Source organism: Gobius niger (assembly GCF_951799975.1).
Source record: "Gobius niger genome assembly, chromosome: 1".
NCBI lineage: Eukaryota > Metazoa > Chordata > Actinopteri > Gobiiformes > Gobiidae > Gobius > Gobius niger.
This window is the reverse complement of record NC_136852.1, coordinates 39,505,331-39,577,419: the sequence shown is the minus strand read 5'-3', so window position 1 is coordinate 39,577,419 and position 72,089 is coordinate 39,505,331. Positions and strand designations below refer to the sequence as shown.

The 72,089-nt window shown below is 43.2% G+C and overlaps 4 protein-coding genes across 4 annotated transcripts; all 4 read left to right on the top strand.

Moving 5' to 3' along the window:
- Nucleotides 1–4,184: 4,184 nt before the first annotated feature.
- Nucleotides 4,185–5,760, top strand: LOC306973868 (UDP-glucuronosyltransferase 2A3-like; the record flags this gene model as incomplete). Its single annotated transcript, XM_079570931.1, has 1 exon — nucleotides 4,185–5,760. The coding sequence occupies exon 1, from the start codon at nucleotides 4,186–4,188 to the stop codon at nucleotides 5,758–5,760; it is 1,575 nt and encodes a 524-aa protein (XP_079427057.1). The 5' UTR covers nucleotide 4,185.
- Nucleotides 5,761–17,465: 11,705 nt separating this feature from the next.
- LOC306973857 (UDP-glucuronosyltransferase 2A3-like) lies at nucleotides 17,466–19,031 on the top strand (the record flags this gene model as incomplete). Its single annotated transcript, XM_079570919.1, has 1 exon — nucleotides 17,466–19,031. One exon carries the CDS (start codon nucleotides 17,466–17,468, stop codon nucleotides 19,029–19,031), a length of 1,566 nt encoding a protein of 521 aa, XP_079427045.1.
- Nucleotides 19,032–32,740: 13,709 nt separating this feature from the next.
- LOC306973842 (UDP-glucuronosyltransferase 2A3-like) lies at nucleotides 32,741–34,306 on the top strand (the record flags this gene model as incomplete). The annotated part of the gene is made up of 1 exon (XM_079570896.1): nucleotides 32,741–34,306. The coding sequence occupies one exon, from the start codon at nucleotides 32,741–32,743 to the stop codon at nucleotides 34,304–34,306; it is 1,566 nt and encodes a 521-aa protein (XP_079427022.1).
- A 2,053-nt stretch (nucleotides 34,307–36,359) lies between these two features.
- Nucleotides 36,360–45,857, top strand: LOC306973835 (UDP-glucuronosyltransferase 2A3-like; the record flags this gene model as incomplete). Its single annotated transcript, XM_079570881.1, has 2 exons — nucleotides 36,360–36,393; nucleotides 44,285–45,857. The coding sequence occupies exon 2, from the start codon at nucleotides 44,292–44,294 to the stop codon at nucleotides 45,855–45,857; it is 1,566 nt and encodes a 521-aa protein (XP_079427007.1). The 5' UTR covers nucleotides 36,360–36,393; nucleotides 44,285–44,291.
- Between the last annotated feature and the right edge of the window lie 26,232 nt (nucleotides 45,858–72,089).

The window sequence follows — 72,089 nt, the reverse complement described above, 5'->3', positions numbered from 1 at the left end:
CCAACAAAAAGCAAGCAGCATATCATTTAGCATGTTTGATTAAACTTTGAATTTTGAAAGATTTTTCAGTTTAATAGCTATCAGAGTCACATTAAGACAGATATATAAATTAAAACAGCATTGTTTTCAAGAAAAAAAGCAATAAAACTCTATGCTAAATTGTGTGTATACCATATGCATGATGAGCACACACAGGACTTTGCACAATACTTTTTGTCAGACTCAACAGGGAACACAAAAAAATACATAATTGTGCTCCCAAATTTGATGTGATGATGAAGCCTATGTAAATGCGAGAGTGCTGCATTAGAAACAAAACAAGCTAAATTACTCTGCTGCTAGTCCACTTTTGCTTGTGACTTGTTTTGCACATGAGCAAACAGTTGGTAAATGATTCCCATAAGGGTGATTTTACGCTCTCCATGGAGCTGCCTTCACCAGATCAATGGTATATTCTCACTTGTTGCAAATGACATGCTGTATTTGATCCAGCAGAGTTCTCAAATATCTGCTACTACATGTCTGATCATGACAAACTCCCGTCGTATGAAAACTATGCTTGCAGACTCCCTCCTCACCAGCCGACAGCTCTAACTGGACACTTTACATGCACAGAACATTAGACTGTGTTTTCACTCGCTCTGCATCGTCTCTCGTTTTGTCACCACGCCGCTTGGCCATGCTTGTTGTTAGCTGTGGACGCGGAGAAAGCTGCTACAACACATGCAAGGGGAAGAGGGGGCGGGGCAGACGCCGGACCAACCAATAGTGCAAGAGGACCACTCTCGCATACACACACATGCACTAGCAGCAGAGGAGCGGCAGACACACACATACATGAAAATAAAGCGATATATTTGGGTTGAGCGTGAGATGTGAGGGCTGTGGTGTGAGAGCGTGTGAAGGCACTCAAATGTGTGTGTCTCACGGCGAAAGCGTGAGAGTTGACAGCCCTGCCGTCTCCCCTGATCAGGGAGTTAAGGTTATGTTTAGGGTCAAGGGTCAGGGTTATGATTTGGGTTAGGAACAGCAAATGCGATGCATGTTGTGTTTCACTCACACAGATCTTACACTTAGTTTTAGTAACTAGAAGATCTTGGCTTTCAAATGAGGTCTCACGAGGCGCGGACTGGCCATATGTCCGTTCTGGAAGAGCACAGAGGGGCCACTGGCCATAGGGCCACCAGTCCCGCCTCAACCGAGCTTTACCCAAATCTAAAAGCTAAAAAGAAAAGCATCAAAATAGCGAGAAAAAGAGGATGAAAACAAAACAAAAATGTGCTGGAAAAGGCGACAACAAAGATAATGAAAAAAACAACAAAAATATGACAAAAATGTGGCGACGTGACGAAAAGTTTCCGTCACTTTTGTAGGTCTTAACTTTCAAATGAGGCGTTACATTGTTGCTCTCCAGTCGAGAAGCTTTTAGATTTGGGTAAAGCCCAGTATAAAATAAAATATGAATCTAAAAGGAATTCCGTGGAGTATGGTGTGCCACAAGGTTCAATTTTGGGACCATTATTATTTATTATTTATATTAATGATTTTGCTTCTGTTTCTACGACCACCTTTCCAGTTCTTTTTGCTGATGATACCAATAAAAAAAATAATAATAATAAAAAGTCAAGCTGGGGAAAATGCACTCGGATAAGGCGGGTGGTCAGAGGTTAAAATATGTATTTGTGGAAGTCACAATTACGCTAATTTGGTCCAGGCTGGTCAGAGTCCAGGGTTGTTTTTCAGTCCCAGTCCGCCCCTGGGTCTCACACTGGCACTTAGGCTGTAAGCTGTCTTGTCAATACGCTTTGAGAATTGGATATTTGGATATTCATAATTACTAACCCTAACTCTAATCCTAAACTGGCAGAAAATAGGTTAATATAATGTTTTTAAGCCAAAAAACTCATATTATCTCAGACATGACACTGTTTTATGTGTCGCTGTGACCTGTGCTCCACTTCCTCGTGTCACTTATCAGAATCCCTCTCTGCACAGGGAGCAGAGGGGCCATAAACGCACCGCACCTTCTCCACGTACATATGCACGAGTGTTACTTCAGACCTTCTTCAGTCCTACTTCGGACCGTCCTCAGTCCTGGTGCGCTCCGTGACTCCACAGAGACCACGCACTGTGAGTACAATAATATGAGTAGAATGTCCTATTAGCTGCATTTTTATGTCAACTGCAGTAAAAGTTTAGAAGATGATAAGTTTTGAATCATTTTTTGCAAGAACCTTAATTCAGTTATGGTTCATTTGAACATAACTGTGAGCATAATAAACACAAATCAATCACCGTTATAACACATTTATCCTGGAAAATCAGGTTCCTTCAGTGTCATTCAGTCCAACAAAATTCAAGGCACAATTTAAACAATAATCACTTGACTTTCTTTAAGAGACGCGTCATGAGGGTGACATCATTGTAATACCCTGGAGAACATTAGATTAGATGGGCACAGGTTTCACATTTGCCCAGTTTCACATTTGTCACAAAGAGTGCAAATGGCACAAATGTGGATGTCATTCTGTCAAAGATGAAATCTATTTAAAAAAAAATAATAATAATTGTCATTCCACACTGTAAATGAACTATTCTTATGAAAGCCAGCATTAATGCCTGTGTTGCTGGTACATTTCATAGAGTTTGGCATTTTGACTCTCTTGTATCTTTCATTGTCATTTGGTAAAACACAGAATGTCATATGGTCTAACAGTAAATATTTCAGGGAAACGCATGAAAAAAAAAAAAAAACTCACCAAAGCACAAATAATAAAGAAGTAATCTAATATATTCTGAAGTTTTACCTAATTTTATTTTTTGGTTTTTTTTTGAGTCACCAGCATTGACCAGTGAGGGTGGATTAGGTAAAAAAAAAAATCAAATAATTTAGTATTTGGGTTAAAAAGAGGGAAAATCTGAAATTAGGTCTAGCTTATTTATGGCTTATTTATATTTATTTATGGCGAGTGTTTTCGCTTCGTGGTCGAAGGTAAATGTATATCGAGAGATGGAGAGGTGAGGAGAGCATTTCCTGGATATGTAGGACTTCAATTAGGAGCCATTCTGCTTCTGGCTTTAAAATCGATATAAAAAAGAGCCAGTATTTTGAACGGCTTGTTGAAACACACGGATCTCCAAGGCTCAGCTCCCAATAAAGAACCATAAATCCCATCACTAGTTATTGGTATTTTACCTCCATTGACTTCCATTCCATTGACTCTTTTTGATCATTCTGCCACGAGACTAAGATCATCCATTCTTGGTTATTTGTGCTTTGTTTCTGTTCAAAGGATTTGAGATTTTATAGTTCAAACTGAAATGGGAGCATTTGCTCTAAAATAGGCATGTGCAAAGAAGGATATAATTCCCAGTGCTCTTCTATGGGGTGTATGATAGACTAAAGCAGGGGTCCTCAGACTTTTTTCTCTGGGGGGGCCACATTATTGTTCCTGACTTTGATGGGGGGCCGGACCAGGTCGGCTATAACATAGAATTGTATGACTCAGAGCAAAATGCCTCATTGTGAAGTATCGATGACTCGCCTGCACAGTCGTCCCCACGACTATATCCACAAGATCAACACTTGATTCAGGCACATATTTGTTTCACTGTAGTGGTTTGCAAAAATAGTCATCAAGTCTTCACACTTTGTTTTAATATCCATTTATTTTTGTTTTCAAATAAAACATCATTATGTAATGTGACCAAAGTAATAACTTCTTACACTTGTATTGTGCTGTATAAGCTTGTATAAGTTTCTCAAAGTACTGTAGTCATTATTCATTCTCTCCACACTCTGTGGTGGTTAAGCTTCATTTACCACGTGGCTATAATGTGTTTATATTCTGATCTCTTATGTAAGTGCCCTCTGCTGGACACCTGGAATTATTTTTTATTTATTCAAATTGCCCCCTAGTGGCTGGAATGAGTAAACTGGTTATTTAGTTAAAATATCCTAACTCCGCACAGGAATGGGCGAGAGACTTTTTTTTTTGACATACTCAGGGATTTGTGCTCTACGTGGGGGGCCGGTTAAATCATCTCGCGGGCCAGATTTGGTCCACGGGCCGTAGTTTGAGGACCCCTGGACTAAAGCAATGTCATGATGTTTCGGTCCTGGTGTGTGGGGAATGTACTGGCCTCTCTGCTGTTTCTGACCAGTTTCTCTCTCTCAGGTTCAGGATGCATCTGCTGCTGTTGGCTCTGCTCTGCTGCGCCCCTGTGTTCGGGGGGAAGGTGCTGGTGTTTCCTCTGGACGGGTCCCACTGGGTGAACATGCGGGTTGTCCTCGAGGAGCTGCACTCTCGGGGTCATGAGGTCACTGTGCTGAGGCCCTCTGACGCCTGGTACATCAAGGCCCAGTCTCCCTTCTACAAATCCATCACACTCAACTCTTCATCAGGATTCAGCGAGGAAGAGTTAAATTCGTTCACCGCTCATATGGTGCAACTGCGTCGCCAAGAAACCACAGTTTGGACACGGATTGCTTTGGAATACCACAATCTTGTAACGTTCTATGAGATGAATAAGGTAATGGGTGAAATGGTTGAACAAATGTTTGAGAATCAGACTTTAATGCAGGATTTGAAGGATTCTAACTATGACCTGGTTTTGACGGATCCTGCAGTCGCAACTGGCGTTCTTCTCGCTCACAGGTTAGAGCTCCCTCTGGTGTTGAACGTGAGGTGGACCATTCAAGGAGAGGCACATTTTGCGATTGCTCCGTCTCCTCTTTCCTACATCCCAGTCCCCACTGAATTCCCGTGCGAACTCACAGATAAAATGAGCTTCATGCAGCGAGTCAAGAACGTGTTGATTTATTCCTTCACACGGTTTCAGAACTGGTATGTGAACGACCCAGTTTACGAACCGTTGGTTCACAAATACTTTGGTCCTGACGTGCACTACATGGAGCTGTTCCAGGCGGCCGACATTTGGCTGATGAGAAACGACTTCACGTTTGAATTCCCGCGGCCTACGATGCCAAACGTGGTTTACATGTCAGGCTTCCAGTGCAAACCCTCCAGACCTCTGTCCAAAGAGCTGGAGCAGTTTGTGCAGAGTTCAGGGGAGCATGGGGTTATCGTCATGACTTTAGGGACACTGGTGGCCCAACTGCCTGAAGACATCACTGAGGAGATCGCTGCTGCTTTTGCACAAGTCCCTCAGAAAGTCATCTGGAGACACTCGGGCAAACAGCCCTCCACTTTAGGCAACAACACTCTGCTGGTGGACTGGCTCCCTCAGAACGACCTTCTGGGACATCCACAAACCAAGCTTTTTGTAGCTCACGGAGGAACCAACGGGCTTCAGGAAGCCATTTACCACGGCGTTCCTCTGTTGGGTTTGCCGCTGATGTTTGACCAAATGGATAACTTCTTTCGGATGGAGGTGCGTGGAGTGGCCAAAGTGCTGGACATCTCCACAGTGAACAGAGAGGTGTTTCTCCAGGCGCTGCAGGAGCTGCTGCACCAGCCCAAACATAGAGAGAATATGAAGCGTCTGTCAGAGCTGCACAGAGACCAGCCCATGAAGCCCATGGACAAAGCCATGTTCTGGATAGAGTTCGTCATGAGACACAGAGGAGCCAAACATCTGATAACAGAGTCCTACAAACTGTCCAAGATTCAGTATTACTGCATTGACGTGGTGGTGTTTCTGCTCACGTTAGCTGCACTGAGTCTGTTCATGTTCATGAAGACACTCACAGTCCTGTGGACAGCCCTGTCCTCACGCCTCAAAACCAAACAGGAATAAACTCTATGGCCCTAATGCTGCTCCAGTCTTAGTTCGTCAGAAGGGTGTGATATTATGGAAACAGTCATGAAGTCAATAATATTTACTGTACAACACTGTGAAAACTCACTGTAAAAACAGGATGTAATTTACAGATAAATGTAGTTTTTCCCGACTGAAGAAGAATATAAAACCTTTAATAAATAGTTTTTTTCAGTCCTTACTTTGACCATGGTTCTGTTTTTTCTGACTAAAATGTTTGGACTGCGCTGCTGTTGTGAATAAACAAAGGCAGGTTCACCTTCAGAGCGTTGTGTAAGAGCGCTGTCATTAAGCGTGTCTTCCACCTCCCTCTCCACTCTCACTCTCATGTGTTCAGTTCTGTCCTCGCAGCGCTGAGTCGAGCAGCTGTCAGACATCAGACCCAACAGCGCACACCGTAAGTTCAGCTCCGCTACATTTCAAACTTCAGGACACTTTTCAGAGAACAGGGTTTTCTGTGTAAACTTTAGCCGCTCAAGTCCCGGTTTAGTCCTTGTTTAGTGCTGGGGAAGTGGGAGACTCTTTCTCTCAGCCCGGTGTTTTGTAACACGCATGGCATAGTGATTCCAGATGTGGTGGGGGCTTTCTTTTCAAGAAAACAAATGGAACTTCCCTGAAAATCTGTGGCTTTTCTGCTACTAGTCCTGAGATTGCTCTCGCTTTGAAACATTCCCTCCTGAATCTTGAATACAGACGGTACAATTCTCTCAGCTTAAGCCATAACAGTGATAGCAGGAATAGTAAAGTTCTCTCTGCACAGCCTCAGTGCTGAAACGTACAGCATTGAAATCTTATTTCAAGTAAATTAAGAGAAGATTTATTTATATTATATTTATATTTGCTTTAACATTGGGACATTTAATGCTCTTCTGCCTGGTCAATGCCGTACAGTGACTGTCTACAAGTGTTCAGTTATAAAAATGTGAACTATAGAAATGAATTATTTTATTGAATTGAATTATTAATTAAATTATTAATCAAATGAATGTGGTAAGGTTGCCGTACCTCAGTGAACAGTTCAAAGGTCAAAGTTCCCCATGTGGACCACACATAACCATACACTGACACACGTGACCAGGCCCATGAGTTCATCAGAGTCCAGTGCTCTGGGTTCAGCTCCGATGGCCTTTAAACAGATCGATTTACTCTCATGCATGAGTAGTGCACACATGCACACACACATACTATCCCCATACAAATGAATATGGAAGCCAAGCACAATACTAAACTAGAGCAAGGTACGGCATGGCATTTACACAATGTCAGTGGATTCTTTATCATTAGCATCTAAGTAAAAGGTGAACCTCTTAACCCCCAGCTAAACCAAGCACATTTTTACCAGTTCGGCATTACCCAAATCTGAAAGCTTCTTTAATTAACCTCTTACCACCCGCCTGAACCAAATGCATTCTGTCCTCTTTGGCCATTATATAGGTCTGTGTAACACCTCATTTGAAAGCTAAGACCCACAAAACTGATCTTTTTCCTCGCGTTGTTGCTGTGTTGTGTAACCTTTTTTTTTTTTTTTTTGGGTCACATTTTTGTAATTTTTTTGGTTGAGTTTTTGTCACATTTTTGTTGAATTTTTGTCACTTTTTGTTGAATTTTTGCCATTTAAAAAAAAAAAAATTGTCACATTTTTGGTTGAGTTTTTGTCACTTTTTGGTTGAGTTTTTGTCACATTTTGTAGAATTTTTGTCACATTTTTGTTAAATTTTTTTTCACTTTTTTGTTGAATTTTTTGTTGAATTTTAGTCACATTTTTGTTGATTTTTTGTCATTTTTTTGTCGCGTTTACATCCTTGTTTTCTTCTCATTTTTTGTGGCTGTTTTGGTGTTTTTTCCCCAAGAATCTTTTTGATTAGGGTGAAGCCAAACTGGAGAAAATGTGATCCGTTCAGGTGGGAGTTAAGAGGTTAAAAAATAATCAAAACCCAACAAAACGTGACAACACAGCAAAAACAAAAACAAAATACAAAAAACAACAATAAAGGCAATAAAAAGTGATGGAAAAAGCAACAAAAAAGCGAAACAAAAAAAACGTGACGAAAAAGCGTGGCATCAGCACAAGGAAAAAGCTCTCCAGTCAAGAAACTTTTAGATTTGGGTAAAGCTGAAGAAAATATGCTTGGTTAAAGTGGAGGTTATGAGGTTAACTGAATTTGAGTTACACATGGGGCACAATTTAAACCTCCGCTAATCAAAGGTTTTGCAGCCCTGACCACCCATCTCTGGCCCTTCACCCCATGTGAGTAAAATGTCAAATGGTCTTCACCTCCGTAGCTGAATTCTATCCAGGCTTTAACCGAAATGTGGTCCATGGTTGACCATGATTTGCGATTATTGGTGGCTAATGCTAATGTCTATAGGCTTTAAATCTAAATTTATGGGGAAATTGTGACGTGGCCTTAACAGTCTTTACTGAATAAGTTCATGGAAAATGTCAGTTACAGTTTTGCCTTAAATTGACCACTTTTTTTTTGCTTAAAAGTTTCTCGTTTTGTCCAATTCTCTGTCCTCTGTTGGATGTAATGTTTGCAAATCCAACTTAAGAAATTAATTGATTTTTACTCCGCGAACATAACATTTATAATGAATGTGGGTTATTAGCCGGTCACTGAAGGCTGATCTCAGAGCGAGTCATTCTCCGCAGCTATTACGAGGATCTCAGCCAGGCTCAACGACACAACATCAGCACAGAATCACAACACAACAGGACTAACCCGGAAACACTTTTCCGTGGAAGTAAACACCGATATGCGGCCAACCCGCGGACATACGGCGCGGCTAGAATTTTCAATATTGTTTACTAGTTAACAGAGCCCATGTGCTCCTACGATGATGAGAAACCGCCCCTACTCCCCTCCCTTATTGAAAAAGCAGCTCACAGAGCCTTGGATTTGCCTTCGAAATAGTGATTTTGATCAATTCAACATTGATTACAGCAAGGCAAAAAAACACGGACATTTTTTTTCACCCGCGGAATAGCTTTAAAAACCGCCCAATTCCGCGGTTTAACAGCGGACCTGGCAACCCTGACGAGCTCAACTGTTTATGGAAACAGCTGCGGTGGAGTTGCTCACACCTGGGCCCCCCAACTGAAACTTTTATGTTTGACTTTACTAAAAAACGCCTGAAAATTATGAATAGCCTTAACCGTTTTCAATAGAAATGTAAAGCTCATATGTTATTAACAGTAGCTAACCTAGCTGCTCACTCTCCTCTACAAACATTATCAAACGTTTTGTTTTCGCCAAAAACGTTGAAATTAAACAAAATCCATCTCATACGTTCCTGTCAGTCACTAATTACGCCTTTATCTGATTCAGCTGTGTCATGCGTTGCTATGGCGATGCCATAGCGGAGTGATATCCCAGTGATTTAACTACCGGACTACGTGTGCGGTTATACCAAAATAATGCACCAGCCAATCAGAATCCAGTATTCACCCAGACCATGGTATAAGACCTAATAACTTAGGCACAGACTCATGGATGTGTCCACACTGAGATCAGCTGCTGTCACTTATCACTTTATACACCTACACATCAGTAAATACAATACATCATACCATGTTGTACCTTTTATTTTTGATCTTATTGATTTTAATATTCTTTAAACTATAAGGCTTTAGGGGGCATGCATAAAGTGTTTTAGCTTTATTTTTTTATCTAAATTCTGTGTTATATGTTTTATGTTGCACGTCTGCACCAAGCTGCTCTCAAACAATGGCAATCAAAGCTATTCTGATTCTGATTCATTAGCATCCTGCCGTTAGCATTGGCACACTGTTGCTAGCCACGACGTTTTGGCCGGCGATCAAAAATACAATTGTGGAGGTTAAAAGGAACTCAGCGATTTAGTTCTCCAGGTTCATGCAGCATGTCCATATTCACTGAGGTTTAGTGAAACTCGGGTTTAAACAAACTTGTAGCTCCACAATTTTCATTGCGTTCTCCGTTCACCCGAGGCCTAGAAGTTGTGGGAATCTTCGCTCTTTCCAATGCAACAAACAGAAATCTCTATCACTTGTGCAATGCAATGATTCATCGAAAATTAGCAGACGCGGCTAAAGTTAGCGGCTACACAGTCAGAGATTAGCGTTACCGGCTAACGCAGAGTTTAGCATTATTATAACAGAAGGTTAATCCAATATCTACAGAGAGCTGCCATGCTTTTTCCCCCTTATGATTACAAAGGCTGCACTGGGAGGTAGGGCTGGGCGATATGTCGATGTTTAAGATACATCGATATATTTTTCAATGAGATATGGAATTAGACCATATCGCATATCGTTAGCCACATAGCATAACTGCCCAAGTCATTTTGTATTGTTAAAATGGCAAGAGTGTGTTTCCTATAAAACGTCTTTTTACATGTTTTCCAAAATCAAAACAAAAATGACTTAGGCAGTTATGCTATGTGACTAACGATATATCGATATAGTTCACATTTGCGCTGTAATACTTATTTTATAGACTCTTTTTATTTAAGATGTTTTCTTTTATTTAAATGTCTACCTTATGGAGCTTTGTTATACAGTGTTTATGTTTATTTTATAATGAGTTTTCAATAAAATTACTCGTTTTGACTTTGACATCGGGATATATATCGTATATGGATATTCAACCTAAATATAGCGGGGGGTCGAGGGTCACGAAGAAAAAAACTGCACCGTAAACATTTGTTCTAAATGGTAGTATTATGTTCAAACAGCAAAAAAAATCTGGTAAAATAAATCTAAATCTAAAGAAAGTTTCAAAATGTTTGCTTTGCTACGTATCTTATTTATGCTGAAAACGTGTACATTTACAAGCACACATGTCAAAATGATTTTAGTTCATTTTCATGTTTAGTCATTTGAATCACTGCTGTGCTCCACCTCCTCATGCTACTTATCAGAATCACAGTCTACACAGGGGTCAGAGGCCTGGACCATAAACGCACTTTCCCCTTCTCCACGTGTTTTCAGTACGGACTAGTCCTGCTGCAGACCTGCCTCAGTCCTGCTCCGCTCCCTGACTCCACAGAGACGCCGCACAGTGAGTATGAGCCGCTTGAACCCGGGTTTCTAAAGGGTTGTTCATGCTCCCATTTCATACGTTAATAGATCTGTTCGTTCCAAGCGTAGTTATTGTCTCTGTGGAAACTTCTGATAAGACATGCTGGCCTTTAGGAACATGTTAAAATGGAGCAATAACTACGCACATGTATGTAGCAGAGTGGGAAATTGAGGATCTGATAAATTATATCAAATTAAAATTAAAGCCAGACAACGCCACCTAAGTTTAACTTAGGACCAAAAGCACACAGGTTTGTTGATTGAGGCAGAAGCAGAAATTATATTTAAGTTAACAGTTATTATACCATGGTCTGGGTGAATACTGGATTCTGATTGGCTGGTGCATTATTTTGGTATAACCGCACACGTAGTCCGGTAGTTAAATCACTGGGATGTCACTCCGCTGTGACGTCGCCATAGCAACGCATGACACAGCTGAATCAGATAAAGGCGTAATTAGTGACTGACAGGAACGTGTGAGATGGATTTTGTTTAATTTCAACGTTTCTGGCCAAAACAAAACGTTTGATAAATGTTTGTAGAGGAGAGTGAGCAGCTAGGTTAGCTACTGTTAATAACATATGAGCTTTACATTTCTATTGAAAACGGTTAAGGCTATTCATCATTTTCAGGCGTTTTTTAGTAAAGTCAAACATAAAAGTTTCAGTTGGGGGGGCCCAGGTGTGAGCGACTCCACCGCAGCTGTTTCCATAAACAGTTGAGCTCGTCAGGGTTGCCAGGTCCGCGGTTAAACCGCGGAATTGGGCGGTTTTTGGGCCATTCCGCCGGTGAAAAAAACTGTCCGCGGTTTTTTGCCTTGCTGTAATCAATGTTGAATTGATCAAAATCACTAACCTGGCTAACGCCAGGCTGCTGTGTGCGCTCGAATTATTTCGAACTGCACAACAGCCTGGGGACCATGGCCCAAATTTTCCGGTGGATTTGGGAACCAATCACAGAGCGAGGAGGGACGGCAAGACGATGACGCGCTATTCATGTACGGAAGCTTGTTTATTTACGGATAAAAATAAAAATAAAGTTTATTTACGGATCCAACATGACAGCAGCAGACACAATGGTATTTTTCGATCAAGCTTTAGACTTTGTTCTAAATAATTTAGCTCAAAAGTTTACAGCGGGTACGCCATACGTCATCTCATACGATGATACGATTGGCTGTGGCTACGTGCAGACGCATGAAAGACTTTTTTTTTCTTTTTCGTATCGCCCAATAAACGACTATGGGCGATCGTAAACCACACCTCTCCTACGAGAAAATGAATTGGTGGTCCCCAGACTAAATATCACTTGTGATTTTAGTCTGGTGTTAGCCAGGCTACAAAATCACTATTTCGAAGGCAAATCCAAGGCTCTGTGAGCTGCTTTTTCAATAAGGGAGGGGAGTAGGGGCTGTTTCTCATCATCGTAGGAGCACATGGGCTCTGTTAACTAGTAAACAATATTGAAAATTCTAGCCGCGCCGTATGTCCGCGGGTTTTCCGCGGTTTTCAGATATTTTTGGGCGGGTTTGGCTGCCCATACCTGGCAACCCTGGAGCTGGTTGAGCTAGCTAGCTAGCTTCAGGTTAAACAGCGTAAAAGTGAAATAACTCCTGCCCACGAGTGCCGCATATCGGTGTTTACTTCCAGGGAAAAGTGTTTCCGGGTTAGTCCTGTTGTGTTGTGATTCTGTGCTGATGTTGTGTCGTTGAGCCTGACTGAGATCCTCGTAATAGCTGCGGAGAATGACTCGCTCTGAGACGAGCCTTCAGTGACCGGCTAATAATCCACACAAAATAGTCCCGTAGTCTGGCATATTTAGTGAGTTTAGTCAATGAAAAAACATTTATTATAAATGTTACGTTTGTGGAGGAGCCGCATTAGACGTTATAATGCAGGAGTAACACCACTCCACTGCGCGTCGTGGTGTTCTTGACTCCGCGTCGTGCATTATAACCATCTAATGCAGTGGTTCTCAACCTTTTGGAGCCGTGACCCCCAATATAACAGTTAAAGGGGTTCGTGACCCCCCGCCCGGGTCACACTGTGAGAAATCGGAACATTAATCTACATAATTCTTAAAAAACAAAGAAAAAAACAAATGGCTAAAATAAAATTCATTAAATTATGAACATATAATTGCACTCTGGTAAAATAGCACACACATGTCACAATAAAATATTATAATATATGCTAAAAAAGTATGTATATTTTATCTACATGATCTGGCGACCCCCCAAATTTGTCTCGAGACCCCCTTGGGGGTCCCGACCCCCAGGTTGAGAACCACTGGTCTAATGCACGGCTCCGAGTTGTTTAATCCTTTCTTATTTTGTTGTTCATGAGATAGCTTAGTTTCTGTTTGTTTCATCATTGTTTCATGATTTTCACAATTATAAGCAAAACCATATATCCATACTCCATGGTTACATCTTGTTCTTGAAAAAATAATAAACAGGAGCAGAGCAGCAAGACGGGCAAGACAGCAGGATGCAGACTGAAGAGATCCATTTTCTGTAGATTGAATATTTTAAATTAGCTTAAATTAAAGTAAGTTTATCTACACACCGTTTTAGTGAACAAAACATACCGCCTTAAATGACGCAGCCGTGTGCCATCAGCGACTTCATTACAGCCCGGGTGGCAATGACGCCCTCAACACCGGCCACCACACCACTGAGACGGACGCACGCCATGGCCCACAGTAGAGCGCCATACGCTGCTCGGCGGGAGCTCACAACAGTACAGGATCTTTCTGACAATAAGTTTAGGACAGAAATAATCTTGCATCTACTACCCGGCATCGCAGAGGATTGGGCACCATGGCACAAACGCCACAACACGCTAGGCGGAAGTCAGAGAGCGCGCAAGAGGAAGTTGCAGAGATTTTATGTGACGCTGGTCGCCGTGTGGTGCAAAGTGCACCCTGTGACACACAGATTTATTTACCTACGAAATGGGAGCATGAATGAGCCTTTACACGTGACATTTCAAAACACTTTATTGTTATTTTTTGCCTGTCGCCAGTGTCGTTTTTGACAGCCCTTTTAGTTTAGTTTTAGTCTTTTGGACGAACATGCTTTTACTTTCTTTTTTTTAATATATATACTTTATTGTGTCATGAGTTTCATGTTGCCATTACATTACATTATTAGCAGTTTTTTTTCACACCCAGTGAATTAAATACTAAATAAAAATATAATAATAATAATAATAATAAAATACAAATACTGTTTATGATAAATTAAGAGGTAAAAAAAAAACATTAAATCAAATTCAATCAATAAAATTAACCTCTTAACTCCCGCCTGAACCGAGAGGATCTTTTTCCTCACGCCATCAGATTTTTTTCCATCATTTTTTTGTTGGGTATTCAACTCATTTTTGTAACTTTTTTGGTCATTTTTTGTCACATTTTTGTCAAATTTGTGTTATTTCTTTGTCAATTTTTAGCACATTTTTGTCATTTTTTTGTAGCATTTTGTCATTTTTTGGTCAAATTTTTAGCACATTTTTGCCACTTTTTCATCAATTTTTCGTCACTTTTTTGCCAATGTTTTCTCACTTTTTTGTCACGTTTCCATCATTGTTTTCGTCTCAGTTTTTTTGCTTTTTTCCAGAAGCTTTTGGACTGGGGTAAAGCCAAACTGGAGAAAATGTGCTCGGTTCAGGTGGGAGTTAAGGGGTCAAATAAATTAATTTGAAAATGCTTTTACTTTCAGTCACATTTAGACGAAAACTCAAAAGGGTTTAGTCTAGTTCTAGTCAATAATAGTAAATAATAATCTCTTGGCTTTATGTAACTTTTGACAAACAGATTACACCACAATAGGCACTGGCAGAAGTGTCTTTGTGGACATGACTTTCCCAAAAGCGCCCGCTCTCTGATCATCACTTCCAGAATCTGTACCAAGTGCACAGTCTGCCCGTTTGTTCATCAACAGCTTTCTGCATTCACACCATAGACATAGTGTTCATAGACTCCTCCCCGTTTTACACAATGACCACATTCGAGGGGGAAATCATGGCGGATTTACAGACTCCTCCTCCCCAGCTCTGACAAAGCATGTTCTTAAAAAGGGCATAAGGGCGGGATCTTCACATTAGACTCGGCCCTTGCGTGACGTGTAGTTTGGTCATAGCCGCGCAGCTCCAAAGCTAACAGTCCGACCCCATTAAGTACGAGATTTCTACAATTTTTCTTTTGAACCCAGTCTGGTCCCTTTAATTGTAACTAACCCAGCGTAATCATATGTTCTTACCTGGGCTCAGACGAGTTGATGTGTACCTATCTGATTTTTGCGCGTGACCAAAGACGTTGTTAGCATTTGGCCTCTCCCTATGTATTCCTATAGCTCTAAACGGGGGTGAAGTTGGAAACTACCACGCTCTTCCACGGGCACACACAAAAACCAGACAGGTGCGCATCAACTCGTCTAAGCTGCACGTAAGAACATATCACGGTATGGAAAAAAAATGTTCCTTTAAAGTTGTTTTCAACGTGTCTGAAGTACAATGCATTCCAATGGGGGACTAGCGCCTATATGGTTATACTACAGCACTGGCGGCCCCTGGTGTCGGCACAAAGCAGAGCAGCCAGCGGCCATTGATTCATACGCTACGGCTTTTCAATCTGTCCTGAGCAAAGATGAAGTCCCTGTGACATCGCTGTGAGACGCTCCATGGAGGACGTACGCCGGGGAGAGAGGGGGCGGAGCCAGCAGCATGTGAATCCATGTGATCAACTTCCTCCCATCTTCGTCTCATCTCACTGACGTAAATTCATAAAGTCATTGAAAAAAGACGCGTCAAGGGAATTATATTGTTATCGTCTGAAAACAACGCACCTTTCACACAACGTTGGAGATTTAAATGAACACAATTTTTGAAAAGAATATCTTTAAAATGTCTCCATTGTGGCCTCCATTGTCAATGCACTGATTCAGTCGATTTTGAAATTTTTGGCCCATCCTTTCAAGCGCGTTGACCTGTTCGTTCGTTGATGTTATTCTATAGAGTTCAGCCCCATCTTTTAAAAAGCCTTATAGCCTGCACTTTTCATTCTCTTTCAATATTTGTATCTGTTCTAATCTTCTATATTATATCTTTCTGTAAAAAATGTTTGGAACTTTCAGTTGTCTCAAGGTCAGCACACACTACACGACTTTTATGCCCGATTTTGCTCCAATTCGAGTCGCGTCCAGTCGAAGGCAGTCACACAGAGTCGGGTCGTGTAGTGTGGGGGGGTCACGACTGGACTGACGTTGGAATCGTGTAATGTGGGCGTTAGAAAGACGCGACTAGACTCCAGTCGTAGGAAATCAAACATGTTTGATTTTTAAGCCCGATTTTGGACGCACGGGAGAAACGCGGGTGATTTTACCGACACAAATGTGAATGACAGAGTGATATAAAGACAGAAAAACACCACCGCGCCTCCTTCTTTCACTTCTTTGTCAAACCAGCGGCACAAACGACTCATTTCATGGCCACAGCCCCACACACGAAACAGCACAACCTTATATCACCAAAGGTTCACGACAACCACCTTTTCCAGCTACATTTCAACCACGAACAGAGTTTAGCGGCTGTTACTGAGTTTGGAGACGAACTGTTTAGCTTCGGCTCGTCGCTAACGGTGGTTAGCCTCTCCGCTTTCTCCTGCGTCTCCTCCATCCTGAGGTTGACGCCCGTCTCCTTTTCTTATTAAATCCACTGAAATACGTCCCGCTTCTTCCTGTCGCCAACTTTTATCTCCATTTGACAGAACTATAGCCAAGTTGTAGGCTTCGTAGTAGCATTAGCCTAGCGCTGCGGTGTTGTGACATTGTTGACACCGTTGACCAATCGGGACACGCACATGTTTCCTCACGCTCACAAACACAGACCTGTCTTTGCAGATTTGGGGTCAGTTTTGGAAGCCGTAGAGAGGACAGACGCGCTGTGTTATAAAACATCAGCTGTTTGTCAGAATCGTGTAGTGTGTCGCTCTTACGATTCTCAGTCGTTATGTGTGAACCCCCAGACGTTCGAAAATCACACTGAATCCAATCGTGTAGTGTGGACGCCCCTTTCTGTATAAAATCGTTTACGACTAGAAAAGTCGTGTAGTGTGTGCTGACCTTTAGTCCTCCTTTTGGCCGCCGTTTTCAGTCCTGCCCTAGGTTACACATGCACCCACAATAAAATCAATTTGCGATCAGGAACATGGCCGTGAGAAAAAAAAACGCCTCCACGGGTGTGGACACAAACCTCCCATCAGCCCCTTCCACCGTGACCCTCCATTACATCACCGTCCCCTTTTCAAAAAAGGAAGTACCCCTGCCTCACTTTGTACTTGTGTTGTATACTAAAATTGCAAACTCGATTTTGATGGTTAAACTAAAACTCAATTCTCAACACGATTGCTATACCATGGGGGTATAGTATAGTATAGTATAGTTTGTGAACAGTATTCTTTACTTCTCGGTGCTTTCCTATGGGGTTTATGACTGAAGCGATGTGATGAAGTGGAGTTATGAAGCTCATGGAGGGAGACACTGTCCTGGGGCGGGTGTAGGTGTGTGGGGGAATGTACTGGCCTCTCTGCTGTTTCTGACCAGTTTCTCTCTCTCAGGTTCAGGATGCATCTGCTGCTGGTGGCTCTGCTCTGCTGCGCCCCTGTGTTCGGGGGGAAGGTGCTGGTGTTTCCTCTGGACGGGTCCCACTGGGTGAACATGCAGGTTCTGGTCGAGGAGCTGCACTCTCGGGGTCATGAGGTCACTGTGCTGCGGCCCAAAGACACCTGGTACATCAAGGCCCAGTCTCCCTTCTACAAATCCATCACACTCAACTCTACAGCAGGATTCAGCGAGAAACAGTTTGGATCGTTTGCGATGAAGATGCTTCGACTGCGGCGCGAAGGGGCCTCGGTTTGGAGACGGATTTCTCTGGAATACGAAATTGTTGCAGCGTTTTATGAGTTGAATAAAAAAGTTGTTGAAATGACTGGACAAATGTTTGAGAATGAAAAGGTAATGCAGGATTTGAGGGACGCAAAATATGACCTGGTTTTGACAGATCCTGGGATGGGCACTGGCGTTCTTCTTGCTCACAGGTTAAAGCTCCCTCTGGTGTTGAACGTCAGATGGACAATTCAGGGAGAGGGACATTTTGCGATTGCTCCAACTCCTTTATCGTACGTCCCAGTCCCCATGACTGAACTCACAGATAAAATGAGCTTCATGCAGCGAGTCAAGAACATGTTGATTTTCTTCTTTACGCGTATTCAGATCTGGTATGTGAGCGACCCAGTTTACAAACCGTTGGTTCACAAATACTTTGGTCCTGACGTGCACTACATGGAGCTGTTCCAGGCGGCCGACATTTGGCTGATGAGAAACGACTTCACGTTTGAATTCCCGCGGCCTACGATGCCAAACGTGGTTTACATGTCAGGCTTCCAGTGCAAACCCTCCAGACCTCTGTCCAAAGAGCTGGAGCAGTTTGTGCAGAGTTCAGGGGAGCATGGGGTTATCGTCATGACTTTAGGGACACTGGTGGCCCAACTGCCTGAAGACATCACTGAGGAGATCGCTGCTGCTTTTGCACAAGTCCCTCAGAAAGTCATCTGGAGACACTCGGGCAAACAGCCCTCCACTTTAGGCAACAACACTCTGCTGGTGGACTGGCTCCCTCAGAACGACCTTCTGGGACATCCACAAACCAAGCTTTTTGTAGCTCACGGAGGAACCAACGGGCTTCAGGAAGCCATTTACCACGGCGTTCCTCTGTTGGGTTTGCCGCTGATGTTTGACCAACAGGATAACTTCTTTCGGATGGAGGTGCGTGGAGTGGCCAAAGTGCTGGACATCTCCACAGTGAACAGAGAGGTGTTTCTCCAGGCGCTGCAGGAGCTGCTGCACCAGCCCAAACATAGAGAGAATATGAAGCGTCTGTCAGAGCTGCACAGAGACCAGCCCATGAAGCCCATGGACAAAGCCATGTTCTGGATAGAGTTCGTCATGAGACACAGAGGAGCCAAACATCTGATAACAGAGTCCTACAAACTGTCCAAGATTCAGTATTACTGCATTGACGTGGTGGTGTTTCTGCTCACGTTAGCTGCACTGAGTCTGTTCATGTTCATGAAGACACTCACAGTCCTGTGGACAGCCCTGTCCTCACGCCTCAAAACCAAACAGGAATAAACTCTATGGCCCTAATGCTGCTCCAGTCTTAGTTCGTCAGAAGGGTGTGATATTATGGAAACAGTCATGAAGTCAATAATATTTACTGTACAACACTGTGAAAACTCACTGTAAAAACAGATAAATGTAGTTTTTCCCGACTGAAGAAGAATATAAAACCTTTAATAAATAGTTTTGTTCAGTCCTTACTTTGACCATGGTTCAAAGGCAGGTTCACCTTTAGAGTCTGATGTTTTTTCATCAGAGCGTTGTGTGATTTTCGGCTCTTTTTGGTGAACCGGATCATTTGGATCGGCTCACCAAAAAGAGCCGGCTCTTTTTTGGCTCCCAAATGGCTCTTCATGTTTTTACATATACAGTTTAAATTAAGGAGAGATTTGGATTCATGGCATGTTAAATGAGCTTTTCAACGACTCCCAGCACAAAACAACTATAATCAAGAAATAAATAAAAAATAATGTCTTTTTTTTCATTGCTATAATGAACTGATTTGGGCTTATAGTGGTGTTGTTTTGTCTTCAATAATCCACGTAGATTTTTCGAGATGGTAGAGCCATTGTTTATTATAGCAACACATGAACTTTTAAAGCTGGTAGTAGTTACATAATGTACTCTTTTATTTACAGTCAAAATCCTTAGTGCTCCTCCCCAGTCCCTCAGCTGCCTGTAGCTCCGCCCTGGTCCCTCTGATGCCTGTAGCTCCGCCCCTGGTCCTGCTGCTGCCTGTAGCTCCGCCCCTGGTCCTGCTGCTGCCTGTAGCTCCGCCCCTGGTCCTGCTGCTGCCTGTAGCTCCGCCCTGGTCCCTCTGATGCCTGTAGCTCCGCCCCTGGTCCTGCTGCTGCCTGTAGCTCCGCCCTGGTCCCTCTGATGCCTGTAGCTCCGCCCTGGTCCCTCTGATGCCTGTAGCTCCGCCCCTGGTCCTGCTGCAGCCTGAGAGAGGGACACAGACTCCAGATATCACTGAAGTCCACACTTTAGCCAGGACTTCTGTTGTATTTCTGCTTTAGTTGCTTTTGCAATGGGCTCAAACACATGAGCGGTAAAGGCCTTTTCACTCCACAAACCCAGCGTAACTTTATCTAACCATAAAACCCAAAATATGTGGCGGATCTTTCTCATTTAAGAAGTGGCTAAAAGCTAGAGATGTACTGACTACATTTATGGATGAGTTTAAGTTTGTAGCGATCTTGTGTAAACAGCAGGTTCATTCCTGGCGGACGGGGCTGCAGCTGCAGATGTTTTACCTCCTTTCTCCCTCTCTCCCCGATCCCATTCTCTTACTCTTTTTTAGCATTTGCCTTTTTCTATCTATTTTTCTCTAATGTAGCAGGAGCAGTGCACGTAGAGCTTCATAAACATGCAACCTTAAAAAAAAATAAAAAACGTCTCACAGGTGAGACTCGCTCTCATCGTTCACTTAAAAGAGCCGGCTCTTTGTACCGGCTCTTCGCGACCGGCCCATTACTAGCTGTCATTAAGCGTGTCTTCCACCTCCCTCTCCACTCTCACTCTCATGTGTTCAGTTCTGTCCTCGCAGCGCTGAGTCGAGCAGCTGTCAGACATCAGACCCAACAGCACACACCGTAAGTTCAGCTCCGCTACATTTCAAACTTCAGGACACTTTTCAGAGAACAGGGTTTTCTGTGTAAACTTTAGCCGCTCAAGTCCCGGTTTAGTCCTTGTTTAGTGCTGGGGAAGTGGGAGACTCTTTCTCTCAGCCCGGTGTTTTGTAACACGCATGGCATAGTGATTCCAGATGTGGTGGGGGCTTTCTTTTCAAGAAAACAAATGGAACTTCCCTGAAAATCTGTGGCTTTTCTGCTACTAGTCCTGAGATTGCTCTCGCTTTGAAACATTCCCTCCTGAATCTTGAATACAGACAGTACAATTCTCTCAGCTTAAGCCATAACAGTGATAGCAGGAATAGTAAAGTTCTCTCTGCACAGCCTCAGTACTGAAACGTACAGCATTGAAATCTTATTTCAAGTAAATTAAGAGAAGATTTATTTATATTATATTTATATTTGCATTAACATTGGGACATTTAATGCACTTCTGCCTGGTCAATGCCGTACAGTGACTGTCTGCAAGTGTTCAGTTATAAAAATGTGAACTATAGAAATTATCATACTAGAATAGAATAGAAACCTTTCTCATTAAAACAGAAGCTATTATTAATCAAATGAATGTGGTATGGTTGCCGTACCTCAGTGAACAGGTCAAAGGTCAAAGTTCCCCATGTGGACCACACATAACCATACACTGACACACGTGACCAGGCCCATGAGTTCATCAGAGTCCAGTGCTCTGGGTTCAGCTCCGATGGCCTTTAAACAGTTCGATTTACTCTCATGCATGAGCAGTGCACACATGCACACACACATTATATCCCCATACAAATGAATATGGAAGCCAAGCACAATACTAAACTATAGCAAGGTACGGCATGTCCGTTTCATGGCATTTATATCATGTCAGTGGATTCTTTATCATTAGCATCTAAGTAAAAGGTGAACCTCTTAACCCCCAGCTTAACCAAGCACATTTTTACCAGTTCGGCATTACCCAAATCTGAAAGCTTCTTTAAAAAAGAGTCAAAACTGTGGATGTTGTGGCTAACAAAAATGCTAAGAAAAATGTAAAGCAAAGTAGTTCTTAGAGCGTTTATCAGCACAAGAGGACAGCGTGACGACAGTGGCAGGAGAGTCTGCAGGTTTAACAAAGCAGCTTTTACACCACAGAGAGTGGTTTACAACAAAGCATTCTTCACCAGGACACACAAATAGATGTCTTCAAACAGATGCCGTAAATACAACTGTAACAACAAGTGGACAACTGTAATGTAACTTTATTTCACTCAGGCCAAAAGGACAAGGCCAACTTAGGTCAACAGGAGGTCACAGGAGATAGCAAAGAAACAACTGTTGTTTCACTTTGAGCTAAGAACATGTTATATTTAGAAAACCGCAAACAAGGAGACACATATTTCCAGCAAACCCAACAAAACGTGATGACAAAGCAACAAAAAAAATTACAAAAAACAATAACAAAGGCAACAAAACGTGATGACAAAGCAACAAAAAAAATTACAAAAAACAATAACAAAGGCAATAAAAAGTGATGAAAAAAGCAACAAAAAAGTTACAAAAATGTGACAAAAACAGTGGCAACAGCGCGAGGAAAAATCTTCTCTCAGTTGTGTAGGTCTTAGCTTTCAAATGAGGCGTCACGCCGGTCTGGCGGCTGTGAGCTCTCCAGTCAAGAAACTTTTAGATTCTTGTAAAGCTGAAGAAAATATGCTTGATTAAAGTGGAGGTTATGAGGTTAGCTGAATCTGAGTTACACTTTTAGAGGCTAATTTGTATCTAAAGCTGGGGTGTCCAAAATGCAGCCCAGGGGCCAAATGCGGCCCTCAGACCTATTTTTGGTGGCCCTCGACCTTTGGCTTTCTTGCTGAATCGGTACACCGTCAGAGATGGTGTGGCCTTTTAATTTGAAATGTAACAATTCTACACAATTCTAACCGAACAGCTAACATTGTATTATGAGATCGAGCTGGCATGAAGGTTTTAAGCATAAATAAAGTTATGGGGCATAATTTAAACCTCCGCTAGTCAAAGGTTTTGCAGCACTGACCACCCATCTATGGCCCTTCGCCCCATGTAAGTAAAATCTCAAATGTTCTATCCAGGCTTTAAAGCTACACCGCGTAGAATTTTACCCCAAAAATAAAATTGAAATGCAAGCTTTTATTTTATGACAGATATTTTCAGCATTGAAAAATACCTCAAACAAACATGTGATTTTGCTGTGAGCGGCTCAGCTCTCCTAAGACATGACATAACTTTACCGGGAGTGGGTGCGTCTCCAGCTCGTTTCCATGGAGATGTCGACTAAAGGCAGCAGAATTATAGATTTTAACAGGTTCGGTTCCCATCCAAATCCATTCTTTGATTTCTCACTGCAGAAATAGCATTTTCTGTCAAGCTGGTCATTAGGAGCACGTTTTGTACTGATGGCAACAGTATAGTCCAAAATGTTACGCAGTGTCCCTTTAACCTAAATGTGGTTGATGGTTGTCCATGATTTGTGATTATTGGCGGCTAATGCTAATGTCTAAATTTATGGGAAAATTGTGACGTCGCTCAACAGTCTTTACTGAATAAAGTTCGTGGAAAATGTCAGTTACAGTTTTGCCTTAAATTGACCACTTTTCTTTTTGCTTAAAAGTTTCTCGTTTTGTCCAATTCTCTGCCCTCTTTTGGATGAAATGTTTGCAAATCCAACCTAAGAAATTCATTTATTAATTTTTTTTCATTTTGTTTTCCCCCTGTGTTTGTGGCATTAAAATAAAGTATTTGGGCTTTACAATTAGACGTTGACCAATACGTTTTTGCTAAGGCTGATGCTGACTTTTTTTTTAATCGATATGCTCGGACGATATTTTTGACCAATATTTTTGTCTGATCTTCCCAAATGTCTGCTCTATTCACCTTATTCCGCCACGCCCACTTTTGCACATCTGTGGTCACGAAGACACTTTTGAGCGCTCGGTCCTGCCACACCTTAAGGACAGCAGCGCCCCCCTCCTGGATCCGATGCAGTTCACCTACAGAGCCAACAGGTCTGTGGACGACGCAGTCAATCTGGCCCTCAACTTCATCCTGGAGGATCTTCTCAGGAACCTACGCCAGGATCCTGCAGGTTGATCCCTGACTTCCTGACGGACCGGAGACAGCACGTGCGGCTGGGGAAGATCGTCTCGGACACTCGGACTACAAACACCGGAACTCCTCAGGGCTGTGTACTTTCCCCCTGGCTCTTCTCCCTGCACACAAACTGCTACACCTCCAGTCACCAGTCCGTTAAACTCATCAAGTTTGCGGACGACACCACCCTCATCGGGCTCATCTCGGACGGTGATGAGTCCCCCTACAGGACAGAGGTAGACCGGCTGGCGTCCTGGTGCAGCCACAACAACCTGGAGCGGAACACCCAGAAGACGGTGGAGATGATCGTGGACTTCACGAAAGACACAGTCCCACAGACAGACTCTCCCACCCCCATCGCCATCGTGGACTCCTTCCGTTTCCTGGACACCACCATCAGCCAAGACCTCAAATGGGAACTAACCATCTGATCTCATCCATCACCGTGTGGTTCCCCGGCGCTACAGACCGGGACAAGCATCGACTGCAGCGCATTGTGCCGCTGCTGAGAGGGTGATTGGCTGCGAGCTCCCATCTCTCCAGGACCTGCTCACCTCCAGGACCAGGAGGCGTGTGGGTCGTATCACAGCTGACCCTTCTCACCCTGGACACGGACTGTTCACCCCTCTCAGGCAGGAGGCTACGGTCCAAATAGACCCATAGATCCCGCCACATGAACAGTTTTTTCCCCTCCACCATCAGACTCATGAACAAAGAACAAGACCTAGACTCATGGATGTGTCCACACTGAGATCAGCTGCTGTCACTTATCACTTTATACACCTACACATCTGTACAATACATCATAACATATTGTACCTTTTATTTTTGATCTTATTTATTTTAATATTCTTTATGCATGCCCCCTAAAGCCTTATCTAAATTCTGTGTTATATGTTTTATGTTGCACGTCTGCACCAAGCTGCTCTCAAACAATGGCAATCAAAGCTATTCTGATTCTGATTCATTAGCATCCTGCCGTTAGCATTGGCACACTGTTGCTAGCCACGACGTTTTGGCCGGCGATCAAAAATACAATTGTGGAGGTTAAAACGAACTCAACGATTTAGTTCTCCAGGTTCATGCAGCATGTCCATATTCACTGAGGTTTAGTGAAACTCGGGTTTAAACAAACTTGTAGCTCCACAATTTTCATTGCGTTGTTTCTCCGTTCACCCGAGGCCTAGAAGTTGTGGGAATCTTCGCTCTTTCCAATGCAACAAACAGAAATCTCTATCACTTGTGCAATGCAATGATTCATCGAAAATTAGCAGACGCGGCTAAAGTTAGCGGCTACACAGTCAGAGATTAGCGTTACCGGCTAACGCAGAGTTTAGCATTATAACAGAAGGTTAATCCAATATCTACAGAGAGCTGCCATGCTTTTTCCCCCTTATGATTACAAAGGCTGCACTGGGAGGTAGGGCTGGGCGATATATCGATGTTTAAGATACATCGATATATTTTTCAATGAGATATGGAATTAGACCATATCGCATATCGTTAGCCACATAGCATAACTGCCCAAGTCATTTTGTATTGTTAAAATGGCAAGAGTGTGTTTCCTATAAAACGTCTTTTTACATGTTTTCCAAAATCAAAACAAAAATGAGTTAGGCAGTTATGCTATGTGGCTAACGATATATCGATATAGTTCACATTTGCGCTGTAATACTTATTTTATAGACTCTTTTTATTTAAGATGTTTTCTTTTATTTAAATGTCTACCTTATGGAGCTTTGTTATACAGTGTTTATGTTTATTTTATAATGAGTTTTCAATAAAATTACTCGTTTTGACTTTGACATCGGGATATATATCGTATATGGATATTCAACCTAAATATATCGGGGGGTCGAGGGTCACGAAGAAAAAAACTGCACCGTAAACATTTGTTCTAAATGGTAGTATTATGTTCAAACAGCAAAAAAAATCTGGTAAAATAAATCTAAATCTAAAGAAAGTTTCAAAATGTTTGCTTTGCTACGTGTCTTATTTATGCTGAAAACATGTACATTTACAAGCACACATGTCATGATTTTAGTTCATTTTCATGTTTAGTCATTTGAATCACTGCTGTGCTCCACCTCCTCATGCTACTTATCAGAATCACAGTCTACACAGGGGTCAGAGGCCTGGACCATAAACGCACTTTCCCCTTCTCCACGTGTTTTCAGTACGGACTAGTCCTGCTGCAGACCTGCCTCAGTCCTGCTCCGCTCCCTGACTCCACAGAGACGCCGCACAGTGAGTATGAGCCGCTTGAACCCGGGTTTCTAAAGGGTTGTTCATGCTCCCATTTCATACGTTAACAGATCTGTTCGTTCCAAGCGTAGTTATTGTCTCTGTGGAAACTTCTGATAAGACATGCTGGCCTTTAGGAACATGTTAAAATGGAGCAATAACTACGCACATGTATGTAGCAGAGTGGGAAATTGAGGATCTGATAAATTATATCAAATTAAAATGAAAGCCAGACAACGCCACCTAAGTTTAACTTAGGACCAAAAGCACACAGGTTTGTTGATTGAGGCAGAAGCAGAAATTATATTTAAGTTAACAGTTATTATACCATGGTCTGGGTGAATACTGGATTCTGATTGGCTGGTGCATTATTTTGGTATAACCGCACACGTAGCCCGGTAGTTAAATCACTGGGATATCACTCCGCTGTGACGTCGCCATAGCAATGCATGACACAGCTGAATCAGATAAAGGCGTAATTAGTGACTGACAGGAACGTATGAGATGGATTTTGTGTTAATTTCAACGTTTTTGGCCAAAACAAAACGTTTGATAAATGTTTGTAGAGGAGAGTGAGCAGCTAGGTTAGCTACTGTTAATAACATATGAGCTTTACATTTCTATTGAAAACGGTTAAGGCTATTCATCATTTTCAGGCGTTTTTTAGTAAAGTCAAACATAAAAGTTTCAGTTGGTGAGGCCCAGGTGTGAGCGACTCCACCACAGCTGTTTCCATAAACAGTTGAGCTCGTCAGGGTTGCCAGGTCCGCGGAATTGGGCGGTTTTTGGGCCATTCCGCGGGTGAAAAAAACTGTCCGGGGTTTTTTGCCTTGCTGTAATCAATGTTGAATTGATCAAAATCACTAACCTGGCTAACGCCAGGCTGCTGTGTGCGCTCGAATTATTTCGAACTGCACAACAGCCTGGGGACCATGGCCCAAATTTTCCGGTGGATTTGGGAACCAATCACAGAGCGAGGAGGGACGGCAAGACGATGACGCACTATTCATGTACGGAAGCTTGTTTATTTACGGATAAAAATAAAAATAAAAGTTTATTTACGGATCCAACATGACAGCAGCAGACACAATGGTATTTTTCGATCAAGCTTTAGACTTTGTTCTAAATAATTTAGCTCAAACGTTTACAGCGGGTACGCCATACGTCATCTCATACGATGATACGATTGGCTGTGGCTACGTGCAGACGCATGACAGACTTTTTTTTTTTTTCGTATCGCCCAATAAACGACTATGGACGATCGTAAACCACACCTCTCCTACGAGAAAATGAATTGGTGGTCCCCAGACTAAATATCACTTGTGATTTTAGTCTGGTGTTAGCCAGGCTACAAAATCACTATTTCGAAGGCAAATCCAAGGCTCTGTGAGCTGCTTTTTCAATAAGGGAGGGGAGTAGGGGCGGTTTCTCATCATCGTAGGAGCACATGGGCTCTGTTAACTAGTAAACAATATTGAAAATTCTAGCCGCGCCGTATGTCCGCGGGTTTTCCGCGGTTTTCAGATATTTTTGGGCGGGTTTGGCTGCCCATACCTGGCAACCCTGGAGCTGGTTGAGCTAGCTAGCTTCAGGTTAAACAGCGTAAAAGTGAAATAACTCCTGCCCACGAGTGCCGCATGTCGGTGTTTACTTCCAGGGAAAAGTGCCGGGTTAGTCCTGTTGTGTTGTGATTCTGTGCTGATGTTGTGTCGTTGAGCCTGACTGAGATCCTCGTAATAGCTGCGGAGAATGACTCGCTCTGAGACGAGCCTTCAGTGACCGGCTAATAATCCACACAAAATAGTCCCGTAGTCTGGCATATTTAGTGAGTTTAGTCAATGAAAAAACATTTATTATAAATGTTACGTTTGTGGAGGAGCCGCATTAGACGTTATAATGCAGGAGTAACACCACTCCACTGCGCGTCGTGGTGTTCTTGACTCCGCGTCGTGCATTATAACCATCTAATGCAGTGGTTCTCAACCTTTTGGAGCCGTGACCCCCAATATAACAGTTAAAGGGGTTCGTGACCCCCCGCCCGGGTCACACTGTGAGAAATCGAAACATTAATCTACATAATTCTTAAAAAACAAAGAAAAAAAACAAATGGCTAAAATAAAATTCATTAAATTATGAACATATAATGGCACTCTTGTAAAATAGCACACACATGCCACAATAATATATTATAATATATGCTAAAAAAGTATGTATATTTTATCTACATGATCTGGCGACCCCCCAAATTTGTCTCGAGACCCCCTTGGGGGTCCCGACCCCCAGGTTGAGAACCACTGGTCTAATGCACGGCTCCGAGTTGTTTAATCCTTACTTATTTTGTTGTTCATGAGATAGCTTAGTTTCTGTTTGTTTCATCATTGTTTCATGATTTTCACAATTATAAGCAAAACCATATATCCATACTCCATGGTTACATCTTGTTCTTGAAAAAATAATAAACAGGAGCAGAGCAGCAAGACGGGCAAGACAGCAGGATGCAGACTGAAGAGATCCATTTTCTGTAGATTGAATATTTTAAATTAGCTTAAATTAAAGTAAGTTTATCTACACACCGTTTTAGTGAACAAAACATACCGCCTTAAATGACGCAGCCGTGTGCCATCAGCGACTTCATTACAGCCCGGGTGGCAATGACGCCCTCAACACCGGCCACCACACCACTGAGACGGACGCACGCCATGGCCCACAGTAGAGCGCCATACGCTGCTCGGCGGGAGCTCACAACAGTACAGGATCTTTCTGACAATAAGTTTAGGACAGAAATAATCTTGCATCTACTACCCGGCATCGCAGAGGATTGGGCACCATGGCACAAACGCCACAACACGCTAGGCGGAAGTCAGAGAGCGCGCAAGAGGAAGTTGCAGAGATTTTATGTGACGCTGGTCGCCGTGTGGTGCAAAGTGCACCCTGTGACACACAGATTTATTTACCTACGAAATGGGAGCATGAATGAGCCTTTACACGTGACATTTCAAAACACTTTATTGTTATTTTTTGCCTGTCGCCAGTGTCGTTTTTGACAGCCCTTTTAGTTTAGTTTTAGTCTTTTGGACGAACATGCTTTTACTTTCTTTTTTTTAATATATATACTTTATTGTGTCATGAGTTTCATGTTGCCATTACATTACATTATTAGAAGTTTTTTTTCACACCCAGTGAATTAAATACTAAATAAAAATAATAATAATAAAATACAAATACTGTTTATGATAAATTAAGAGGTAAAAAAAAAAACATTAAATCAAATTCAATCAATAAAATTAACCTCTTAACTCCCGCCTGAACCGAGAGGATCTTTTTCCTCACGTCATCAGATTTTTTTCCATCATTTTTTTGTTGGGTATTCAACTCATTTTTGTAACTTTTTTGGTCATTTTTTGTCACATTTTTGTCAAATTTGTGTTATTTTTTTGTCAATTTTTAGCACATTCTTGTCATTTTTTTGTAACATTTTGTCACATTTTGGTCATTTTTTTGGTCATTTTTTGTCACATTTTTGTCATTTTTTTCGTCATTTTTTAATCAAATTTTTGTCATTTTTTTGTCCATTTTTTTTTGTCATTTTTTGTTATATTTTTGTCATTATTTGGTCAAATTTTAATCACATTTTTGCCACTTTTTCATCAATTTTTCGTCACTTTTTTGCCAATGTTTTCTCACTTTTTTTCACATTTCCATCATTGTTTTCGCCTCAGTTTTGTTGCTTTTTTCCAGAAGCTTTTGGACTGGGGTAAAGCCAAACTGGAGAAAATGTGCTCTGTTCAGGTGGGAGTTAAGGGGTTAAATAAATTAATTTGAAAATACTTTTACTTTCAGTCACATTTAGACGAAAACTCAAAAGGGTTTAGTCTAGTTCGAGTCAATAATAATAAATAATCATCTCTTGGCTTTATATAACTTTTGACGAACAGATTACACCACAACTGGCACTGGCAGAAGTGTCTTTGTGGACATGACTTTCCCAAAAGCGCCCGCTCTCTGATCATCACTTCCAGAATCTGTACCAAGTGCACAGTCTGCCCGTTTGTTCATCAACAGCTTTCTGCATTCACACCATAGACATAGTGTTCATAGACTCCTCCCCGTTTTACACAATGACCACATTCGAGGGGGAAATCATGGCGGATTTACAGACTCCTCCTCCCCAGCTCTGACGAAGTATGTTCCTAAAAAGGGCGGGATCTTCACTGTGGACTCGGCCCTTGCGTGACGTGTAGCTCGGTCGTAGCTGCGCAGCTCCAAAGCTAACAGTCCGACCCCATTAAGTACGAGATTTCTACAATTTTTCTTTTGAACCCAGTCTGGTCCCTTTAATTGTAACTAACCCAGCGTAATCATATGTTCTTACCTGGGCTCAGACGAGTTGATGTGTACCTATCTGATTTTTGCGCGTGACCAAAGACGTTGTTAGCATTTGGCCTCTCCCTATGTATTCCTATAGCTCTAAACGGGGGTGAAGTTGGAAACTACCACGCTCTTCCACGGGCACACACAAAGACCAGACAGGTACACATCAACTCGTCTAAGCTGCACGTAAGAACATATCACGGTATGGAAAAAAACCGTTCCTTTAAAGTTGTTTTCAACGTGTCTGAAGTACAATGCATTCCAATGGGGGACTAGCGCCTATATGGTTATACTACAGCACTGGCGGCCCCTGGTGTCGGCACAAAGCAGAGCAGCCAGCGGCCATTGATTCATACACTACGGCTTTTCAATCTGTCCTGAGCAAAGATGAAGTCCCTGTGACATCGCTGTGAGACGCTCCATGGAGGACGTACGCCGGGGAGAGAGGGGGCGGAGCCAGCAGCATGTGAATCCATGTGATCCACTTTCTCCCATCTTCGTCTCATCTCACTGACGTAAATTCATAAAGTCATTGAAAAAAGACGCGTCAAGGGAATTATATTGTTATCGTCTGAAAACAACGCACCTTTCACACAACGTTGGAGATTTAAATGAACACAATTTTTGAAAAGAATATCTTTAAAATGTCTCCATTGTGGCCTCCATTGTCAATGCACTGATTCAGTCGATTTTGAAATTTTTGGCCCATCCTTTCAAGCGCGTTGACCTGTTCGTTCGTTGATGTTATTCTATAGAGTTCAGCCCCATCTTTTAAAAAGCCTTATAGCCTGCACTTTTCATTCTCTTTCAATATTTGTATCTGTTCTAATCTTCTATATTATATCTTTCTGTAAAAAATGTTTGGAACTTTCAGTTGTCTCAAGGTCAGCACACACTACACGACTTTTATGCCCGATTTTTCTCCAATTCGAGTCGCGTCCAGTCGAAGGCAGTCACACAGAGTCGGGTCGTGTAGTGTGGGGGGGTCGTGTAGTGTGGGGGGGTCACGACTGGATTGACGTTCGAATCGGCTAGTGTGGGCGGTAGAAAGACGCGACTAGACTTCAGTCGTAGGAAATCAAACATGTTTGATTTTTAAGCCCGATTTTGGACGCACGGGAGAAACGCGGGTGATTTTACCGTCCCAAATGTGAATGACAGAGTGATATAAAGACAGAAAAACACCGCCGCGCCTCCTCTTTTCACTTCTCTGTTAAACCAGCGGCACAAACGACTCATTTCATGGCCACAGCCCCACACACGAAACAGCACAACTTTATATCACCAAAGGTTCACGACAACCACCTTTTCCAGCTACATTTCAACCACGAACAGAGTTTAGCGGCACTTACTGAGTTTGGAGGCGAACTGTTTAGCTTCGCCTCGTCGCTAACAGCGGTTAGCCTCTCCCCGCTTTCTCCTGCGTCTCCTCCATCCTGAGGTTGACGCCCGTCTCCTTTTCATATTAAATCCACTGAAATACATCCCGCTTCTTCCTGTCGCCAACTTTTATCTCCATTTGACAGAACTGTAAGTTGAAGGCTTCGTAGTAGCATTAGCCTAGCGCTGCGGTGTTGTGACATTGTTGACACCGTTGACCAATCGGGACACGCACATGTTTCCTCACGCTCACAAACACAGGCCCATCTTTGCAGATTTGGGGTCAGTTTTGGAAGCCGTAGAGACGACAGACGCGCTGTGTTATAAAACATCAGCTGTTTGTCAGAATCGTGTCGTGTGTTCGCTCTTACGATTCTCAGTCGTTATGTGTGAACCCCCAGACGTTCGAAAATCGACCTGAATCCAATCGTGTAGTGTGGACGCCCCTTTCTATATAAAATCGTTTACGACTAGAAAAGTCGTGTAGTGTGTGCTGACCTTTAGTCCTCCTTGTGGCCGCCGTTTTCAGTCCTGCCCTAGGTTACACGTGCACCCACAATAAAATCAATTTGCGATCAGGAACATGGCCGTGAGAAAGAAAAACGCCTCCACGGGTGTGAACACAAACCTCCCATCAGCCCCTTCCACCGTGACCCTCCATTACATCACCGTCCCCTTTTCAAAAAAGGAAGTACCCCTGCCTCACTTTGTACTTGTGTTGTATACTAAAATTGCAAACTCGATTTTGATGGTGAAACTAAAACTCAATTCTCAACACGATTGCTATACCATGGGGGTATAGTATAGTATAGTATAGTTTGTGAACAGTATTCTTTACTTCCTGGTGCTTTCCTATGGGGTTTATGACTGAAGCGATGTGATGATGTTGCTGTGGAGTTATGAAGCTCATGGAGGGAGACACTGTCCTGGGGCGGGTGTAGGTGTGTGGGGGAATGTACTGGCCTCTCTGCTGTTTCTGACCAGTTTCTCTCTCTCAGGTTCAGGATGCATCTGCTGCTGGTGGCTCTGCTCTGCTGCGCCCCTGTGTTCGGGGGGAAGGTGCTGGTGTTTCCTCTGGACGGGTCCCACTGGGTGAACATGCAGGTTCTGGTCGAGGAGCTGCACTCTCGGGGTCATGAGGTCACTGTGCTGCGGCCCAAAGACACCTGGTACATCAAGGCCCAGTCTCCCTTCTACAAATCCATCACACTCAACTCCACAGCAGGATTCAGCAAGAAACAGTTTGGATCGTTCGCGATGAAGATGCTTCGACTGCGGCGCGAAGGGGCCTCGGTTTGGAGACGGATTTCTCTGGAATACGAAATTGTTGCAGCGTTTTATGAGTTGAATAAAAAAGTTGTTGAAATGACTGGACAAATGTTTGAAAATGAAAAGGTAATGCAGGATTTGAGGGACGCAAAATATGACCTGGTTTTGACGGATCCTGGGATGGGCGCTGGCGTTCTTCTTGCTCACAGGTTAAAGCTCCCTCTGGTGTTGAATGTCAGATGGACAATTCAGGGAGAGGGACATTTTGCGATTGCTCCAACTCCTTTATCGTACGTCCCAATCCCCATGACTGAACTCACAGATAAAATGAGCTTCATGCAGCGAGTCAAGAACATGTTGATTTTCTTCTTTACGCGTATTCAGATCTGGTATGTGAGCGACCCAGTTTACAAACCGTTGGTTCACAAATACTTTGGTCCTGACGTGCACTACATGGAGCTGTTCCAGGCGGCCGACATTTGGCTGATGAGAAACGACTTCACGTTTGAATTCCCGCGGCCCACGATGCCAAACGTGGTTTACATGTCAGGCTTCCAGTGCAAACCCTCCAGACCTCTGTCCAAAGAGCTGGAGCAGTTTGTGCAGAGTTCAGGGGAGCATGGGGTTATCGTCATGACTTTAGGGACACTGGTGGCCCAACTGCCTGAAGACATCACTGAGGAGATCGCTGCTGCTTTTGCACAAGTCCCTCAGAAAGTCATCTGGAGACACTCGGGCAAACAGCCCTCCACTTTAGGCAACAACACTCTGCTGGTGGACTGGCTCCCTCAGAACGACCTTCTGGGACATCCACAAACCAAGCTTTTTGTAGCTCACGGAGGAACCAACGGGCTTCAGGAAGCCATTTACCACGGCGTTCCTCTGCTGGGTTTGCCGCTGATGTTTGACCAACAGGATAACTTCTTTCGGATGGAGGTGCGTGGAGTGGCCAAAGTGCTGGACATCTCCACAGTGAACAGAGAGGTGTTTCTCCAGGCGCTGCAGGAGCTGCTGTACCAGCCCAAACATAGAGAGAATATGAAGCGTCTGTCAGAGCTGCACAGAGACCAGCCCATGAAGCCCATGGACAAAGCCATGTTCTGGATAGAGTTCGTCATGAGACACAGAGGAGCCAAACATCTGATAACAGAGTCCTACAAACTGTCCAAGATTCAGTATTACTGCATTGACGTGGTGGTGTTTCTGCTCACGTTAGCTGCACTGAGTCTGTTCATGTTCATGAAGACACTCACAGTCCTGTGGACAGCCCTGTCCTCACGGCTCAAAACCAAACAGGAATAAACTCTATGGCCCTAACACTGCTCCAGTCTTAGTTCGTCAGGAGGGTGTGATATTATGGAAACAGTCATGAAGTCAACAATATTTACTGTACAACACTGTGAAAACTCACTGTAAAAACAGATAAATGTAGTTTTTCCCGACTGAAGAAGAATATAAAACCTTTAATAAATAGTTTTTTTCAGTCCTTACTTTGACCATGGTTCAAAGGCAGGTTCACCTTTAGAGTCTGATGTTTTTTCATCAGAGCGTTGTGTGATTTTCGGCTCTTTTTGGTGAACCGGATCATTTGGATCGGCTCACCAAAAAGAGCCGTCTCTTTTTTGGCTCCCAAATGGCTCTTCATGTTTTTACATATACAGTTTAAATTAAGGAGAGATTTGGATTCATGGCATGTTAAATGAGCTTTTCGACGACTCCCAGCACAAAACAACTATAATCAAGAAATAAATAAAAAATAATGTCTTTTTTTTTCATTGCTATAATGAAGTGATTTGGGCTTATAGTGGTGTTGTTTTGTCTTCAATAATCCACATAGATTTTTCGAGATGGTAGAGCCATTGTTTATTATAGCAACACATGAACTTTTAAAGCTGGTAGTAGTTACATAATGTACTCTTTTATTTACAGTCAAAATCCTTAGTGCTCCTCCCCAGTCCCTCAGCTGCCTGTAGCTCCGCCCCCAGTCCCTCAGCTGCCTGTAGCTCCGCCCCTTGTCCCTCTGCTGCCTGTAGCTCCGCCCTGGTCCCTCTGCTGCCTGTAGCTCCGCCCCTTGTCCCTCTGCTGCCTGTAGCTCCGCCCTGGTCCCTCTGATGCCTGTAGCTCCGCCCCTGGTCCTGCTGCTGCCTGTAGCTCCGCCCTGGTCCCTCTGCTGCCTGTAGCTCCGCCCCTTGTCCCTCTGCTGCCTGTAGCTCCGCCCTGGTCCCTCTGCTGCCTGTAGCTCCGCCCCTGGTCCTGCTGCTGCCTGTAGCTCCGCCCTGGTCCCTCTGCTGCCTGTAGCTCCGCCCCTGGTCCTGCTGCTGCCTGTAGCTCCGCCCCTGGTCCTGCTGCTGCCTGTAGCTCTGCCCTGGTCCCTCTGATGCCTGTATCTCCGCCCCTGGTCCTGCTGCTGCCTGTAGCTCCGCCCTGGTCCCTCTGATGCCTGTATCTCCGCCCCTGGTCCTGCTGCTGCCTGTAGCTCCGCCCTGGTCCCTCTGATGCCTGTATCTCCGCCCCTGGTCCTGCTGCTGCCTGTAGCTCCGCCCTGGTCCCTCTGCTGCCTGTAGCTCCGCCCCTTGTCCCTCTGCTGCCTGTAGCTCCGCCCTGGTCCCTCTGATGCCTGTAGCTCCGCCCCTGGTCCTGCTGCTGCCTGTAGCTCCGCCCTGGTCCCTCTGATGCCTGTAGCTCCGCCCTGGTCCCTCTGCTGCCTGTAGCTCCGCCCTGGTCCTGCCTCAGCCTGAGAGAGGGACACAGACTCCAGATATCACTGAAGTCCACACTTTAGCCAGGACTTCTGTTGTACTTCTGCTTTAGTTGCTTTTGCAATGGGCTCAAACACATGAGCGGTAAAGGCCTTTTCACTCCACAAACCCAGCGTAACTTTATCTAACCATAAAACCCAAAATATGTGGCGGATCTTTCTCATTTAAGAAGTGGCTAAAAGCTAGAGATGTACTGACTACATTTATGGATGAGTTTAAGTTTGTAGAGATCTTGTGTAAACAGCAGGTTCATTCCTGGCGGACGGGGCTGCAGCTGCAGATGTTTTACCTCCTTTCTCCCTCTCTCCCCGATCCCATTCTCTTACTCTTTTTTAGCATTTGCCTTTTTCTATCTATTTTTCTCTAATGTAGCAGGAGCAGTGCACGTAGAGCTTCATAAACATGCAACCTTAAAAAAAAAAAAAAAAAACGTCTCACAGGTGAGACTCGCTCTCATCGTTCACTTAAAAGAGCCGGCTCTTTGTACCGGCTCTTCGCGACCGGCCCATCACTAGCTGTCATTAAGCGTGTCTTCCACCTCCCTCTCCACTCTCACTCTCATGTGTTCAGTTCTGTCCTCGCAGCGCTGAGTCGAGCAGCTGTCAGACATCAGACCCAACAGCGCACACCGTAAGTTCAGCTCCGCTACATTTCAAACTTCAGGACACTTTTCAGAGAACAGGGTTTTCTGTGTAAACTTTAGCCGCTCAAGTCCCGCTTTAGTCCTTGTTTAGTGCTGGGGAAGTGGGAGACTCTTTCTCTCAGCCCGGTGTTTTGTAACACGCATGGCATAGTGATTCCAGATGTGGTGGGGGCTTTCTTTTCAAGAAAACATATGGAACTTCCCTGAAAATCTGTGGCTTTTCTGCTACTAGTCCTGAGATTGCTCTCGCTTTGAAACATTCCCTCCTGAAGCTTGAATACAGACGGTACAATTCTCTCAGCTTAAGCCATAACAGTGATAGCAGGAATAGTAAAGTTCTCTCTGCACAGCCTCAGTACTGAAACGTACAGCATTGAAATCTTATTTCAAGTAAATTAAGAGAAGATTTATTTATATTATATTTATATCTGCATTAACATTGGGACATTTAATGCACTTCTGCCTGGTCAATGCCGTACAGTGACTGTCTACAAGTGTTCAGTTATAAAAATGTGAACTATAGAAATGAATTATTTTATTGAATTGAATTATTAATTAAATTATTAATCAAATGAATGTGGTAAGGTTGCCGTACCTCAGTGAACAGGTCAAAGGTCAAAGTTCCCCATGTGGACCACACATAACCATACACTGACACACGTGACCAGGCCCATGAGTTCATCAGAGTCCAGTGCTCTGGGTTCAGCTCCGATGGCCTTTAAACAGATCGATTTACTCTCATGCATGAGCAGTGCACACATGCACACACACATACTATCCCCATACAAATGAATATGGAAGCCAAGCACAATACTAAACTATAGCAAGGTACGGCATGTCCGTTTCATGGCATTTATATCATGTCAGTGGATTCTTTATCATTAGCATCTAAGTAAAAGGTGAACCTCTTAACCCCCAGCTTAACCAAGCACATTTTTACCAGTTCGGCATTACCCAAATCTGAAAGCTTCTTTAAAAAAGAGTCAAAACTGTGGATGTTGTGGCTAACAAAAATGCTAAGAAAAATGTAAAGCAAAGTAGTTCTTAGAGCGTTTATCAGCACAAGAGGACAGCGTGACGACAGTGGCAGGAGAGTCTGCAGGTTTAACAAAGCAGCTTTTACACCACAGAGAGTGGTTTACAACAAAGCATTCTTCACCAGGACACACAAATAGATGTCTTCAAACAGATGCCGTAAATACAACTGTAACAACAAGTGGACAACTGTAATGTAACTTTATTTCATGGTCACTCAGGCCAAAAGGACAAGGCCAACTTAGGTCAACAGGAGGTCACAGGAGATAGCAAAGAAACAACTGTTGTTTCACTTTTAGCTAAGAACATATTATATTTAGAAAGCCGCAAACAAGGAGACACATATTTCCACAAAACCCAACAAAACGTGATGACAAAGCAACAAAAAAAATTACAAAAAACAATAACAAAGGCAACAAAAAGTGATGAAAAAAGCAACAAAAAAGTTACAAAAACGTGACAAAAACAGTGGCAACAGCGCGAGGAATGAGGCGTCACGCCGGTCTGGCGGCTGTGAGCTCTCCAGTCAAGAAACTTTTAGATTCTTGTAAAGCTGAAGAAAATATGCTTGATTAAAGTGGAGGTTATGAGGTTAGCTGAATCTGAGTTACACTTTTAGAGGCTAATTTGTATCTAAAGCTGGGGTGTCCAAAATGCAGACCAGGGGCCAAATGCGGCCCTCAGACCTTCGTGCTGAATCGTCGTGTGGCCTTTTTATTTGAAATGTAACAATTGTACACAATTCTAACCGAACAGCTAACATTGTATTATGAGATCGAGCTGGCATGAAGGTTTTAAGCATAAATAAAGTTATGGGGCATAATTTAAACCTCCGCTAGTCAAAGGTTTTGCAGCACTGACCCCCCATCTATGGCCCTTCGCCCCATGTAAGTAAAATCTCAAATGTTCTATCCAGGCTTTAAAGCTACACCGCGTAGAATTTTACCCAAAAAATATAATTGAAATACAAGCTTTTATTTTGTGACAGATATTTTCAGCATTGAAAAATACCTCAAACAAACATGTGATTTTGCTGTGAGCGGCTCAGATCTCCTAAGACGTGACATAACTTTACCGGGAGTGGGTGCGCCTCCTGCTCGTTTCCATGGAGATGTCGACTAAAGGCAGCAGAATTATAGATTTTAACAGATTCGGTTCCCATCCAAATCCATTCTTTGATCACCCACTGCAGAAATAGCATTTTCTGTCAAGCTGGTCATTAGGAGCACGTTTTGTACTGATGGCAACAGTATAGTCCAAAATGTTACGCAGTGTCCCTTTAACCTAAATGTGGTTGATGGTTGACCATGATTTGTGATTATTGGCGGCTAATGCTAATGTCTAAATTTATGGGGAAATTGTGACGTCGCTCAACAGTCTTTACTGAATAAAGTTCGTGGAAAATGTCAGTTACAGTTTTGCCTTAAATTGACCACTTTTCTTTTTGCTTAAAAGTTTCTCGTTTTGTCCAATTCTCTGCCCTCTGTTGGATGAAATGTTTGCAAATCCAACCTAAGAAATTCATTTATTAATTTTTTTTCATTTTGTTTTCCCCCTGTGTTTGTGGCATTAAAATAAAGTATTTGGGCTTTACAATTAGACGTTGACCAATACGTTTTTGCTAAGGCTGATGCTGACTTTTTTTTTAATCGATATGCTCGGACGATATTTTTGACCAATATTTTTGTCTGATCTTCCCAAATGTCTGCTCTATTCACCTTATTCCGCCACGCCCACTTTTGCACATCTGTGGTCACGAAGACACTTTTGAGCGCTCGGTCCTGCCACACCTTAAGGACAGCAGCGCCCCCCTCCTGGATCCGCTGCAGTTCACCTACAGAGCCAACAGGTCTGTGGACGACGCAGTCAATCTGGCCCTCAACTTCATCCTGGAGGATCTTCTCAGGAACCTACGCCAGGATCCTGCAGGTTGATCCCTGACTTCCTGACGGATCGGAGACAGCACGTGCGGCTGGGGAAGATCGTCTCGGACACTCGGACTACAAACACCGGAACTCCTCAGGGCTGTGTACTTTCCCCCTGGCTCTTCTCCCTGCACACAAACTGCTACACCTCCAGTCACCTGTCCGTTAAACTCATCAAGTTTGCGGACGACACCACCCTCATCGGGCTCATCTCGGACGGTGATGAGTCCCCCTACAGGACAGAGGTAGACCGGCTGGCGTCCTGGCGCAGCCACAACAACCTGGAGCGGAACACCCAGAAGACGGTGGAGATGATCGTGGACTTCACGAAAGACACAGCCCCACAGACAGACTCTCCCACCCCCATCGCCATCGTGGACTCCATGCTTTTTCCCCCTTATGATTACAAAGGCTGCACTGGGAGGTAGGGCTGGGCGATATATCGATGTTTAAGATACATCGATATATTTTTCAATGAGATATGGAATTAGACCATATCGCATATCGTTAGCCACATAGCATAACTGCCTAAGTCATTTTTGTTTTGATTTTGGAAAACATGTAAAAAGATATTTTATAGGAAACACATTGTTTTTCTCTTTTTGCCATTTTAACAATCGTTAACCACATAGCATAACTGCCTAAGTCATTTTGTATTGCGTTAGCCACATAGCATAACTGCCTAAGTCATTTTGTATTGCGTTAGCCACATAGCATAACTGCCTAAGTCATTTTGTATTGCGTTAGCCACACAGCATAACTGCCTAAGTCATTTTGTATTGTTAAAATGGCAAGAGAAAAACAATGTGTTTCCTATAAAACGTCTTTTTACATGTTTTCCAAAATCAAAACAAAAATGACTTAGGCAGTTATGCTATGTGGCTAACGATATATCGATATAGTTCACATTTGCGCTGTAATACTTATTCTATAGACTCTTTTTATTTAAGATGTTTTCTTTTATTTAAATGTCTACCTTATGGAGCTTTGTTATACAGTGTTTATGTTTATTTTATAATGAGTTTTCAATAAAATTACTCGTTTTGACTTTGACATCGGGATATATATCGTATATGGATATTCAACCTAAATATAGCGGGATATGACTTTCGGTCCGGAAGGGTCTGTTCGAGGGTCGCGAAGAAAAAAACTGCACTGTAAACATTTGTTCTAAATGGAAGTATTATGTTCAAACAGCAAAAAAAAATCTGGTAAAATAAATCTAAAGTCTCAAAATGTTTGCTTTGCTACGTGTCTTATTTATGCTGAAAACATGTCAATTTACAAGCACACATGTCATGATTTTAGTTCATTTTCATGTTTAGTCATTTGAATCACTGCTGTGCTCCACCTCCTCATGCTACTTATCAGAATCACAGTCTACACAGGGGTCAGAGGCCTGGACCATAAACGCACTTTCCCCTTCTCCACGTGTTTACTGTTCTGTATGGACTAGTCCTGCTGCAGACCTGCCTCAGTCCCGCTCCGCTCCCTGACTCCACAGAGACGCCGCACAGTGAGTATGAGCCGCTTGAACCCGAGTTTCTCATACGTTGACAGATCTGTTCGTTCCAAGCGTAGTTATTGTCTCTGTGGAAACTTCTGATAAGACATGCTGGCCTTTAGGAACGTGTTAAAATGTAGCAATAACTACGCACAGATTTATTTACCCACGAAATGGGAGCATGAACCTTTACATGTGACATTTCAAAACTCTTTATTGTAATTGTTGTTACAGTGTCGTTCTTGACAGCCCTTTTAGTTTAGTTTTAGTCTTTTGGAAGAACATGCTTTAACTTTCTTTTTTTTAATATATATATATACTTTATTGTGTCATGAGTTTCATGTTGCCATTACATTACATTATTAGCAGTTTTTTTCTCCACACCCAATGAATTAAATACAAATAATAATACAATAAAATAATAATAATAAAATACAAATACTGTTTATGATAAATTAAGAAGTATACATTGATACATACATTGATTGTACTATGAGAAATGAAAATTTTTATCATTTTGAGTTGGGGGTAGGCGCTCATAAGCTTTTGCTTCAGCCTACTCCTTTTGAGCAAAATGTATGCTCAAATAAATAAATAAATAAAATTCAATAAAATTCAATCAATAAAATTAAATTAATTCATTTGAAAATGCTTTTACTTTCAGTCACATTTAGACGAAAACTTAAAAGGGTTTGGTCTAGTTCTAGTCAATAAAAGTAAATAGTAATCTCTTGGCTTTATGTAACTTTTGGCAAGGCAAGGCAGGGCAACTTTATTTATACCGCGCATTTCGTACACAAGGCAACTCAATGCGCCTTACAAGAAAATATGCGAAATTACAATCAGGTTCAGTTAAGGCAAAGCACATATATAAAAACATCAAGACATGGGAAACACACAGTCCACCTGGGCGGGCGCTGTAGGGGAGGGGCGCCCGCCTGTCCACTGTTGGTGAACACAGACGCAGAGGGATTTGGAGGGTGGTTGGGGAGGGGATGTGTGTGTGCAGTTATTTGCATAGTCCTTGAAATAAATGCTGTGAGTGAATGTTAATGTAAATATAGTCACAGAGGCGTCAGTCCGTATCTGGTTTCGCTCCGTGACTTGACCTTGAGTGGGGAATGCTGACGGTGCAGGAGAGATAAGAGGTCCAGCTTGCTTCAATCTCCTCTCAGGCGGAAAAAGAATTATTCCAGTATTACTTCATCAATTTATACTAAATTTGCTTTTTTATTTTTTCTTGGTCTCAGCATAAGTTCAGTTCTCCGGAGCAGGTTGTTCCTTCACAGTTCCTCCCTTTTCGTGCAGAACAGTCTTTCCTGTATAAGTCCATCACTCGGTCACTCCTATCTGCTCCTATCTACTCCGCTGCGCGTCGTGGTGTTCTTGACTCCGCGCTGTGCATTATAACCGTCTAATGCGGCTCCTCGTTGTTTAATCCTTACTTATTATACGGCTCTTCACAACGTAAGTAGAAGCTCCGTTGATTTGAATGGGATTTCCCAACGTTCTACCGGTCATTATTTTCTGATAAAGGACCTCTGAAAAAAATAATGACGCTGCCAATGGCAACGGAGTTGGTGCTTTCATATCACTCCGCGCGTACGTAGTAGCGACACTATATCTGTCCCCGTCACTGCCAGAGAAGTTGGGGGAATTGCTCGTGAAGTTAGCGAGAGTCTGACTTTCAACTTACCCAGAGATTCACCACCATTCCTCCAACTGCGCCCCAAAAGTTTGCGCGTTGCAGAGCAACGCGCAAACTTTTGGGAACTATTTGTTGCGGAAGTCATTAAATAAACCTTTGGGCCTTCATAAAAGTGTACGAAGTTTATGTTGTGTGTGTTCAGTTGGCAAATGGCCGTAAAATAAGCGGGATAATGTATACTTACTTACTTACTTATAGACTGCACTTTTCATTCTCTTTCAATATTTGTATCTGTGCTAATCGAAACTGTCAGAAAATTAGGGTTAATACCTTGGTTTTTCCAATTCTGGAGAACGCTTACTTGAAAGAAACGACACAGAGATCAGTACTTTGGTCGGCTTGCAAGGGGGAATAGCAGTTCACCACAGCTACGCAGTCTGGTTCTCCTGCACCCATTCTCAACGAGTTATTTTCTGCACAGCCTTTTATTTAGTTTTTCTATAGCATATTACATACAGAGGTGAAGTTACATTTTACATTGTCCAATACATCTCAGACACATGAATCACACTATGTTTATCTAAGTGGGGAGGCCCGGCGTGTGCAAGGCCATCTGCTCTTAGTGATACACAGTTGGACTGCACGCTCCGGGGCCCCACTCAATGTCCTCTCGTCGCCTTGCTGTCTCGTTATTTCTGATAAAACAGTTCTTACAGATAATACGGGAACAATGTGAAACTTATGCTAACCTTGAAGATAATTTCAAATACTTGATTATTGCATCATTCTTATACCAATAATTTTATTGCAGTTATTACCATATTTACAATTCTATTACAGAAACCTTTGAATAGCAGAGGTTTAAATTGTGCCTCATGCCTTTATTTATGCTTATTATACGGCTCTTCACAACGTAAGTAGAAGCTCCGTTGATTTGAATGGGATTTCCCAACGTTCTACCGGTCATTATTTTCTGATAAAGGACCTCTGAAAAAAATAATGACCGCTGCCCATGGCAACGGAGTTTGTGCTTTCATATCACTCCGCGCGTACGTAGTAGCGGACACTATCTATCCCCGTCACTGCGAGAGAAGTTGGGGGAATTGCTCGGGAAGTTAGCGTGAGTCTGACTTTCAATTTACCCAAAGATTCACCACCATTCCTCCAACTGCGCCTTCAACTAAGCAGCTAGGCTAGCTGCTAGCCTTGCTGCTTCTAGCCTAGCCAAACGCTGCAGCGCAACGCGCAAACTTTTGGGAACTATTTGTGGCGGATGTCATTAAATAAACCTTTCGGCCTTCATAAAAGCGTACGAAGTTTATGTTGTGTGTGTTCAGTTGGCAAATGGCCGTATAATAAGCGGGATAATGTATAGAACGCTGGTCATTATCGGGAAAATAAGTACCTTCAGGGCGAAACAAGACCCCTCCGCTTCGCGTCGGGGTCCGGTTCGCCCTGTCGGTACTTATTTTCCCGATAATGACCAGCGTTCTATACATTATCCCTTACTTAAAACCTTAATGCCAGCTCTGTCTCACAATAAAGTGCTAGTTGTTAGGTTAGAATTGTGTAGAATTATTACATATTAAATAAAAAGGACCATCTCTGATGATGTGAACCGATTCACCAAGCAGCCCGAGGGCCACCAAACATTGGTTGCTGTGGAGTTATGAAGCTCATGGAGGGAGACACTGTCCTGGGGCGGGTGTAGGTGTGTGGGGGAATGTACTGGCCTCTGCTGTTTCTGACCAGTTTCTCTCTCTCAGGTTCAGGATGCATCTGCTGCTGGTGGCTCTGCTCTGCTGCGCCCCTGTGTTTGGGGGGAAGGTGCTGGTGTTTCCTCTGGACGGGTCCCACTGGGTGAACATGCAGGTTCTGGTCGAGGAGCTGCACTCTCGGGGTCATGAGGTCACTGTGCTGCGGCCCACAGACACCTGGTACATCAAGGCCCAGTCTCCCTTCTACAAATCCATCACACTCAACTCCACAGCAGGATTCAGCGAGAAACAGTTTGGATCGTTCGCGATGAAGATGCTTCGACTGCGGCGCGAAGGGGCCTCGGTTTGGAGACGGATTTCTCTGGAATACGAAATTGTTGAAGCATTTTATGAGTTGCATAAAAAAGTTGTTGAAATGACTGGACAAATGTTTGAAAATAAAAAGTTAATGCAGGATTTGAGGGACGCAAAATATGACCTGGTTTTGACGGATCCTGGGATGGGCGCTGGCGTTCTTCTCGCTCACAGGTTAAAGCTCCCTCTGGTGTTGAACGTCAGATGGACAATTCAGGGAGAGGGACATTTTGCGATTGCTCCAACTCCTTTATCGTACGTCCCAATCCCCATGACTGAACTCACAGATAAAATGAGCTTCATGCAGCGAGTCAAGAACATGGTGATTTTCTTCTTTACGCGTATTCAGATCTGGTATGTGACAGACCCAAACTACAAACCGCTGGTTCACAAATACTTTGGTCCTGACGTGCACTACATGGAGCTGTTCCAGGCGGCCGACATCTGGCTGATGAGAAACGACTTCACGTTTGAATTCCCGCGGCCCACGATGCCAAACGTGGTTTACATGTCAGGCTTCCAGTGCAAACCCTCCAGACCTCTGTCCAAAGAGCTGGAGCAGTTTGTGCAGAGTTCAGGGGAGCATGGGGTTATCGTCATGACTTTAGGGACACTGGTGGCCCAACTGCCTGAAGACATCACTGAGGAGATCGCTGCTGCTTTTGCACAAGTCCCTCAGAAAGTCATCTGGAGACACTCGGGCAAACAGCCCTCCACTTTAGGCAACAACACTCTGCTGGTGGACTGGCTCCCTCAGAACGACCTTCTGGGACATCCACAAACCAAGCTTTTTGTAGCTCACGGAGGAACCAACGGGGTTCAGGAAGCCATTTACCACGGCGTTCCTCTGTTGGGTTTGCCGCTGATGTTTGACCAAATGGACAACTTCTTTCGGATGGAGTTGCGTGGAGTGGCCAAAGTGCTGGACATCTCCACAGTGAACAGAGAGGTGTTTCTCCAGGCGCTGCAGGAGCTGCTGTACCAGCCCAAACATAGAGAGAATATGAAGCGTCTGTCAGAGCTGCACAGAGACCAACCCATGAAGCCCATGGACACAGCCATGTTCTGGATAGAGTTCGTCATGAGACACAGAGGAGCCAAACATCTGATAACAGAGTCCTACAAACTGTCCAAGATTCAGTATTACTGCATTGACGTGGTGGTGTTTCTGCTCACGTTAGCTGCACTGAGTCTGTTCATGTTCATGAAGACACTCACAGTCCTGTGGACAGCCCTGTCCTCACGCCTCAAAACCAAACAGGAATAAACTTTCCACATAAGGCTTTAGGCTCATTCATAATTCATAAGACGCAATACATTTTTGCCTTGTAACCATGGAAATGTCATGTAACTGAAGACATTTCCATGGTTACAAGGTAAAAATGACTTCATTTTACAAAGTTCTTGCATCTCATGAAGTATGAATGTGCCTTTTGTCTTCATCATCACTTAAAGCTGTGCCTTTTAAATGTTCTTGACTGTAAATAAGAAAAAATCCACTGATTGTTAAGGTTTAAAGTGTACTCCAAAAAATAACTCCTGATTGTTTTTTTGCATGATTTGATGGACATCATTTTCTTTTTTTTTGACTTGGGAATGAGCTGTGGTAGCCCGGCCTTAGCCATCCGTAAACTCCGGTCAATTATAATTTCCCTACATGTACGTCTGGGTCTGATCTCAGTGGCCGCGTTACATCCGTTGACTTTCTATCTACCATTCAGCGAGCAGGGGAGGCGGGGCTTCTAGGTGACGTCAGGCATTTGCTGCGCATTTGCTGGTTGTAGTTTGGCAATGGCGGCGGATACGAAAGTAAAGGAAGCTCTTCAATCCGTTCTGACTCGGCTCCCAAATATCCAGAAATTAAAATTGAAGCCTTAAAATGTGCAAGGAAGGTTAAGCCCAGTTAAGGGAAAAACTACTGAAAAAGGGTGTTCCACTTTATTATGCAGATCATCATTTTCAAGCAACATATGAAAGAAAAAGGGTCTCTCTGCTGATGAAAAGCATGAAATAGTTGAATGCCTTGGTCTAGGTATGAAAACCTTTGATATTTCATGAAAGATTAAGCATAATCATCGTACAGATAAGAGATTTGTGGATGATTCAGACACACTCGGGTTTGTGCAGATAAAGGCAAAATATGGACGGTTTCTGCCAGACAAACACATCAGATTAAGAGAACAGATGCTACAAAGCAGCAGACAGGTATTTGAAGCTGCTGGTGCCTCTAGGGTCTCCCGAACATCAAGGTGTAGGACCCTCCAGAGGCTACAGTTGTGCATAAACCTTCTATCCGGGCCTCCCCTAAACTGTTAATTGAAGCTGATGAACAGAAACGGCTGCAACGGGCTCAGAAATACATAAGGACTCATTTTCAAACAGTCTTGTTCACTGATGAGGCCGTGTAGCCCTGGATGGTCAGATGGATGGAGTAGTGGATGGTTGGTGAATGGCCACAATGTCCCAACAAGGCTGCGACGTCAACAGGGAGGTGGCAGAGTCATGTTTTGGGCCAGAATCATGAGGAGAGAGCTGGTCGGCCCTTTTAGGCCCTTTTAGGCTCCTTGAAGGTGTGAAAATGACATTTGAAAAATATGTGGAGTTTCTGTCTTCTATGCTACAAAATGAAGAGCTGTGTTTTCCCGAACAAAATCCTCTTCATCATGACAACGCACCATGTCCTGCTGTAAAGAATACCTCTGCATCACTGGCTGCTATGGGCATAAAAGGAGAGAAACTCATGATGTGGACCCCCTCCTCCCCTGACCTCAGCCCTATTGAGAACCTTTGGAGCCTCAACAAAAAAAACTTCAATGAGGGCGGGAGGCAGTTTTCATCCAAACAGCAGCTCTGGGAGGCTATTCTAACATCCTGCAAAGAAATCCAAGCAGAAACTGTCCAAAAACTCACAAGTTTAATGGATTTAAGAATTTTGAAGCTGCTATCACAGAAGGGCTCCTTTGGTAAAATATAACTTGACCTGTTAATATTTTTTTTGATTGAAATAGCTTTTGATTTCAGTAAATATGACCTCCTGATGCTACAAATACAACAAATGACCATTTTCAGTTAATTACGAGCTTTAAAATGTATTGAAACGATGAGTTGCATAATAATTTGGAACAGTGGATTTTGAGGTTTTTACTATATTTGTTTTTGAAAAAAATACTGTTATCACTAGGAAATTTTTTCCACCACATTTAAATGATCCACTATCAGTTAGAGACTTGAAAATTATGCTGACTCTCATTTGAGTTCACAATTTAGAAAATCTTAGAAAAATGTCATTTGCATAATAATTTGGAACGCAGTGTATTGGCTCATAGGAGATTGTGAGTACGGAAGCCGAGTATAAGTACTGCTTAGTACTTAAACTCGGTTTTGCTAATATACTAAATCATTACTATCATAAAACAGTGATTATGTATATGAAACGATGATGTTATAGAATATATGTTAATGTTTGGTTACCATTGGAAATTCTTTGTAATTTTGTTACAGTATTAAACTTTTCATTTTAAAGATGAATGTGTTGTTTGTGATGTTAGGTGACAGAGGAAAAATCCAAAAGGGAAGTTGTGGTTGTGGGCGGCTGCACATAGACGACCTTCTTAGGCTGAAAACTCTCCTCGTTCAGTTGCACACCTTATTAACTGCATATTACAGTAACAAAATGTAATAGGGGTTATTTGTGACCGAGAAACTGATTAGTGCAGGGGTGGTGAACACGAGGCATCCTCAGATTTCCTTTATATTGTGGCTCTTTGCCTTATTTTATGTTTAATTTTATTTAAAACACTCCCTTATCAATTGGGGCTTATCAAGTACAAATAAAAAAATATTGGTGCAAAGCGGCAATTATCGGCCCTCGCCGACCGCCCTGCCCAAAGCAAGGGGGCGCTTTGCGCCCTTTTGTCTCCCTCAATCTAAAATGACGGTATTGCTACTGCCTTTATGTTTGTTTTTAAAGTTTTTTCCCTAGGGTCTTAGTTTTAGGATTTTTGGACAAAGTATTGGCATCTGAAGTTTTGTTGCATTTTAGGGTTGCGCCTACGCTGCAGAAAAAGTGGTTCCTCACTTCTCTCGATCTTTTTCACCGGGGCTTCCTTGGAGGAGATAGAAAAAGTGCATGTTGCTGAATTATGGAGTTTAACATTTTTCCATCAGAATAAAATTGGACATTCTGGTCATCGCTACGGTAGCATCGTGAAAAATATGACATAGGTGTGATTGACTTTTATGATAGAATTTTGTGACAAATTATTTTAATTTTCGCAAAACAAAAGTTTGTACTCACCATGTAATTCCTATAGGGGGCGCTGTAGCGCCTAATTTGAATTTTGCCAAATGAGAGTGTTTAGGTCTGTGACTCTAACAACTGATAAAAAAATTAGCGAAATTGGCTACGTGCACAATATGGCGGCCACTAACTTCCGGTTACGGGGTGTGGGGGAGGGTACTTCCTGTTGCTTCCCGTCCTGCCAATCAACCTGGATTGTTGTCATCGGAGTAAGCTAGCTAGCCAGCGAAAATGAGTTTGTTCGGAGTTCAAAAGCAGAGAACGTCCTTTCAGTGGGTTGGAGGATCGTCTTTACATTGTTGTGTCCCTAAATGTACATGTTCGTCGCGGTATAACTCTAGTTTGAGTTTCCACTGCTTTCCTGCTGATGTTGCAGCGCGTCAGCTATGGCTAGCTCGAATCCGGAGAGCTAGCTTTACTCCGAGCAGGGACACAAGAGTTTGCAGCCGGCATTTTTTACCACAAGATATTATTGTTACAGCATGGGGTAAAAGGCTGTTGAAAAAGGGGACTGTTCCTGTTCTGTTTGAGTGGAACAATTACTCACTCCCTGAGCCAAGACCCGGAGTGTGGGAGCGGAAGCCACGGCCGGAGGAGAGCGCTGCGGCTGCAGCAGACCTTACTGAGGACTTATCAGGGTCGGAGATGGAGGTTGTGGCTCCTGACCACGATTACTGTGTGTCGGCGGCAACTGGAGTAATGGCTAATGAGTTACTGCGAGAAAACGAGTCCCTTCGCAGACAACTTCAGCTGGCACGGAGTCAAATCGAGCGGCTGCAGCTGCGAACGCGTTTTTGCTGGGAGCGTTTTGCAGGCTCCGATGACCAGATTCGCCATTATACCAGGTAAGTTTGTATGTATAATATTCTGTATTTAGTTATAGTAACGTGTGCATGTAGTTGAAGTTTAGTCAGCGTTTCAACTAAAACAATGTTGAAAAACTGCATAATATTTTGTTCTTTGTTAGCGTGACAGTTTACTGCTGAGTTGCGAGAAGTTTGCTCTCTGCCTGTGTGCGATTCATTTAAATCAAACTTAGCAATTTTGCTCATTTTGGTGTGGTGGGAATTGACAAACGAGCTGCCAAAAGTGACATTAAACGCGCTGGAAAGGCAACAGAAAAGTGATAAGAACATTGCAAAAACACGTTAAAAAATGCAATGACAAAAAGTTATGGCCACTTTTGTAAGTCTTGGCTTTCAAATAAGGCAAAGGACACTGTTGCTTTCCAGGTAAGAAGCTTTTAGATTTGGGTATAGCCAAACGGGTTAAGAGGTTAACCACAGAGAACTGGCTTCCCATTAAGTTTGGTCTTAATTTTCTCTAAATATTTTTTACAGATTTGCCTCATACAGACATTTCCAATATTTTTGGAAGTTGGTCGAGTCTGCATCCAAGACCAAGATGTTCAGGGTCACCAAAACCAAGGCCTCTGCTGATGACTCTGCCAGGTTTCACACATCCACGGTATGAATTTTTTATTTTGATAAATAAGTGTATGACAATCAGATTAAACAGACTGGCAAGCCCCGTCTTAGTGCCTCCATGGTTTATTCCATTAAAGTTAGTTACTGTCTTGTTTACACCTACCAATAACACAACATATAGTGCAGGAGGTCTGAAGTATTTATACATATTTGTGTTGCTCTGTTCAACATGTGCATTTTAAACAGTGGCCATAACATAGCTGATAAGCTATGATGGCTTTTCTACTTTTTTTTCTTTGTGTTTTTTTTTTTTTTTTTTTTATCTAAGGCAATTGTCAACAATGGCTTTTCTTTTGCAGAAACTTCCTCCTATTGATGAGCTGTTCCTGTTCCTGATGTACTTGTCATTGGGTCTGTCTCTCAGAGATCTAGCCGAAAGGTTTGACATTCATCGGACAACAGTACGCAGGATCATCACCACATGGGCCAACTTCCTGTACCACCTGCTTGGAAGCAAACGCCTTTGGTTGCCACGTGAGGTTGTGCGTGCTCGCCTTCCACCTGAGTTTGCTGCGTTCCCTGACACACAAGTAGTGCTTGATTGTACGGAGATCTACTGCCAGACGCCATCGGATCTTCTGTTGCAGAGTGAGGTCTTCTCAACATACAAGTCCCACTCTACACTCAAGGCAATGATCGGTATGGCACCACCATCAACGCCCTACAGCCAGATATGGCAATAATGGTTGACAAGGGCTTTCTAATTGACAATCTGGTTCCCTGCAAAGTGTACCGACCTGCCTTCCTTTCAGGGAAAAAGCAGATGAGCCCAGATGATGTTCTGCAGACTCAGTCAATTGCACGCTTGAGGGTCCACGTGGAGCGCTGCATCAGGAGAGTGAAGGAGAACAAACTGTTTGATAAAGTTGTCCCAGTGTCTTTGTGTGGGATCATTGATGAGCTGTTCAATGTGGCCTGTTACCTGGTAAATTACCAGAATGGTCCACTCGTTAAAGCATGGGCAACTTAATCTTATCAAAGCCCTTAATAAAATGTACAGTGCCTCTCGTAAGTATTCATACACCTTGAACTTTTGCACATTTTGTCATGTTTACAGCCCTAAACATGAAGATTTTATTTTGATTTTTTTTACTGAACGTTCACACACAAGTAACCGACAACTGTGAAGTGAAAGCAAAATGATACATGATTCTGTTAATTTTCAAAAAATTGAAGAAAAGTGAAAAGTGGGGCTTGCATAAGTATTCATACAGCATTTTCTGAGTGCATTAAATTGCCTTTAGAACATTCATAATGACTCCAGAATGTTCACACCTTGGCCTAACGGTTAAATAGAGGCCACCTGTGTGTAATCTACTCTCAGTATAATTACAGCTGTTCTTTCAGGCCCTCAGAGCTGTGGTCGGAGTGTATTGGTCACTAAACAACATCATGAAGGTCAAGGAGCACCAGAGAGGTCTGGGATAAAGCTGTGGAGAAGTTTAAAGCAGCCTTAAGTTATACAAAGATTTCCCAAGATTTGAACATCTCCCGGAGCAACTGTTCAATCCATTATTCAGAAATGGAAAGAGTAAAGCACCACTGAGAGGCACTGTAAATAGCTGAATTTGATGATATCTTTAATGAAATTGTGAATATATTTTTTCAACTGTTAAATAGGACTGTTTGTTTACGTGACAAGTTCCCTCTTCATGTGGTATGTAGGATAATCTGTGATCGTTTTAATCTAAGATCATTTCATTTTGGTAATGTTCATGTTATAAGATATAGGGTAGTACTTGGTAAAGTTGTCATACTGTTCAGCTCTGTGAGGAGAGCGTCCGGTTAACAAGCATGGTTTGTGAGTTCGAGTCAGATGATGGACTATGATGGTGTAGTCGTTTGCCATAACATACATTAAGGAGCTTTTTATGTTTGAAATATATGTGTAACTATGCAACTTAGAAGTTCACCCTGGAGAGGTAGTAGCCAAGATGATATTTAACATGATTTAAGAAAATACAATTTTGTCCCTACCCTTGACTTTACCTAAATGTTTGCAGATTGTGTTCCAAACATGCCTCTAAAATGTGATCGTGTACAACTGTAAAAAGTTATTGATGAGCAACCAAGAATGTGCTGGAGAGCTACTTGTAGAGGTCCTTCTGCTACAGTAGTGACTTTTGCTCTGGTTTTCTTTTCTTTGAATAATATTTCATGTTTTGTTCAATACTTTTACTTACTTTGCAAGTAAAATACTTTTCAAACTACTATGTTTCTTTCCCCCTTCAATGAAAGCTTATTAATAGTGGAAGTCATATACAATTTAATAGAAAGATTTGTACAGTAGGCTACATACATTAAGTGAAATTAAGTACAATATGCATGGACAAACACAACCTAAAAACGCTAATGTGATACCATTTGAGAAAGATTGTCATAAATGTAAATTATTCTATTGGTTGCATTCACATTCTAGAATTTGAGGTCACAATCCTCAGACGAGGTGCACTCGAACGAGAGCAAGACCTGATCAGGATCCTTGCCCTGTTACAAAATGATTCAATGGCTGCAACGCATAAAAAGTATACATTGCCACATTTTTGAATGAGAATAAATGAGCTCAGTCAGTGTTGAGTGAGCTTTTTTCAGGCTCTGTGCTGTAATGCTTTTTCACCACTAGATGGCGCTTATACAGTGGAGCTGACCAACACTGTGTGATACAGTGTGACAAAATTATGAAAGTGTGTGGCACACACTTTGAGGGATCCTCTACCCATCACTAGACCACACGTGCTGACAATTGACTTTCTGACCGTTGATGTTAGTCTTTGTAAAGAAAGACATTGGCCAAAAAACAATACATAATCAGTGTTGTGATTGTTACCATATTTACTATCATTCTCTCAATTTTACACTTTAGGCTCTTTAGAATGTTGTGATGTCACGTGAGTGCAACTATTTACAAAATTGGTTGAAGAATATTTCATTTATCATTTGTCAATCTATTACATGTTTCACCCTTACCAATGAACACTAAACATTAAATCAGATAACATTTGTTTTCATTATAACTATGTACATTACACGAACAGAATATTCACATGATTAGATATCTACACACTTGACAGGTACACATAAAAGTAAAAGTGGTCCACCTTTTCCCTAATACTTTTAAACACACCAGGGTCTCTATAAATGCGTTGGATGAGAATGTCATTGTGAAAGGGGGGCTTTCACCCCTTCTTTCACTGTATGTGGGAGTGGTCTGTTATTTTGCTTTTTGTATTGTTTGGTCTAATTTAGTTTGTTCTGATTGGTTTAGTGCTGTCAGCTCAGCTGGGTGATCAGTGGGGACACCTGGGGATGTTGGGCTGCAGCACTGGGATTGATTTAAAGGGGGGATGTTATGTTTCATTTGTTATGTATGGTTTCTTTAAGGTTCCTGTCGTCAAGTATATTGCTTTAATGATTTGATTATTGTTTGTATAAGTTAGGATTGTTTATTGCTTATCTTTGTTTTGGTTTGGTTATGTTAAAGACCACTTGCCCACCTCCCTTCCCTGTGGAGTGGTTGCTACCATACCAGGTGGGTGAGGTGGGGCACTACTAATCTTGGTAGGTTTTTGATTGTCAAGAGGAGGGCAGCTTGCCGTGAGGCTGCACCCAGTTTTTTGTGTTTGTCTCCTTTGTTTCTTTAAGTCCTAGGCTTTTTGTTTCGCTTTATTTTGCATGTTTTTTGTAAATAAATCATTTTTTGAGCACGAGTTTGATGCCTCCTCGCCTGCCTTCACGGGACATCCAGTAACATCCTTACATTTGGTGGCAGCGGTGGGATGTTTCCTCCTCGACACTGGAGCACAACAAGCAGGTCAGGCATCATACCAGGAGTGTGACAAAAGCCATGAAGGGTGATGAGGCAGCCAGACCCAAGCAACATGCTGGCACTCAGTTTTGTGAAGGAGATTCGACAGAGGGTGCTATTGCTGCGCCAGCTGGTGACCCCCCAAAGACTGGGATCGCTGGCTTCCTCTGGAGGTGCTCCGGTATGCATGGGATCCAGCCAGTGACCCTCAGCCAGTTCCAGTGCTCCAATATGTTATGCAGATGAGGGAGAAGATGGAGAAACTCTCTAGGTTGGTGCATGACAACATGGCGGAGGCCCAGGTGAGGCAAAAGCAGTACTTTGATAAAAATGCCAAGGCCAGGGTTTTCCAGCCAGGTCAGGATGTTATGCTCCTCCTGCCAACATCAGACAATAAACTGTTGACACGTTGGCAGGGTCCTTTCAAAGTACTGAGAAAGATGGGACCTACAACTTATGAAATTGCCACGCCACAGGGCAGGAAGAAAAAACAGACTTTCCATGTTAATTTATTAAAGGAGTGGCACAGCCGGGCAGAACAGGCCAGTCAGCAAATGTGGGTTTGTTCTGTGAAGAAAGAAGAGGGTCAGACGGATCAGTTTCTGCCACAAAATAGTCATAATACTCACATTAACTTGGACTTGTCTCATTTATCTCCAGAGATGCAAAGAGAATTGCTGGCCGTTGTTCCTGCTGGGCTGTTTGTGGATCGGCCGGGCTACACAACGTTGGTGGAGCATAACATCACCCTCAAGGACTCCACGCCAGTTCGCCAGCGCATGTATCGGGTGCCAGAACGGTTGCTCCCGGCTTTAAAGGAGGAGTTGGAGTTGATGCTGTCCCTGGGAGTCATTGAGAGGTCGCAAAGTGAATGGAGCAGCCCTGTGGTCCTGGTATTAAAAAAGGATGGCTCTATTCGCTTTTGTATTGACTTTAGAAGGCTCAATGCTCAGTCCAACTTCGATGCCTACCCCACTCCACGACTGGATGATTTAATTGAACGCATCGGCACTGCCCAATACATCACAACCTTGGATCTATGTCGGGGGTATTGGCAGGTACCCTTGGCTCCAGAGGCACGACAGTATGCAGCCTTCAGAACACCTCAAGGATTATTCCAGTTTACTGTTATGCCCTTTGGCCTCCAGAGGGCACCAGCAACTTTTCAGCGGCTGATGGACAGGGTGCTGGAAGGAGCAGAAGGCTTTGCTGGGGCCTATTTGGATGATATTGTGGTGTTTAGCCACTCATGGAAAGACCACATCGGACATTTACAGGACATTTTTCAGCGTCTGGAGCAGGCGGGGTTAACTGCCCAGCCTAAAAAGTGTGCCATAGCTCAAAGGGAAGCAAAGTATGTGGGTTATCTGCTGGGCAACGGGGTGATCCGTCCTCAACAGGACAAAGTTGAAGCGGTGAAGAACTGTCCCCGGCCACAGACCAAAACTCAACTGAAGTCCTTTCTGGAGTTAGCAGGATGGTACAGGCGTTTTGTGCCCCATTTTGCTACCCGTGCTGCCACTCTAACAGACTTGACTCGTAAGTCCCTGCCCAACCAGTTGCTCTGGGAAGAAGAACATGAGCGAGCCTTCCAGGACCTGAAGGAGGCGCTCTGTACAGACCCTGTTTTACAGAGCCCCGACTTTAGTCAGTCTTTTGTGGTTCAAACAGACGCCTCAGGGGTGGGGCTGGGGGCTGTTCTCCTTCAGGGTGACCCGCTCAAACCAGTGGCTTATGTGAGCCGTAAGTTATGGCCACGGGAAACTAGGTACTCGGCTATTGAGTTGGAGTGCCTTGCCATAAAGTGGGCATTGGATAGTTTTAAATACTATCTGCTCGGACGAGACTTTGTTCTACAGACTGACCACAGGGGCCTTCAATGGCTCCACACTATGAAGGACACGAACAATTGCATTGCATTGGAAATGCAGCCCTATCGGTTTCAAGTTCAGTACAGACCTGGCAAAAGTAATGTTGTGGCTGACTTCCTGTCTCGCCATCCTGATGGCGAGCTACCGGGGGAGGGGGAAGTGTGAAAGGGGGGCTTTCACCCCTCCTTGCTGTCAGCTCAGCTGGGTGATCAGTGGGGACACCTGGGGATGTTGGGCTGCAGCACTGGGATTAATTTAAAGGGGGGATGTTATGTTTCATTTGTTATGTATGGTTTCTTTAAGGTTCCTGTTGTCAAGTATATTGCTTTAATATGATTTGATTATTGTTTGTATAAGTTAGGATTGTTTATTGCTTATCTTTGTTTTGGTTTGGTTATGTTAAAGACCACTTGCCCACCTCCCTTCCCTGTGGAGTGGTTGCTACCATACCAGGTGGGTAGGGATGTCACGGTAACCGGTGTAGCGGTAAACCCCGGTAAAAATTTTGACGGTGAAAATTACCGTCTTGTTTTGTGTTTTTATTATTATCTCGGTGAATAACCGCACCCGCGGTGTAGGCACGGTGAGCCTCACCAGCCACCGTCTCATCTGCTGCAGTTTCCGCGGCTATTGTCAAATATAAAGCTACAGGCATCACAAAACTTAGATCAGTTTGGTGCTCAGTCTCCTGCACAGTTGCGCGCTGTGTCGGCGTAGCTTTGTTGTGCTGATGCATTTGCCGCTCCCGCTAGCTACGAAGTAAAAGCAGTAAAAGTTCACTTGTCGTAATATAAAGCCGTATAACTTTCACCTCAGCGTCAGCGCGATGTCTCATGCGGTTCATCGCCCTCAGTGGTGCGTCTGTTAGAGCGGGGTTAGTTTAATATAATAGATCCATGGGTTAGCGAGTAGACGAGCCTACAGTCAGCCGGCGGATGCGGGCGGCTGTAGGGCTGCTCAGGTGAAGTGAGGGAGCGAGAGGGCGAGCGTGGGGCAGCGGGGCTCACTCAGCCTGGAGCTGGAGGCTCCTACGGCTGAAGCCACGGGGAAATGGCATAATTGTATGTTATAGCAAGTAAGTTAGCGTTTTAGCTGAAATGCTGATGTGGGACTTTGGGTTGAAGGAGAATGTAACGAGTCGCCCCATAGTGCGGCTGCAGCGCCACCGCCAGTACATAAACATGTCGCGGATACCTCCGCACGATGGCACAATGCGTTACGGGGCTCCCGGTGGCAGATTGCAATAGATTCACTCTCGCCGCAGTATTAGGAATTTAATAATGATGGTATTTTCCCAAATCTGCAAAGCGAAAGCTCACTGGAAGGACAACAACAATGTTCCTGATCTTCGTTTCTGACGCTATAAATAGTCCATGTAATACCCTCGAAACGATCAACAACACATCGTTATAGTTCCTTTACTTTGATGTGAAAAGGTTTTGTCTGTATTTTTTTATGTAACAAGCACAGTTAAACTTTTTTGAAACGATTTCAGTTTGTGTAGGACTATCAATGCTTTCTGAACATATTAACCCTCGTGTCGCCTTCGCGGGTCTTTTTGACCCGCTGTCATGCTCCGGGCATTTGGATGCAAGGTGACACAAGGGGGCGCCCTTCCAACCTTCTCAGTGTAAATGTGAACTGACTTTCTTCAGAGTGAGACTTTAGGTCAGACACCATGAGTGACAGAAACATGAGGCTAAATACAGTGAGCTCTTTGTTTCCAGTAAAAAGGCTGAGGCCTCATTGCTCTTCAGTCACAGACTGAGAAGTGAAGAAGGAAGTCATGGAGCTTCTGCTTTAGACAGAACTTCAGACTTCTGCTGCATGTAAGAGTCATATTACATCATGTCAAATATTGTAATCTGTAAAGCACTTTGTGATACCTTTCGGTATGCAAAGCGCTTTATAAATAAAGATTGATTGATCATATTCTGAAACCCAAATCTGTAGTAAAAACATAATATATGGAAATAATTATTACAAATAAATAAAAAGAAAAATATTTGAAAATCATGTATCTAATAAAAAAAATAGTTTTATTTACTCTCATTCTAAAAAAAAATTAAAACAAACAAACAAACCCTAACCATTTGTATCTGCTGTAAAGTCATGTTTGTCCCAGTTCCTCTGAGTCGTGGTGCAGCAGGACTGATGTGGACAGATGCTACAGAAGAAGCTCATGAGGTTCATTTCTTCAACAGTTTCTATAGCAACTATTTTCTAAAAGTAAAAGTAGATCTACCACAGTCCTGTCCACATCTGTCATGGTCCACATGACCCACCACGACTCAGAGGAACTGGGACAAACATGACCTACAGCAGATACAAATGAAAAGGGTTTGTTCAGGTTTTCTTTTTTAGAATGAGAGTAAATTTAAATAAAATAAATAAAATATATATAATAAAATAAAAAATAAAAATATTTTTTTGATTAGATACAGGATTTTAAAATATTTTTCTTTTTCTAATTAAAAAATATTTTCCATATATTAGGTTTCTACTACAGATTCAGAATATGATCAAATCAAACAAAATCACACTTTATTTATAAAGCGCTTTTTATACCAAAAGGTATCACAAAGTGCTTTACAGATTACAACATTTAATATTATGTAATATGACCGTTACATGCAGCAGAAGTCTGAAGTTCTGTCTAAAGCAGAAGCTCCATGACTTCCTTCTTCACTTTTCAGTCTGTGACTGAAGAGCAATGAGGCCTCAGCCGTTTTACTGGAAACAAAGAGCTCACTGTATTTAGCCTCATGTTACTGTCACTCATGGTGTCTGACCTAAAGTCTCACTCTGAAGAAAGTCAGTTCACATTTACACTGAGAAGGTTGGAAGGGCGCCCCCTTGTGTCACCTTGCATCCAAATGCCCGGAACATGACAGCGGGTCAAAAAGACCTGCAAAGGCGACACGAGGGTTAACACACATTTAAAAAAAATACCGCGATAATACTGAAAACCGTGATAATTTTGGTCACAATAACCGTGAGGTAAAATTTTCATACCGTGACAGCCCTACAGGTGGGTGAGGTGGGGCACTACTAATCTTGGTAGGTTTTTGATTGTCAAGAGGAGAGCAGCTTGCCGTGAGGCTGCACCCAGTTTTTTGTGTTTGTCTCCTTTTGTTTCTTTAAGTCCTAGGCTTTTTGTTTCGCTTTATTTTGCATGTTTTTTGTAAATAAATCATTTTTTGAGCACGAGTTTGATGCCTCCTCGCCTGCCTTCACGGGACATCCAGTAACATCCTTACAGTCATCCTCATCATATACCACGAAATCGCACCATCTCATTCCTGTGATCAGGAGCTGCCCTTGCACCTGCCAGTAGTAGCTGTGACTTGACACAAGTTTCATTATTCCACGACACTTTTTTAAATATTTACAATCTACATAACTTTTCACATTTGGACATTTTATTTCCAATAAGCCAAACGCTGGTCTCTCGGTTGGATCAAACACCAAACCATCCGGAGAAGAACCATGGGGCATCTGGATGAATAACAAAACCACAGGGCCAATAGTTGGTGTTCTTGACCCTGCAGTATTCATTAATAGCGACAGGTTCTAGTGCAAGGCCCCTCTTCATGGCTTGGGTGGAAGCTGTTCCCTTCCTGATCCGCTGGGCTAAACCGAGAGCAGAACTGGACCCTCTAACGTGGCACACTTCCCGAAACCGCGAGGATGTAATGTGTGGCTTCCTTACGTTGTGCCACTCCACTGTGGCGCCCTGCTCCCTCGTGGCACCTTCTACTTGTCGGGCCTCTTCCAGCGTTGTGGCCAGACACTGCAGTTCCAGCTGCTGCTGGTGGCTGCAAACAAACTGGACACAGGTGGACTCGAGGTGGTCATCACCCAGAGGCAGCAGCGGTGGAGGAGGGGCATCCGGATGGCGAGTGATGACTCGGCTGACAGGCAGTGGGTGTTGAAAAGCAATAGGGCTGCCTTCCTGCACTTTTCCAAAAGCCGAGTCGACGAGAGGGACATCGGCGCTGATGGCCATGGTGGAGATGAGAGGCGCGAGGTCAGCTGGAAAGTCCTCATACACCTCTGCAACCCGGAGGACATCAGTGTCAGGCATTTCTCCCCGCACTGCTTTGTAACTTTTGCTCCTAAAAAAAAAATTAAACCAACGTTTAAAAAAAAGGCACAGAACAACTCCACGAAGAACTCCACGAGAACTTTAACAACTATTACCTCACACCATTTCCAACAGTGGCTGCTTTGGCCTTGCGGACACAAAAACCATGTCGCGTACACGGCCTGGTTTCACACCCTGGCAGCACGTAAAATGATATTAGTTACAGTAAATACTTGGAGAGAAGGCATGATATATGTAAATGTACATCACATAAATATTAGTGTCATTATACATAATGTGAACAGGTCTATATATACAGTATATATATTTAACTTATGTTAATGATAACTAATGTTTGTGGATGACTTTAATGTATTTGATGTTCATAAAAGGCCAGCAAACGTTTGCGTCGTTCACATTGTGTGTTCCCTCACAGTTTTTTCAAATAGAACTGGAGGGCATCCAAATGTATGTCACACAAGTTAATAAAATGTCACTATTATTTTATCATGTCTCATAGTACAACACCCAAGCAGGCCTGTATCTACAGGGGTGCAAAAGGGTGCATTGCAACCTCATTTTTTAAATGTTTGCAACCTCTGTTTTAGTGGCGTCACAATATATTTTAGTGGCGAGAATCTCTAGTTGATCCTTTTGAAACTCTAATGCACCCTCAGTCAGGTTGTTCTGGGGCCAGCGCTGCACCAAAGTATTGACACTTTCATTATACCACAGTTAATTCACTGCCTCCTCAAAAAAACTCACTTTTTTGCTACTGGTTAAGACACACTTAACCAGTAGCAAAAAAGTGAGCACATCCAAGCCCATTGGGATACATAAAAATATTAACCAACTGGATCCACTTTGAATCCCTATGGACATTTTCATATGGGTAGGTTCACTTTTTTTATTACCTTCTTCACTGTTGTCCCATTTAAAGTTATACAATATTTGCTGAAATATGATGGGTGTACTTACTTCCTTCACATACTGTATACATCTCAGGTTCCGTTAAGATGTGCACTTACCACGGTCCTTGGTTTGTGCCAGCTTTGTTCTGTCTCTGTGCAGCTCAGCACTGGTGGCACAGCTGACACATTCAGAGCAGAGTAGTGTGCGGTCTGGTACAGCAGAGCAACACTGTGATCGCACAACACGGTACCAGCCGCACAAGAGCACTCCACCTCCGCTATCTCCACAGGGCAGCGGTCTTCAAACATAACCTAAACATAAAACAAACTGTCACAAAAACAGCATAATAATCACCATCGTCAGTCGGCCACTAGAAAATGAGAATGTGGGAGCTGGCAAGTCAAATATAATATCAAACATGTAAGATATAATGAAAGTGGCAAATGCTTATTATGTCATGTAAACATCTATAATTTCCTACTAACTGTCCCATATTACTCATTTTCACATTAAGCTGGGAACACAATTCAGGATTTCAGAGTCTTTGCAGATTTCTAACGTGCTTTGGCTTTACACTCCAATTTACATTGATGGTTTCTTTGTTACGAAAGCCCAAATAATGTAATTTAATTAATTTAATAACAAAAATGGTTTACTTTTTACAGTAAACTATTAAATCATCATAGATACAGCAACAGATAGTTATAAGCGAGGATGCCTTGATATTTTGTTTATTGTGCGAATGTCTGCATTTGCATTGCAGTGTAATGAATCCACACACAAAAATGTGTGACTGGGAGGTGGATCTGGGGGGAATTTTAAGAAAGCACCAGGATGCATTTAGGTCTCATAGGACCCAAATGCATCCTGGCCAGAACCTGTACTGCGTTCCCAGCTTTAGACAGAACAAATGAAGTCTTAAGCAGACTGAACTGGCCCGTGAACTGGCCTTAGCATTAACAAAGTGAAAGAATTCGAACTTAAAGTAGAACAAGGAACTGAAGCCATCAAGACCAGCTTCTGGGGTTCTCGTAAAAGCTATTGATGCAAGTATGCACCCCTTTCATTTAGCTAAATCTGAAGCCGGATACACTACAAATTACGTTGCCTAAGAGCTTCTAAAACATTAGTGCAGTAACTCCTAAAGACTTCCCCGCTCACTTCCGTCAATAACCTTTAGGAGTTACTGCGCGGACGTTTTGCTCCTCGTATCATTACGCCTCACAATATAGTGCCCCTTTTTATCTGCTTATAAAATCGACATGCTACATTTCTGTGTAAATATACTTCGCATGAAAACACTTCACGTAACTTTATTTAAATAGGGAACACGTGGAAGAGCTTGGTAGCTTCTATCGTGAGCTTTTTTGGAGCTATATGACATGTGGGAGAGGCTGCGTATGTGCTCCGTTTGCGTGACAGAGCGCACGGACAAAGACCAGACGGGGATATATTAACTCGGCTAAAGTGAGGTAAGAGCATATCTCAGTATGTAAAAACGGTGGCCTATTCCTTTAAGAATACAAGCACACCGGAGCATTACGTGAAGTGGTTCCTTGTGTTGAAAAACTACAAAACAAAGGCGCAACAACGTGACGCCCGTTCAGGGAGCTGCTCTGATTGGTCGGTAGGCTCCATATCGCTGCGTCACTTCCTTTGAAAGCGCGCAATGGAGTGTTGCCAGACCCTCTTCTGTAAAGAAGCGGAGTCTGGTTGACGAGACTACTTAATCACCGTCAATTTAAAAATCTCATCCCTGAACTTGACAGACCTGCCAGGTGACACTACACTGTGTCGTGACTCGTGCTTTTACCAACTTTTAGAAGCAGTGAAAATCTTTATGGCGCAAAAGAACAAAACTAAACCTCTGCTCACAGACCCCAAGTGGCTGATGGATTTGGCGTTTTAAGTGGACATGCTTTCACATTTGGATAAACTAAACTTGGACCTGCAGGGGAAATTGAAAACTCTTTCTGACCTGATGCAAAGAGCATATGCAAAAGGGAAATTTGACCCACTTCACATCTCTGCTGTAAAAAAGGTTACAGCCAGGTACGCACAAGCGCTTGCGCAACTGTACTTTATTGCTCATGAGTTTGGGGAAACACATACAAAACTACAATTCAACCGCTGTTACCATCAGTCCTCACCCTTCGGTTACAAATTCATCCTAAGGTACCTGCTAAAACCTTCTACTGGCCATCAAGAGATGATCGTTGCTGGATTCCTGAATCGAATGTGCATAGTGTGATAAGTGCTCCACTCTTAAAATCTTCTTCGACAAGAAACTACAGCATTTCTCATGATGACTTAACCCAGGGGTCTGCAACCCACAACATCAAAAAAGAGCCATTTCGGACCATTAAAGCCCAAACAAAAGTCTCAAAGAGCCGCAGTAGTTCTAATGCTCAACCGGCCGAACAAATTGGTTTATATTATTGTTATGTTTGCAATAAGTTGGGGACAGCAGCAGATCAAACTAGGGCAAACTAAACGTGCAAATATGTGAGGGACGTGCAAAAATACCACAACACACACGAAGTGATGGAACAGGATCCTGGAGCAGAGGACAAAATAATGTAAGTTACAGAACTTAGGAGACAGAACCAAAACCAAAATCGAACCAATAATGCGAAATGATTACGATGCAAAACGGAAACAAAACATATTAACCTATAGTTTAACATGTAACTCAATCATTAATTAGACCCAAATAAAAACAGCAATGGCCAACAGCGTCTACGGAGTAAACACATAATATTAACAAAAAAAGAAACATACACGACAATATGACCATGGCAAACAGCCTACCTACGAGGAACTATGTTTTGGCCACATTAGCTCTCCAAGCCACGGACATGCATCAGGCCGCCACCCGTGTCAGCATCTACAACACAGACACGGGATTGGCAACACAGATACCAATATATGAACTCACCACGAGCACTACAACACGCAGACCTACCCAGGTTACAGCACACCAGCTACGAAAGGGCAGTGATAGCGGGTGGCAGTCTGGCGAGGGAGAGAGCAGCGTCTACCGGCATACAAGCTGCTTAAACACCGGCTGCATAGGAATGCGGAAGCGAAGGGGAGTGACGTAATACGGTGCCCCACAAGGCACAAACCCTACACCGGTTACACACGAACTTGATCTTGTAGTCGCCAAACTCTTCTGAGACTTCCTCCACCAAACCAATCCATGAGGCGTTGTCGTAGCTACAGCACACAAAGTTCTGAGGCCTAATAACGAGAGGTGTATCAGCACTGCTTTCATGTTCATTAAGGTGTTCCTTTGATGGTCTTAGCCAGGCTGAATCTAGTATTGAGTTCTGTTTCACAACTAACCGCCTCATCCACTGGCACATGAAAGAAATGGATGCCTGTGAGATGTAAGAATATGATCATCAGTCAAGCACTGTAAGCTTCTCTTGGTGACAAGCCTTTTTACTGTTCCACCAATGCCATCACATGCACTCTTCGCCATGTGATGTGGCGAAGAAATTCCACTCGGCCTCCAAACCGAAATCCTCCTGATGGTGGCAGAGGTTGATGAAGTTGTATTTGTTTTTGTATTGCCCACCACATCCATCAGTGAAATAGTACATATTTTTCATGTTCAGTAGTTTTGTCTTCAGGTAGGGGATAACCACCTTCAAAAAGGCATACACAGTTGCTGTCGTATGGTCCTTACAGTCACTTACAACGCAGATGTTCATGTGCTCCGGGGTGCCATCTTCTAAACGGTAGTAGGCTACGAATGGACGCAAGGTTGCCTGGCTGACTTTGAATCTCATCTTGCACCACAAAAGAAAAAATCTCAGCGAAGTCCCCTTGCAAAATGATTTCTTCCGTAGGTTTCAAGTTGGTTTTCAAATTGTTCATGTAGGCACTTTGAGACTTTGCAGTGAACCTATGTCGTGTAAGGGTAGCAATTTTCTCGGCCAGATTTTCAATGAAATCATCCTTTGGCTCCACAATTGTCACAAGTTTTGTTCTGTCAACACTGCCTGTATGTGACCTCCTCCATATCTGTTAATTCATCACTGGTGGACAAAAAATCTGTAACACCTTGGCAACCGGGACATTCCTTGCATTGACCCATCATGCATGCTTGCTCCTCAAGGGAACACATAGCTTTAGACATCAGATCCTGAACAGAGTATGGCAAGCAAGATGCTGCCGTTAGCTCGGGATTCTGGTGATGTTTGCAGACGGAATGTGTCCCGGATGCACCAGCCAGCAAACACCACTGAGGGCGAAGGGCAGCAAAGGAGGAAAAGCCAACTTTTTGGTCTGGATGAGCAGTTTTCCATGCAGCATGTACAGTAACTCCTTCAGATTAGAAAGCACCAACCGTTTTTGGTGTTCCATCTTTTCACCATCCTTTCCACGGACACTGATTTGATCCTTCTTTCCTGGACAGATTCTGCTGTTTTCATCTTTTTCATAAAAACTAATGACACTGTCTTTCAATTCTTCTGATAATGGCTTTCCCCGGTTCTTATCGCACATTCCTAATATTCCTTTATCCTTTTTTACTGATCTGCTTTTTTGAACCAAATAATTTGTGGCTTCAAATTCCTGCATGGTACGTTCAATCGTTAAAATTAAATCAAATCAAATTCACTTTATTTATCCGTTAGGAACTTCATTTGCAGGAGAAGTGCCAGTACGGGCCCGATAAAAACAGTACATCCACAGACATACAACAACATACAGCAATAATAAATACATTAAAAAACAATATAGTGGGCCTTTGATAGACCAAGGTCCTTTCCTCAGAACTCTCGAGTCATAGATTCTCCTGAGTGAGTCCTGCTCCTGACCGATGATTTTATTGCTGATTTTGATGATTTTATTGAGCATGTTGCGGTGGGTGAGAGTGAGTGAACCAAACCAGACCGTGATGTTGAATGTAAGGATGGATTCAATGAAACATTTATAGAAAGAGGCGAGAATGGATGGGTGGACTTGGAGTTTGCGGAGTTTACGGAGAAAAAAGAGGCGTTGTTGACATTTTGAAAATATGTGTTCAGCATTGAGTTTGAATGTGAGTTTATGGTCGATTATGGAACCCAGGTATTTGTATGAAATAACCTCCAGTGAGTGAGGGAGAGCTGGAGTGGCCATGTTGGAAGTTGATGGTCATCTCTCTGGTCTTGGATACATTTAAATCCAGACAGTTCTCCCTACACCACCGTGAGAATGAGTCCAGTTCAATTTGCAATAATCTGTGTGTGTTTGTAGTGTTCATGATAACTGTGTCGTCTGAGTACTTGATGTATGTAAAGGTGATAGAGTGAGAATCTGAACACGTTCAGCATATAAGTTAGAGTTCTTACATTTTTCTTTGAGTTGACGATAAAGTTTAAGGTCATGGCTGTCATGCTCATTCTCAGAATCAGAGCTTTCCAAAGGTACGTGGCACTGCTTTTCCAACTCGCATTTGAGTTTTTTTGTGCTCTTCTCAAACTTCTCTTTTGCCTTCCTCTTTCTTTCTTGATGGTGCCAGATGTCCGGCTTTTACAGGGGTCTCACCAAGACGTATCAACGATGCATTTAGATCCAACAGGGAAGTGTCTTTTTCAGGGGAACTTAAAAATGTTTCAGCATCAGTGTCATCATCAGACGCACAGGGTGTGGAAGGATTCCTGGGATCTGCTGAGAGACTGGAAGTTACTCTTGGTACATCCAAAGGCGCAGCTTGAACATGTGTTTCCTTAACGTTGATGTAACAAGTTGGGCATAGTTTCTCACCAGGTACGAGAGTGGGTGGAGGGTTGATCAAACGTTCATAGTAATCCATGGATACCACTTTCAAAGATTTAGTCCTCCTCCTGTTTGGGTGAACGTCACAAGGATCGCAATACTTTCGTTTGAGAGTAGAATACTTTGAAAGAAGAACTTGTTCATGATGTAGGCAAATTGTGCGTATATTCGCATGCTCTTTCCTACCACGTAGCATCAATAACTTGAACTCTTCATCTTGTCTTTTAACTGTCCTGCTGGAGCCGTGATTCTTGTATAGTGTTTCTGATGACAGGGGTCGTTATCAGAATGGAAGCTCCAGTTCTCCCTGCAAGAGAGTAAGACAAATGAGACATGCAATCCAGATTCACTAAATGGCACAAAAACTAACTTCACGACAAGATGATTTCCAATACGGTTATGTAAAATTGACAAATGCACATTTTAAAGGGACTACACGGAGTTTAAAAATGTTAAAACTTAGTATTTTCCTTCATGTTTCAGCCATGTCCTAACGTGTGGAATGAGCCCAGACCTGTTCACCACAACTGCCTCTAAAATCCTGCACTGTCACTCAGAAAGGTGTTAATTCGGGTCCGAAGTGCCGTCATGCACGAGCTTAATAAAGAAGCTGCAGTTACTCGTAAGACCTGAGGTGGCAGTAGTGAGTATAAAAATGAACAACGTGCATCTAGTCCCTTTAATTGTTTTATTGAATTATTAAATTATTACCAAATCCTGCATTAGCTAATTTCAAAATTAAAAGTCAAGTACATCCTTTTCATCAATACTGCCTTTGTATAGCAAAATCAAAATCAATCAAGAAAATCTGGAGTACTTGCATTTCTAGCTGGTAAGGAAACGGGAATTATGACTCTTCTTCCTTTCTTCGAAAGAAACTAAACTCTCGTGATGGTTGTCCAGTTTCCATTTGGATGATGCTCACACAGGTGCAGTGATTACAACTTTTGACGGGAACCACTTATGTTTTCGCGGGAAAACTCCACCCACAATCAGTGGACACTCAACAGTGGCGCCTTTTGTGGAAAGATGAAATTGCGTGGAGAAAGTTTTTGTCTGTCAAAAAATCTTCCACGAAAGTCATGATTCACCCTCTGTGTCCTTCGTGTCCTTTCGTGATGAGTAGTGGCGCTTCGTATTTCAGCGTGAGAGGATTCGTACAGCATTCGTAGAGCAGAATCACTGTTTTCATGCACAAAATTGATGGAAACACACGCCCCCCTACATAAAGTTGTTTCCTCTTATGCTACATTAGGGTTTAAAAAAGCATTTTTAATCAAGTTAATATGTATTTAAACAAATTTAATGAAAGAATTTCATAATTTATATGCTGTTTTAATCTAAAAAATATACAAAAAAACATCACTTTTCTTTTTATTACATCTGGAAATCATCTGGGGACCCCGACCCCCACTTTGGAAACCACTGGTCTAAGTGGTCAAATGCAAATCATAACAAGGCTTTCCTGGAAAATCAAATATGTTCCTGTGTACGTTGCACCATGATTTCAGCCTCTCTAATTTTTCCATTGCCTTGAGCCAAACTATTGACTCAAGGCAATTATTGTTAGTTTAAAAAATAGAATTTTAAGGTATAAAGGTAACAGGCCACTATGTGTGGGCATGAATGAATAATTGAGCAATTAAATAACTCAATTGGACTTACTTTGTGTGTATTTTATGTTTTCTGTTGCAGGCGGTGACCACATTGATGCACTCCGTACCTTTGTGGATAAAATGGATCAAATATTGCCCCACACAAATGTAAAACCAACAACACAGACAAGGATGAAAGAACTATATCCAGATAGCGGTCTTTTTCTCTCTCGCACCCGGCTGGCAGCTATACATGCAGAGGCTCGAAAAGACTGCTTTCGACTATTTCATCTACTTTTCGATGAATTCTTCTCAGCAGAGGAGTGTTCCCATGCTGTTGCATTTGGAAAGCATGGAAAGGCTCCTGAAGGGAAAAGAGAAGTCCTCGAGAAGTCCAAAGTTCATGCGATCATGAGTAAGTTCTTGTAAGGCATTTTAGGGTGAAAATCAATTCTCCTTGCTTAAAATTATCTCTATGTTTCAGCGTACATCATGCATTGCAGCACTTTACCTGGATGGACATCGGTGGAGAAATCAAAAATAAAGAAAGCCCTGATAAACAAATGTCGTCAGAGAGCTTCAAAGACTGGACTGTGTGAGTGATCAATACCTGGTTTCGTGGTTGGCGCTTGTTCTTGGCGCCTGCTTGCCTTTTAGGCTGCCAGTCGGCCTGTCACAATAGTTAGTTTATACAAAAAGGTTGAGACTTTTCGGGCTCAGTATATTTCATCTGTTCATGGCTTGCACAGCTGATTTTTCATTGCCGGAGGGAGTTGAGTTGTTAAAGGCCACCATTTTTACATACCGAGATATGTTCTTACCTTAGCTTTGACGAGTTCTTTAGGACCTGTCTGATCTTCCCCCGTGCCTTCAGTCACGTAAACACAGCAGACGGCGTTAGCATTTAGCCTCTCCCTCTCTCCTCTATAGCTCCAAAACAGGTCAAGATAGAAGCTACCAAGCTCTTCCACGTTTTACCTATTTAAATATGGTTACGTGAAGTGTTCCACTACACAGTAGGAGTAGTTTGGCATTCGCACAGTAAAGTGAAGATATTACTGCGCGGATTTTGAACTACTCCTGGTATTATTACGCCTTACAATATAGTTCCCCCTTTTATCCGCTTAGAAAATCCACATTGTTTAATTTTGTGTAATTATACTTTGTAGTGTAACACTTCACGTAACCATATTAAAATAGGGAAAACGTGGAAGAGCTTGGTAGCTTCTATCTTGACCTGTTTTGGAGCTATAGAGGAGAGAGGGAGAGGCTAAATGCTAACGCCGTCTGCGCTGTGTTTACGTGACTGAAGATCAGACAGGTCCTAAAGAACTCGTCAAAGCTAAGGTAAGAACATATCTCAGTATGTAAAAACGGTGGCCTGTTCCTTTTAACAGCGCGATAGTGCCGCGTGCCTTCCATCGTGCAGAGGCAGGAGAAATTACTCTTCAATACACTCCTCGAAGGCGTCCAGGACGTTGATCTTGGCATAAAATGTTTAGCTCACTGTCTAGCAGCAGGACATTGCCATGTGGTCTCGTACAGCGATGATCCGTGCAATGCGCACAAACTGTCTTTTTTTTTTTTTACGATGTAGAAAAAGGGTGCACAGTATAGGCCAAAAAAAGTGATTTTCTTGTTGCCAAGTTTTTAAATAAAGGCCTTTGTTGATAATTTTATGTGTGATTATTTTAAACAGTATTATTTCTCCATTGTATCTCTTATTATAGCACTCTTTAATGGCTCCATGGTGGACCAATATGAGCAACAGCAACAATTTCTCACCTATGTCTCTAATAGAGCTTATTTTGTTTTCTCCCTTATTGCTCCTAGTGAATTTTAGGAGAAACAAACAAGAAATCGATCAGACAAATCTGAAACTAGTTTGAGATCAAAATGAGAGACTCAATGTTGTCTCCTGAGTTTAAAAAAAGACAAACTTGAGCCAGGAAATTTTCCTCTGGGAAGATACAAAGTTCGGAGGAAGACTATCGGTCGGCCTCGAAGAGATTCTGGCAAACTGTCCGGCGCCTCAGGAGGGGGAAGCAGTGCTTCACCAACACTGTTTACAGTGCGGGTGGGGAGCTGCTGACCTCGACTGGGGATGTCGTCGGACGGTGGAAGGAGTACTTCGAGGACCTCCTCAATCCCGTCGTCACGTCTTCCAATGAGGAAGCAGAGGCTGGGGACTCGGAGGTGGGCTCGCCCATCACCCAGGCTGAAGTCACCGAGGTGGTGAGAAAGCTCCTCGGAGGCAGGGCTCCGGGGGTGGATGAGATTCGCCCTGAGTACCTTAAGTCTCTGGATGTTGTAGGACTGTCTTGGCTGACACGTCTCTGCAACATCGTGTGGCGGTCGGGGACAGTGCCCTTGGATTGGCAGACAGGGGTGGTGGTCCCTCTCTTTAAGAAGGGGGATCGAAGGGTGTGTTCCAATTACAGAGGAATCACCCTCCTCAGCCTCCCCGGTAAGGTCTACTCCAGGGTGCTGGAGAGGAGGATCTGGCCGATAGTTGAACCTCGGATCCAGGAGGAACAATGCGGTTTTCGTCCTGGTCGTGGCACACTGGACCAGCTCTATACCCTTCGTCGGGTGCTCGAGGGTTCGTGGGAGTTCGCCCAACCAGTCCACATGTGTTTTGTGGATCTGGAAAAAGCACCCGGAGCACCCCCCACAGGGGGGTGCTCCGGGAGTATGGGGTCCGGGGCCCTCTGCTAAGGGCTGTCCGTTCCCTGTATGACGCAGCAGGAGCTTGGTTCGCATTGCCGGCAGTAAGTCAGACCTGTTCCCGGTGCGCGTTGGTCTCCACCAGGGCTGCCCTTTGTCACCGGTTCTGTTCATTACTTTTATGGACAGAATTTCTAGGCGCAGCCAGGGGCCGGAGGGTGTCCGGTTTGGGAGCCTCAGGATCTCATCTCTGCTGTTTGCGGATGATGTTTTTCTGATGGCTCCAACGAACCAGGACCTTCAGCTGCTCTGGGGCGGTTTGCAGCCGAGTGTGTAGTGGCCGGGATGAGGATCAGCACCTCCAAATCTGAGGCCATGGTTCTCCACCGGATAAAGGTGGTTTCCCCTCTTCAGGTCGGTGGGGAGTCCTTACCTCAAGTGGAGGAGTTCAAGTATCTCGGGATCTTGTTCACGAGTGAGGGACGGATGGAGCGTGAGATCGACAGACGGATCGGTGCGGCGTCAGCAGTGATGCGGTCGCTTTATCGGTCTGTCGTGGTGAAGAGGGAGCTGAGTCGGGGCAAAGCTCTCGATTTACCGATCGATCTACGTTCCCGCCCTCACCTATGGTCATGAGATTTGGGTCATGACCGAAAGGACAAGATCGCGAATACAAGCGGCCGAAATGAGTTTCCTTCGCAGGGTGGCTGGGCGCACCCTCCGAGATCGGGTGAGGAGCTCAGTTACCCGGGAGGAGCTCGGAGTAGAGTCGCTGCTCCTTCACGTCGAAAGGAGCCAGCTGAGGTGGCTCGGGCATCTGTTCCGGATGCCTCCTGGTCGCCTCCCGCGGGAGGTGTTCCAGGCATGTCCTAGTGGGACAAGGCCTCGTGGAAGACCCAGGACACGGTGGTGGGACTATGTCTCCGAGCTGGCCTGGTGTCGCCTCGGGGTCCCCCCAGAACAGCTGGAGGAGGTGTGTGTGGATCGGGAAGTTTGGGCATCT